The sequence below is a fragment of the Colletotrichum tamarilloi genome, assembly GCF_030869305.1.
Source record: "Colletotrichum tamarilloi strain Tom-12 chromosome Unknown Scaffold_1.1, whole genome shotgun sequence".
NCBI classification, from domain to species: Eukaryota; Fungi; Ascomycota; class Sordariomycetes; order Glomerellales; family Glomerellaceae; genus Colletotrichum; species Colletotrichum tamarilloi.
In genome coordinates, this window is record NW_026849384.1 from 1 (window position 1) to 67,065 (window position 67,065).

At 53.2% G+C, this 67,065-nt stretch overlaps 22 protein-coding genes across 22 annotated transcripts; 12 read left to right on the plus strand and 10 right to left on the minus strand.

The window, feature by feature from the left end:
• Positions 1-322: 322 nt before the first annotated feature.
• Positions 323-1,160, minus strand: CTAM01_00001 (uncharacterized protein; the record flags this gene model as incomplete). Its single annotated transcript, XM_060516055.1, has 4 exons — positions 323-467; positions 529-647; positions 824-984; positions 1,142-1,160. 4 exons carry the CDS (start codon positions 1,158-1,160, stop codon positions 323-325), a joined length of 444 nt encoding a protein of 147 aa, XP_060388681.1.
• Positions 687-991, plus strand: CTAM01_00002 (uncharacterized protein; the record flags this gene model as incomplete). Its single annotated transcript, XM_060516056.1, has 2 exons — positions 687-708; positions 768-991. The coding sequence occupies 2 exons, from the start codon at positions 687-689 to the stop codon at positions 989-991; spliced, it is 246 nt and encodes an 81-aa protein (XP_060388682.1).
• A 2,025-nt stretch (positions 1,161-3,185) lies between the features above and the next one.
• CTAM01_00003 (F-actin capping protein) lies at positions 3,186-4,206 on the minus strand (the record flags this gene model as incomplete). Its single annotated transcript, XM_060516057.1, has 3 exons — positions 3,186-3,577; positions 3,661-4,088; positions 4,175-4,206. The coding sequence occupies 3 exons, from the start codon at positions 4,204-4,206 to the stop codon at positions 3,186-3,188; spliced, it is 852 nt and encodes a 283-aa protein (XP_060388683.1).
• Positions 4,207-5,290: 1,084 nt separating this feature from the next.
• CTAM01_00004 (BAH domain-containing protein) lies at positions 5,291-6,835 on the minus strand (the record flags this gene model as incomplete). Its single annotated transcript, XM_060516058.1, has 4 exons — positions 5,291-5,932; positions 5,991-6,121; positions 6,172-6,486; positions 6,547-6,835. The coding sequence occupies 4 exons, from the start codon at positions 6,833-6,835 to the stop codon at positions 5,291-5,293; spliced, it is 1,377 nt and encodes a 458-aa protein (XP_060388684.1).
• Positions 6,836-7,916: 1,081 nt separating this feature from the next.
• On the minus strand, positions 7,917-10,193 carry CTAM01_00005 (autophagy protein Atg22; the record flags this gene model as incomplete). Its single annotated transcript, XM_060516059.1, has 4 exons — positions 7,917-8,825; positions 8,903-9,687; positions 9,845-9,850; positions 9,905-10,193. 4 exons carry the CDS (start codon positions 10,191-10,193, stop codon positions 7,917-7,919), a joined length of 1,989 nt encoding a protein of 662 aa, XP_060388685.1.
• A 1,765-nt stretch (positions 10,194-11,958) lies between these two features.
• Positions 11,959-12,441, plus strand: CTAM01_00006 (uncharacterized protein; the record flags this gene model as incomplete). Its single annotated transcript, XM_060516060.1, has 1 exon — positions 11,959-12,441. The coding sequence occupies one exon, from the start codon at positions 11,959-11,961 to the stop codon at positions 12,439-12,441; it is 483 nt and encodes a 160-aa protein (XP_060388686.1).
• Positions 12,442-14,449: 2,008 nt separating this feature from the next.
• Positions 14,450-15,072, minus strand: CTAM01_00007 (uncharacterized protein; the record flags this gene model as incomplete). Its single annotated transcript, XM_060516061.1, has 2 exons — positions 14,450-14,727; positions 14,934-15,072. The coding sequence occupies 2 exons, from the start codon at positions 15,070-15,072 to the stop codon at positions 14,450-14,452; spliced, it is 417 nt and encodes a 138-aa protein (XP_060388687.1).
• Positions 15,073-17,217: 2,145 nt separating this feature from the next.
• CTAM01_00008 (uncharacterized protein) lies at positions 17,218-19,337 on the plus strand (the record flags this gene model as incomplete). Its single annotated transcript, XM_060516062.1, has 2 exons — positions 17,218-17,648; positions 17,705-19,337. The coding sequence occupies 2 exons, from the start codon at positions 17,218-17,220 to the stop codon at positions 19,335-19,337; spliced, it is 2,064 nt and encodes a 687-aa protein (XP_060388688.1).
• A 990-nt stretch (positions 19,338-20,327) lies between these two features.
• Positions 20,328-20,840, plus strand: CTAM01_00009 (uncharacterized protein; the record flags this gene model as incomplete). Its single annotated transcript, XM_060516063.1, has 1 exon — positions 20,328-20,840. One exon carries the CDS (start codon positions 20,328-20,330, stop codon positions 20,838-20,840), a length of 513 nt encoding a protein of 170 aa, XP_060388689.1.
• Positions 20,841-21,431: 591 nt separating this feature from the next.
• Positions 21,432-24,083, plus strand: CTAM01_00010 (DNA repair metallo-beta-lactamase; the record flags this gene model as incomplete). Its single annotated transcript, XM_060516064.1, has 1 exon — positions 21,432-24,083. One exon carries the CDS (start codon positions 21,432-21,434, stop codon positions 24,081-24,083), a length of 2,652 nt encoding a protein of 883 aa, XP_060388690.1.
• Positions 24,084-24,389: 306 nt separating this feature from the next.
• Positions 24,390-24,953, minus strand: CTAM01_00011 (U6 snRNA-associated Sm-like protein LSm2; the record flags this gene model as incomplete). Its single annotated transcript, XM_060516065.1, has 4 exons — positions 24,390-24,421; positions 24,484-24,586; positions 24,685-24,832; positions 24,940-24,953. 4 exons carry the CDS (start codon positions 24,951-24,953, stop codon positions 24,390-24,392), a joined length of 297 nt encoding a protein of 98 aa, XP_060388691.1.
• Positions 24,954-25,386: 433 nt separating this feature from the next.
• CTAM01_00012 (8-oxoguanine DNA-glycosylase) lies at positions 25,387-26,709 on the plus strand (the record flags this gene model as incomplete). Its single annotated transcript, XM_060516066.1, has 3 exons — positions 25,387-25,505; positions 25,562-25,898; positions 25,951-26,709. 3 exons carry the CDS (start codon positions 25,387-25,389, stop codon positions 26,707-26,709), a joined length of 1,215 nt encoding a protein of 404 aa, XP_060388692.1.
• A 513-nt stretch (positions 26,710-27,222) lies between these two features.
• Positions 27,223-30,873, plus strand: CTAM01_00013 (splicing factor 3B subunit 1; the record flags this gene model as incomplete). The annotated part of the gene is made up of 1 exon (XM_060516067.1): positions 27,223-30,873. The coding sequence occupies one exon, from the start codon at positions 27,223-27,225 to the stop codon at positions 30,871-30,873; it is 3,651 nt and encodes a 1,216-aa protein (XP_060388693.1).
• A 3,093-nt stretch (positions 30,874-33,966) lies between these two features.
• CTAM01_00014 (uncharacterized protein) lies at positions 33,967-34,227 on the plus strand (the record flags this gene model as incomplete). The annotated part of the gene is made up of 1 exon (XM_060516068.1): positions 33,967-34,227. A coding segment is annotated over one exon (261 nt), but the record flags the coding sequence as incomplete, so codon positions are not given.
• A 3,387-nt stretch (positions 34,228-37,614) lies between these two features.
• CTAM01_00015 (uncharacterized protein) lies at positions 37,615-38,086 on the plus strand (the record flags this gene model as incomplete). The annotated part of the gene is made up of 2 exons (XM_060516069.1): positions 37,615-37,998; positions 38,057-38,086. 2 exons carry the CDS (start codon positions 37,615-37,617, stop codon positions 38,084-38,086), a joined length of 414 nt encoding a protein of 137 aa, XP_060388695.1.
• Positions 38,087-38,970: 884 nt separating this feature from the next.
• Positions 38,971-39,543, plus strand: CTAM01_00016 (uncharacterized protein; the record flags this gene model as incomplete). Its single annotated transcript, XM_060516070.1, has 1 exon — positions 38,971-39,543. The coding sequence occupies one exon, from the start codon at positions 38,971-38,973 to the stop codon at positions 39,541-39,543; it is 573 nt and encodes a 190-aa protein (XP_060388696.1).
• Positions 39,544-41,424: 1,881 nt separating this feature from the next.
• CTAM01_00017 (uncharacterized protein) lies at positions 41,425-41,907 on the minus strand (the record flags this gene model as incomplete). The annotated part of the gene is made up of 1 exon (XM_060516071.1): positions 41,425-41,907. The coding sequence occupies one exon, from the start codon at positions 41,905-41,907 to the stop codon at positions 41,425-41,427; it is 483 nt and encodes a 160-aa protein (XP_060388697.1).
• A 5,701-nt stretch (positions 41,908-47,608) lies between these two features.
• Positions 47,609-49,029, plus strand: CTAM01_00018 (uncharacterized protein; the record flags this gene model as incomplete). Its single annotated transcript, XM_060516072.1, has 2 exons — positions 47,609-48,833; positions 48,902-49,029. Coding segments are annotated over 2 exons (1,353 nt in total), but the record flags the coding sequence as incomplete, so codon positions are not given.
• Positions 49,030-49,401: 372 nt separating this feature from the next.
• CTAM01_00019 (uncharacterized protein) lies at positions 49,402-49,983 on the plus strand (the record flags this gene model as incomplete). The annotated part of the gene is made up of 1 exon (XM_060516073.1): positions 49,402-49,983. The coding sequence occupies one exon, from the start codon at positions 49,402-49,404 to the stop codon at positions 49,981-49,983; it is 582 nt and encodes a 193-aa protein (XP_060388699.1).
• Positions 49,984-51,758: 1,775 nt separating this feature from the next.
• CTAM01_00020 (uncharacterized protein) lies at positions 51,759-51,983 on the minus strand (the record flags this gene model as incomplete). Its single annotated transcript, XM_060516074.1, has 1 exon — positions 51,759-51,983. One exon carries the CDS (start codon positions 51,981-51,983, stop codon positions 51,759-51,761), a length of 225 nt encoding a protein of 74 aa, XP_060388700.1.
• Positions 51,984-53,563: 1,580 nt separating this feature from the next.
• CTAM01_00021 (uncharacterized protein) lies at positions 53,564-53,866 on the minus strand (the record flags this gene model as incomplete). Its single annotated transcript, XM_060516075.1, has 1 exon — positions 53,564-53,866. One exon carries the CDS (start codon positions 53,864-53,866, stop codon positions 53,564-53,566), a length of 303 nt encoding a protein of 100 aa, XP_060388701.1.
• A 7,217-nt stretch (positions 53,867-61,083) lies between these two features.
• CTAM01_00022 (cellular morphogenesis protein) lies at positions 61,084-64,835 on the minus strand (the record flags this gene model as incomplete). The annotated part of the gene is made up of 2 exons (XM_060516076.1): positions 61,084-61,316; positions 61,370-64,835. 2 exons carry the CDS (start codon positions 64,833-64,835, stop codon positions 61,084-61,086), a joined length of 3,699 nt encoding a protein of 1,232 aa, XP_060388702.1.
• Between the last annotated feature and the right edge of the window lie 2,230 nt (positions 64,836-67,065).

Genomic DNA, 67,065 nt, shown 5'->3' on the forward strand with positions numbered 1-67,065 from the left:
ACTCGGAGGCTCTTATAGCTCTTGATGAGAGGCTTTCAAGGGACTCATAACCAGACTTTTCGCCCATCACGGGCGAAGCCATCACGGTTGAAGCCACAGCGATTGAAGCCACAGCGCCACTTGCGGACCTCGATGGCAGGCAGTCAGCAGTACAGTCATCTTTCTCTCATGGCAAGCTTGAAAAAGCATCTCAATTCAAGTGCTGGGTGGGCACTACACTGTTTTATTAAAACTGTATTCTTGTACTTGTGACTCAGAAAGAATTAACTTTCTTCGATAACAAGGTACTCAGACCAATGCGAGATGCAAAAAAACAAACTTCTTATTGGCTCTCCTGTTCCTGTTGGCTACCTTGCGTCCCAAGCTTCCGGCTAGCGCCAGCGGCGCGAAGTGTCCATCCCATGGATCCCGCCCCGTTCCCGCTCAGGGGCCTTCCATGATGCTCTTCGCAGATGGGTGCTTCTTGCCTGGGCCATGCCGCCGTACTTCAACTTTAAAAGGGGCTACTAACCAGTGAACCGCACTCGCACCGGCGCTCCACGAGCGGGTTCGGGCTCGGGCTCAGCTTTCGGCCATTTGGCTTTTCGCGTTTCGCATCTCCCTGCATCCTGCATGCGGGGAGTCCTAGAGGAGATCTGCTGCATGTTCTAGAAATCTTGTGGGATCTGTTCTGCAACGGAGCACGCATGCTTTCTTTTTCGGGCGAAAGTGAGTGCTAATCCATTTATCCAAATTATCAACCCTTATCTTGCCGCTTTTCACATCAGCTAGGCCCCTGAAGATCAACGAGGGCACGAGAGACATTGGCTGGCACCGTACTCACTTTCATGTGTTTCCCAAAATAATCGACTTTGGCATTTTGGTTATGCGCCACCAAGGCACGAACACCAGCGTCGACGCCAGCGCCAGCGCCAACGCCGACGCCAACGACGTTGGAGCTAGGAACCCAGCCGCCCTCGGCGCCAGAGACAGAGCCAGAGCCAACTATTGATGTTGCAGGTCCGTCATCAAGCCAAGGGGGCTCCACAGCACCAACCCATGCAGCAACCGCCAACTCTGTCAGGTCTCTTCCTTAGCAAACCAAACCCCCGCCTTGAATGGACAGCTCCCGCGTCGGCGCGTTAACCGCCTAAGCTTCGACAGGCAACGTTGGGCATCATTCGCCCAGTGCGACACTCATGCTCTCCGTCATCAAACAAATCCTGACTGCGCCCCCGAAGCCTATCGAAAGGAGATGGGGAGCCCGGTGTTCGCTGAGTATCAAGGTCCGCGTATCTCACATCTTCAAACAGACCGAGCCGGACATACAGCGTGAATCCGACGATGCCAGTGTTACCGGGTTCGCTTTAGAGCTTACCTTTCAGCTAGGCACACTAGGTAGGTTACGGGGGTTTTGGCTGATCGGATCTGTTTGTGCAATTGCGTGTCCTACTTCTGAGAACGAGAACGAATGTCAGAGTCAGACTCAGAATGGGCAACGAAGTCTCTGTCAGCGCTGGCTCAATTTGATCCGAACATTTGTAGGACCCCTACTATCGGTCCTAACTTGACGCATAGTTTACGGTATGGGCAGTATTATGCAACCACGTTCCTGGCACACTTATAATCGCTGCGAGGTTGGAATTGCTTTTACTTCGGCAAGTCTCTGACTGGCTTCTGTGTAAAGCGAATTCGGCTTCCAGGCTATTGAGTGGTGTTTCTCACGATTTCGGTCCACATTACGTTCCCCGATAATCGTTGAATCGATTCCCGGCCTGTCACTTTGCGGGCATAGCCAAGGGAACCTGTTGCGTCAAAGCAATTAGCCGCAACTAAGCTTACTGCATGTAGGCGAACCATACCGGTGTCATACTTGATCGCTTTACTCACAGTTAACTATCCGAAGATTGTCTCTTGATCCTCGCGGGGCGCTTGAAAAGTGAGAGTATAGCTGAGGATCGAGAACTGCCAGAACTAGAGCAGGCTGGAAGATCTTGCCGAAAGCTTACATGAGTGGCTTGCCGTGTGAGCCTACCTACTTACTCTATTTGCACTCCTTGTCAAGTTCATCGACCTTATCTTGTCCGTCCATTGGTCGCGTTAACAGACCGGCTTTAGGAGGGATCTTGCGAACAATTGCGTCCACTCGGTGCCGAGCTGTGATTTGAGCTGATGCCAACCAAGTCCCGCCCACGAAGCCGGTTCCCTTCTTTATGGCTGCTAGGGGGCCAGGAAGAAACCCTCACCTGTTGATTGAGGTCTTCGCATGAACACATGGCCATCTACTTTCAACGTTGAAGATATCGAGCCTTTCCCCCACGTCGTATATTGCAGAGGTTTATTTGCTCGTTTCCAGCTCAAACGTGTCCCCAAATTGTGTTCCAGTGCGCGCTGCTATTAACCGTGATCAGATCTTCAGGCCAAAAAAACGAGACTACACACGCCGAATCGGTGCTGGTGCCGCGCAACATGGACCGAAAATATGTCCAGAGTCTACAACGCATGTCTCTATGCAGAAGAAACCATATCCGAAAACCAAGGACTTGTATACTTGCGTATACCATAAAGAGGGCAAAGAGACGAAAAGTCTTGAAGCCGGTGTGATGGTCCATTCAAGCGCCACAGTGATACAGAGATCCAACAGAGCCTTGTCGAACGCAAATCGTGCCGAACATCGGAGACAAACTTCTCTCCCCCAAACCCATACAAGTCAAAAACCGAATCAGGCAAAGGGACGCTGCAGTGAGATGGATCACTCAAGGACAAGGAGGTACACGTAATTTTGGATTACAGCCATACCGTCTTTTTTTTTCTTCTCTATCGCCTGTTTCGTTCTTGCTTCAGAAAAGAGTGGACGGGAGTGATGGGCTACAGCCCTGCTGCCGGAGCGAGAAAAAAAATGCATCCGCCAAGGGATCTAGAGATTCAAGACAAGAGATGTAGGCGCGCGCGATCGTTTCCTTTTTCTCCTCCACCGACGCCAACGACGCAAAACAGTGAAACTCGATCTTGGGGGATATTGAAAAGCCCGGCTTGGAAAATGCCAAGCCGTACAACCCGATCTCGACATCCGGCGCCACACCCGTGCTACTCTCATCTACCATCAACCACGATGCCCGCAATATCATGAGCGGGGTATCAATCGTAGCTCCAATTCCTAGGATACAGCCTTTGATGAGCTCAAGGAGAACCAGAACGGGTTCACATCACTTCTGCATGCTCCCGATAATCTCCCTCTGCGCCGCGCGGTCCCTACCAGCCTCGCTAAGGCTGCCCACGCTCCGCAGGTCGCCGACGACGTCCTTGGCCTTGCCAAAGTAGACCTCCTGCAGCAGGTTACGCATCTTGAGCTCCATGTCCTCGACGAGCCGTCCCACGTTGGCAATGTGGCTCTCGTCGCCGTCGACGGGGAGCTCCTGCTCAACCTGCCGCGTCATGTTGCCGCTGAGGTCCATGTCGCCCAGGGCGTTGGTCGAGGTGGAGAGCGAGAGGATGACGGTCGAGGTGAGCTTGTACTGCGTCGTGCGGCCGCGCTCAATGGCTTCGAAGACGTGGATCGAGTCCCATACGCCCTCTGCGCTTCCGCCGGGGGTCGCGGCTGTGGTTGTGAGGTGTCTTGTCAGCTTAAAAAAATATATATATAAAAAAAGATCCAATTCCTGATCACAGGCAGAAACGCACATTTCTTCAAGAGAACCACGCCGGCGAATCCATCGTCCAGGTTCCAAAAGTATACGCTGCTCACACCACCCTCGTAGTACAGATCTCGGTACACGTCAAACGCCTCATTGGCCTTGACCTCCATCTTGCGGACCCTCTCGCTCGGGATCGCGCCTTCGCCGGCGCCCTCGCTACCGCCGGCACCGACGCCGCCAACGCCGCCCTCGTCCAGAGGCGGGTCGAACTGGTTGCTCCATGGGGAGCGGTAGCTGTCGCCGTCGCGGTTGTAGTCGCAGAGGAGGTAGTCGCGGCCCGTCTGCTTGCAGCGCTTAACGGTCAAGGGTTGATCGACGGACGAGAGAAGGTCCTCCGTCAGATCCGGTGCGAGTGAAATGATTGCATTCAGGTGGTCGGTCGTGTGTTTCGGGTTCAGGCGGCGGAGGAGGTCGCTAGACGGGGAGAACACGCGGCAGAGGTTAGAGATGATTTGCTTTGATGCATGACGTTGAGGGGGTCAGGGCCGCTGCGATCTTACAGAGCCGAGTCGAAGGGGTCGACGGAGGCCATGATGGGCTCTTTGTATGTGTGTCTATCGCTGGAAGAGGTTGTCTTTGAGCTTCTTCGGAGTCGTTGGCGATGAAAGGGTGGCGGTGTCGATTGGACTTGGATGGTCTTTGAGGTTGGGGTGTTAGCGGAAGGTCTGGCGGGGTAGACGGTCCTTAGCCCCTGGGTGTACTTCCCCAGGGCCCCACAGCCAGGGAGTTCTGGGCTGCACCTACCACCTCGGGCATGTTGAAGAGGCACGGAGCTACAAAAGGCACGTCATTGTTTGAGGTACCTCACACACCTACCTCTTCACCTAGCTGGACAAAGGGAGTGAGTTCTTGGAGCCATTGCTACCTCTCGAGTCAGCACAGCTCTCCACTGCATCTGGAGCTCTTGGAGCTCTCGGTGTTGAACGGCAATAATCACAGTGAGCCACCACATGAGACGTCTCTGGTCAATCGAGCAAGTCTCATCAATCATGACAATGGCTGATGCAGAGTAAAAGAGGATAAGGTAAACATTTGACCACAAACCATGTAAGCTCTAGGAAACTGCTCGCAAGACTCTGGTCTCCAAATTGGCCGCTCTGCTGGCCTTGTTCGCCTTTTGCGTCCCCTTTTGTTGGCGTCCTTCTGTCTGTCTCTTGAGAATACACCAAGACCAATTCCTTATGCCAACCTCACTCAGTTGCGAGATGAATCCCCCTCCCTTCGCCAACGCCTCGCGCGAAAAATAAAACTGCACTCCAGCCACACCCGAATAACCAGTCTTCTTCCTCGAGACTCGCCTTCAGCTGTCCAGGTCTCGCCCCGCCTGCCCAGACCTGTCCTCCCTCATCCCCTGCAACATGTCTCTTGGCATGTATTCCTCTCCTTATACTTGTCTTCAGGGTCGGTTTACGAACCCCAATCATATTGGAAATCGTCATAAGCAAAACAGCAGCACTTCCTAAGTCACCGCTCCGGTGTGTTGAATAAAGTGCCTGCTGGAATAAGTACATCGAGAAGTGAAGCTCGGCACCCCATCGTCGCGTTGGCGGTTTGTGAAATGACCCCTGATTCAAGAGATCGATCGGTAATTTGGCAGTCACATAAAGGCCGATTATTTAGCTGATTCCCACTCCGCAAACGACGCAGAGCAGCGGCTCAGTCCACACCTTCTGGCCTTCAGTGACGTTCTCTCGAAGATCCCTGATTTCAATCGTCGATGGGGTCATGTCCATCAAGATCCTCGCCTCGAACAAGCCCTCCCACGGCTTTGCGTCGGCGGAAGACGGCTTCTTCTTGAAGGATCTCACCTTGCGTGACGACGCCGCTGCCGACACCTCGGGTACGGTTGGTGTGGCAGGAGTTGTAGGTGGTTGCGAAACGTGCTCATCGACAACGGCAGGCGTTCCCTCGGTTACTGACTGCCCATTGATCTCTTCTAGCGCATCGCTCGGCTTGGCATCGATTGTTTGCTTCACGTCGGCACCGCTCTCGGTAGGGCTGAGGGGTTCGTTTACACCGTCATCGAGCGGCTTTTCTTCCTTGACCTTGTCGCTCTCAGCGACCGACGCTGTTCCGTCTGTCGGGGGTTTCGCGGTGAAGTGGGGCTTGTCCTTGCCAAGTCGCTCGTATGTTCGCATCAGGGTTTCCTCTCGAAGACAGTGTTCGTGTAGCCACTTTCCGCATTCCTTGTTGGAGCACCCGACGAGGGTCTTATCCGGGTTGGCGGGCTGTCGGCATTTGCAGGTGCGTTCAACTGACTGCATGACGGGTTAGCGACAATCGCCTGCTCTAGGCTTCGGGGGTATTTATGCATACCGAGAGCTGCTGGGTGCGACAGTCAAAGGCCTGACGCCAATAGAGGGCCTCCTGAATCTCGTCGTCGTTCTCTTCAATCCATTGCTTGACGGTGGCGGGCAATGTCACACTAACGACGTTGATGATGTCCACTGCTTCGCGTCAGTACTGAGACCACTGTCTAGAGAAGCATGAAACCTACTGTGGTTGGAAGCAATCAGCTCGTTGTGGCCGTGGTACGGCTGACGACCTCCCGTGTATCTCTTTCCTTCCATCGTGCCCTCCGGCAGCTCCTCCGGCCAGTACATCCAGTATATGCGCGCATAGACGTGGTGTTCATCACTAGCGCGGATCTCCAGAATGCGCGCTACCCAGTCGTCTTCGGACTTGGACCGCTTCAGGACCTTCTCAGGCTCGTTGGCATCTGTCGAGCCTTCCGCTGCGGCCTTTTGGCGTTGGACTGTCTGGTCGTTTGCGACGTAGATAAAGCCCTCACTGAAATACTTCGTCCCGTTTACTACCGCCCGTCACTGTTAGTGCAAGGCCATCGCAGATGGACTATCGCTGAGCAACTTACGGACGAAGCTATTGTATCGTGTCATCTCCAACCACTTCTTCTGCGGATGCACATGGTATTCCAAGTCCAGAACATCGTTAGCGCTCTTGCCGTTGAAGTCGCCGGAAGGGGAGAAGGGAGAGAGTTGCTTGGAGCTCTTCTTCCCATCTTCCTCTTCTTGCTCTGGTTTCCTCCTCTTCTTGGATTTCTTCTGTGCCTTGATGTCGGGTTCGGCGTAGGTGATGCTGAAGGGGCATTCGGCCTTGTTTTCCTCGACCTCGGCGCGAGGGCGCTTGCGCGAGGTGGACATAATTGGTGTAGTAGGAGGTTCGGAGTCGCAAACGCGAATGCGGTGAAGTTATCGCAGGTATGAGAGTGATCGGAGTGATGCGATCTCGATTGACGGTGTCCGAGACGAATGACGTTGGTGCAAAGAGCTCGCTGGGATGTCGCGACCGAAGGGAAGGAGCACGGGGTGGCTGGAAGACGAATGGGTCGCCCAAAGGACCGGGGGGAGGTAGTATGAAGCTGTATGGCAAGCGCGTGGTCCTAGATGGGCGCTCTTTGTTGACTTTGTCAAGTGTGCAAATACTCTGGCAAGCCTGAAGATGGTCCAGGCCGAATATCGACGACCAATGATGGCCACGATGCGCAAAATTGGGAAAATCGCGGGTTGAGGATCTGGCAATTCCGGGACGAGGAGCGGAGCGCGTTCTCGCTACCCAGCGAAAAAAAGGTGGCGCAGGATGACTATTCTGCTGGGTCACGTGAGCGCGGCGTTCCTCCGACCAAACGTCCACTGCCACCTAGAGGACGGACCAGCAACCACGATGCGGGCAGCAGGTGTGCGGCGTGCGGCGTGCGGCGTGCCACAGATGGACCAGGCGTGTCACGTAAGCACAGCAGACAACAAGAGCTAGAACCATCCGCGCCTACCAAAATCCTGGTCTGCCTCCAAGGTTCCCACAACAAGCGCTGACACTTATTTCTCCATTACCTGATTGGCTACGTACCGGTCTCGTCGCTTTACCATGACCTCTTACACCTGTAGTCTTCGTGTCTTATGCCATATGCCGTTCTTCTGATATAAATGAGCTGGATGATTGGTTTCAAAAGGATATCAGTTTCATCATCATCATTCAAATCAATAGTCAATTGCTTTTCCCCAGTATTCTGGCGCAAATATGAACAGAAGAGTGTGGGGATCAAAGAGCAACAAAGAAGATAGGGGATACGACGGAGGCGGCGAGCATGTTGGGGGCGATAGAGACGACAACAGAAACAACGACAAAGTCGACTGTTCATTACTCGGCACTTTTGAGTAAAAATACAATATCGCTAACTTGATTTACCTACGCCGTTGCTATGCAGATATGTTCGGTAATGGGGGCTCAGTTCCCCCTGGTCCGGTTATGCTCGTGTTCGAGTTCTTCCTCCTCATCGTCATAGGCACTGAGAATCGGACGATCGTCGCTGTCCTCTGTCTCGCTGCCGGTTTCAGCCTGTAGACTCTTGAATCCCTCAATAGTCTCTGCGAGTTTCTGGCCCTCCCGCTTGCCACGCTCCACGTTCACGCTCCAGATGAGAGGCGCCGGAAGCCCAACCAATGCCGCCAAGAACCAAAACGCCGGCCGGATATCACCAGATTGATCAATGATGGCTCCGACAATCGCAGGCCCAAAAACACTCGAACCTTTGTCGGATGCAGCGTATAGAGCGTAAAAGGCAGCTTCGCTTCCCTCGGGGATCAACTCGCCGTACAGCGATCTGCAATATGAACTCAAGCCTCCCAACACCAGTCCGTACACGGCAGCTAGGGGATACATTTCCCACGGTTGCTGCAGTCCGATCACGCCCCATCTCTGCACAATCGGCAAATATCCGAGAAGTCCGTAGATCGGAATGAGCTCGAAGAGACCGATACAGACAAGGATTGTCTGATGTGGCTTCAAGTGGAACTTGCGTGAGATGAAAGCCCAGCTGAAGGCACCGATAACACCAGCTATAGTGGAGATCACATTGATCATACCCAAAGCCCAAGGCTTCATGTGGAGTTGCGTTTTGGCGAACAATATGGCCGTGGAAGATGTAGTCGCAATCGCATCACTGACCAAAAACCATGCGCATAGAAACAGAACGATGTCTCGTAGGCGACGAGCAAGCCGGACAGTGTTGAATAACGATTTCCAGGCCATAGCCACATAAGTTGGCCAAGCTCGGATTCCTTTGCCCGACATGATAGGCATTGGTGGACCTGGCCGAGGGCGGAGCCACATGGCAGCAGGGATCGTGAAGACTGCCTGTAAGATGGTCAGTAACGGTGGATAATGCGCCCAGGCGACGGGGATGAGATGGAGAGAGAGAGCCCGTCACATACCCACCAAAGACCGCAAAAAGACAATGCAACCCTTTGCGACCAGGTAGTGTTTTTCAGTGCAATCACTATGGCAATGGCGACACACTGTACGAATAGGCCGGCAATGTAGCCAATGCCAATGCCCTTGGCGGAAATCTGAGTGGACAGCTGGAGCTCGACGGAGGTGAGCTCCTCGTGAGTAGCTTTCCGAACCAACGGGTAGCCTCCGTTTCCGTTTCCATGCCCACCGAGTAAGGGCGAATGTTGGTCCTCAACCTCGGCACTGGCGGGATCTTCGTCAACGTGGGAACCATCGAGCGGTCGCGATTCCAGGTCCGAATGTCCCAAGTCGGGAGTGTGAACAGTCTCAGAAGCAATCACTTCCGGATGATGCCGGACCAAGAGCGGCAGGAATGAGTTGAGGAGCACGAATGAGGCGCCAAAACATGTGTTCGAAACGATAGCCAGCAGAGCACCCAAGAGATAGGTGGTTTTGTTGACAAAGATATAGGCCATGACGGAGAAACTTCCAACCCAGGCGAAGGTGAGCAAAAGCTTCTTTCTCGAGTTGCCGTGATCTGCGGCACTGCTGACGCTCACGACAAGGAGAACCTGCAGCAGGACGCTTATGGAGAAGGTGTACATGGCGAAACTCGCCGTGTTGATCTCGATACCCAAAGGATACACGACGCATTGTCCATCAGTTTTGTTTTTCGAGTCGCTCGTACCACACGGGGTCGTTCGATCAGACAATAGGACGCCATTTTCGCGGGCGAGGGTCTCGAGGAGGATCGGGATGAAGGAACCTAGGCATCGTGTGGTGTCAGCGCAACGAGTTCGGGGCGGGGTGCACGGCAATGCTGTGGCTCCAGCATCTCGAGCTGTCCAGGCTCCACAGCTTGATCACTGTCTCGCGACGAATGTCACTGCTCGAAGACGGAGTGGCAGACTGCGATAACTCACCGATAGCTATTCTCAGTCAGCGCATGCACACACATCCAGATCCATGGGCTGGAAACTTACCACATATGACATAGGTTTCGGCAGCAAAGGCGTATGCATACCAACCAGACAGCTCCTTTTGGCTCGTGGGCCGAGTGTCTTCGCCTTTGTAACGGCCTGGGCCGTGAAGGAAACCATCACTACTGCTGCCGCTCATTCTGTCAAAGTCGGAATCTGTATCGGAACGCTCGTCATCGGCCTCGAAGTCGGAGGTGAAGGAGCGAAAAGAGCGTTTTGACAAAGTTGAAAGACGCGACCATAAGCGTGGTGCAGGTGGTGGTCGAGCGTGTTGCTCTTGTCTTGGAACCATGGCGGCTGACACGGGTAGGCCGCAGGTGTGGGCGCAGCTTTACTGGACGGGCAAGGTCGGACAGCTGACTTCTGTGCCTGTGTGGGCCTGTCACCTTGTCTCACCGGACGGATGCACTCCGGGCACAGCACGCAACCAGAACAAGGTCCAGATGGCCCAGAACTGGTCAGAGCTGGAGAAATGTCTCTTTCTCGTCTCTTCCGTCTCTTGTAACTTGCAGCTGCCTTGAGTTTAGGCTGCACTGCTGCAGAACGACCCGCGGGAACCTGCCAACCTCTGTTGAGCACTTCACTTTGGACGGGACAAAGCACCTTCACCAAGGAAGTTGACTTACCAACCAGGCAGGTAGGTAATGCAGTCAGATAATGCGACGACGGAATTCCAGCGCCAATGCGGATTGCGGGTGCACATGCGGGTGCGGTTCGGGCAAGGCACCTAGCACTGAAGCGTCGTACTCGTCGCAAGTGCTAGGCACCTCGCCAAAGTGAGAGCCGAGTTGATGACGGGCTTGGATTCGGACCCCGCTGATGCTGCAGCTCAGTCGAACCACTCGGTGATTTTCCACTTTCCTGTTACTGTTGGGCTGTGGTAGCAGCCTACCCAATCTGTTTTCCGAGGGCTCGTCAATGGAGTATTCGCTTGCGAGGGCCTGCCGATTCCGAATAAAGGATGCCGGCTGTAATGGACCCGAGAAAAGAGGCGACTTGTGAGATGCGGCTATGCGCGCTGTTCAAAAGTGACCGCTATGCGTCAGTCCGAATACGCCGTGTTTGCGAATTGCGAGGTCGGTCTTTGGTCCGCGGGGACAGCGACATGGGGCCACAGAGGATTCTATCAGTCAATACCAGGACAGATGATGGAAAGACGAGATAGAACTGGAAAAGAAAGTAGAACCAAAAACGGACGGGGAAAATGAGGCGAGGCAGGTTGATGTGTCGTCAGGTTTGCGAGATCCGGCTGTGGGCCGGCGTGGTTGGTTATATGGCGTCGCAAAAGTCGTCGAAAGCAGGCCGGGCCAGAGCAGAGAGGCAAGGACAGGGACATCCAGGGTGACAGTGTCAATCCATGGTCTCTCCCGGCCTCTGGCTCCATGTCTACGGAGTACTTGGTCGCTCTCTGCCCTTTTGCCTGTCTTCTGCGCCGCGGCTCCTTTGCCGGAGCCGTTCTAAGCTGAGCCAAGGCCACCAAAGGCCCGCCGTCCGCCGTTCACCACATCGCATCTCCCCTCTCAACCCTCCTCCGCCCAACCGCTCTCCTCCCTGTACCTCTGTAATGTGTGTAAGGGAGTGACAAAAGTCTTCTCCAAATACCCCAGTCGCGACGAAAACCGTTGCCCAATCTCGCAAGCGCTGCGACGACAAACATGGATGCATCCAACTAGATCATCGCCGATGGGACGGTGTTCCTTCCTAGCGCCGCTGCCACGCTTGAAGCATATCGCGCTATGAGGCAATGGACTCCATTTATCGTGAGAGGATGCGCGTTGAACGACATGCGTTGTGAGACGAACTAGGTTATTCATTCGTCCGATATTCCATGGCCGGCATGCGTCGATGGATATGCGCTGCATCCGCCTTTGGGATTGGGCATTGATCGTACACCACAAATTCCCCATCTCCAACCACCATGGCCATTGGCACTTTGCGTTGCCTACACCGCAAGAGGCTGAATCCCTCTGCATTGGTGAATTCTTCAACGGCCTCCCCGGCTCCCTTGTAGTTTCTCTTGTTCGGCCTCATAGGGATACAAGCCCTCCCTGGTCGACATGAATCAGCGTCTCAACCCCACCGGGTTCTTTGGAAACTCCGAGTATGATAGACTTAATGAAATCGAGACCTTGGAGAGCCGAAATATCAGTACAGATCTGTCAACTGTACCTCACCGGGTTAGGTTCACCAAGTCTCCAGGGGTTTGCGTTTCCTTGGCTAGAGCCGTGCCGTCTTGGGAGTGGTTGGTTTTTCAGTTGGGTAAAAACCATCCCAGGTCAATTTTAGCTCGTATGCGGCGTTCCTTGGATGTCGATACTGTACAAACTACAAGGCTCCGTTCAATGAACTTTCGCACTCGACCACGCTCCTCTAACACTAGTTTATCTCATGACAAAATGCAGCTACTGTGTGTGTTGCAACCCAATTCTCGTCGCAGCACTGCGGCGAGGCTTTACGGCGATCCAAGCTGGACTGGGGCTTGCGGGGGCGGGCATTCTGCAAGTGCCCGAGCGATCTGCGGTTCCTCTTCGCGCCAGTGAGCATGTCTGCCCACCACATTTCAAGACCCGTTGGACCCTGAGCGACGATCACCGGCACGTAAATCAAGTCGGCGCAGACGAAAATTGCAAAGCGCGGGCATGATGCGCTAGCATCGACATGGTCGATGGTGTTAGTCGACAGTATTTGGCAACCAGAATCCGGGTAGTAGCTGAGTAGTATCAATGGCAATGCCAAAATGTGCGTACTGGGAATTCTTGTCATATCTCGAAAACGCAGGCGGATGGCTGTCTGGACGCTGCATTCCGCCAAAGTTCACCGCTTCAGTTTAAGGTTCCGCGGCGATGGGCCCCGACGCGGAGGACCCATGGAATCCACTGTCTGCAGCAGACATCTGTCCTGTGACTGGGTGAAACATGGACCTGGAGCTCCGGTTGCGACACTCGATACTTTGATGAGGCGAAGCTCCAACGGAGATGTGAAGTTGAAGGTTGATGTATGGCTTGGAAAGGTGTTTGGAAAAACGACTTGATTTTGACAACCTTACTCCGTAGCTTGCATACCTACATGTTGAAGCGGTTGAGTGATTGGGCACAGACCCGGCATACCCTGCCGAGTTTTTGCCGATTTAGACTGCACCGCCCCCTAGTCGTGTCATGTCGATTATATGTGATGTAGTTAGCGGTGCTCATCATCCCAGGTGGCACGGTGGCGGAGTGGTTAACGCGGTAGACTCGAAATCTACTTCCTTCGGGAGCGTCTGTTCGAATCAGGCCCGTGTCGCATTATACTTTTTTCTCTCGTTCAGAGACCCGAATTGCCCTTACCTCTCTTCTTCTATGTCGTTTGTTTTTCCCACACGATCATCGATTGATTTCCATGTTGTCTCCGGTAATGCTCATGCTGGAAGCAAGGTGGCAATGTGCATGTAACTTCTTAGGCTCAAGCTTGTCCATCCGGACGTGCGTCCTATCAATGAGAGAGAAAGCTATGGAATTATTAAAACTCAACAATATTGGAAACTTTTAGGACTTTTGTTGCACTCGGTCTGTTGCTGTTGTCTGTATAACTAGACCTCAAAAAGCCTTGTCGCGGCCATCAACCTGGTGTCGTCTTCGGGAATCAGTTGGAGCTAACATGCTTTCTAACTAGATAGAGCCTATGGACTTGCAATATAGCTGCAGTTTCATGGTCTTCTGCTATGTCTGCGTGGGATGCCACTGCCCAGGGAGAAGACGTTGATCTGAGTAGAATCGCTGTATGACTAACAGGTAAATATGGCAATTCGAGTGTGCAGCGCAGGGCAGACGGAGAAGCAGAAGTACGGCAGCGCTGCCATATAGGAGGCCCACTATAAATAAAAGAAGACGCATCGTTATAAGACCCGAGGCTAAGCGGTTAGCAGCAACACTCGCGCGACTGGAGTGGCATGTCGTCTACAATGGACGCAGTCTCTGAAGAGAATTGAGAGATATACTGCTTGTCTATCGCAGCTGAGGATAGATCCTCGCGGTAGATCAGCCTCTTCCAATACACTGAGTTAGTTCTTCGCCGGTTTCGGCCCACGATTCTAGTCGTGAGTACAGTGGAGGCTCAAAAGTATCTATACAGTACACAGTGCATGGCGATACCTACTTCCGTCTTCAACGAACGCGTCGTCGACCTTCATCGAGGGCTCATATTTCGCCACGAGCATCACCGCTGTGGTTTGCGAAACAAAAGTGTTGGTTGTGCCAGCGCCTTGCATCCGCGCGGAACCCGCGCCCGCCAAAAATTTGATCGATGCATTGAGATGCATGAGATAGAACAACGCGGTGGGAGCAATTACAGTACGCTTTTGCCAAGGGAAATAATAATGCCAGTGGCAGGATATCATTTAAAAAGTCGAGACAAAATCTCGACACGAAATAAATCTTACGAAATGGGGGATATCGTGAAGGGTATGCCAAAAACAAACTTCCAGCCCAGGTCCTACCAGCATCCGTCGCAACACATCAACACCCATAATTACCATCCTTTTCCTTTCCCAACAGACGAGTCTTTTCCTTTTTACTTCTTGTGGAAGGGGGCGAGGATCTTGGCCTTGAGCTTGTCGGCGACGCTGACGCCCGAGTGGCCGTCGGCACGAGCCTGCGCAGCGGCCTTCTTCTCATGATCAATGTCCTTGTGGGCGGCCGACTTCTCCGTCTCGACGGCGTTGCCCGCGCCGCCCCGGCCGACGTGGTAGTCCTGGCCCTCCATGGAGGGACGGTAGGCCTCCTCGGGGACGAGGTCCTTGTCGGAGCGCAGAGCGGGCTCCTTCTTGGCGTCGCCAATGTTACCGGCACCTGGATGGCAGGGCGCAAACAGTCAGCCTACAAAGCATGGTGCGTTTGACTATGATGTGATTGCAACAGCTGAAGACATCGTGGGGTGGAGAGTGAGCATGGTTAGGGGCGGGGCATCGGCCAAGTGGGCGATTGCGCCGATGCCGCTTGGCGGGCTGGGTGATAAGGCGATGCGTTGGGCGCACTCGTCCCGCGTCAAGACTCACCTCCACGACCTGCGCTGAATGCGCCAGTTCCCTGAGACCCCTCGGGGCCTGTTCTCACGACCTCGCCGTCGACGTACTGGGTGTCGTCAACGGCCATGTTTCCGGCGCCACCTCTTCCGTGAGATACTTCGGCAGTCATCGTGTTCGAGTGCAAGGTATGGATGTAGGGGGTTTGGTTCGTGAGCTATGGTGAGTGAGTTCGTTGTTGGATGAGTTCAGTGAGAATGTCTTTCGGGGGGAAACAACGTGGGTGCGCAACTTTATTTGAGTAACTTTGCAAGATGGGACGAGAGAATAACAAATCGAGACCAGGTACGTCAGCGATATTATATATAGATAAGGCACCTGTTCCTGGCAGCTCTCTACCGTACATCACATCATATGGTAAGGTGAGATAAGTGAAGTACTCCGTACTTATCAGTGAGTGTGAGTGAGCTCCTAGTAGGGATACCTCCCCGCCCCCCAAAGCTAAGGTTATCTCTCTGACAGAAGACAACCCATCCACGAACCTGGGAAGCAGCTCATCAAGCCTGCAACTGAATGCGGGATGTCTAGTGTCTTGGGGGCTACTGGGCGTGGGGATTCCAGGTAGGCGATACTCCTGGTGAGACAAGGTTTCCTCCATCTCTCTTCGAGAAGCACTTGCACATGCTTGAGAACTGGGACCCCCCCCCCCCTGCCTCCACGGCACGACGGTACTTCTACACATATGGCATACTGGGACAAGCCAACCAACGGCTCGATGAGACGATCGGCGAATGACAGCAGCCTCTGCTCTGATAAAAACTTTTGGTTTACGTACCTGGATTTCGTGAGAGCTCTGGGAACATTACGCATCGGCATCAGCCCAGCGCTAGCCCCCAGTGGGCGCCGCCATCGGCACCCATTCCTGTTTCTTTGGGCCCATTTTGCGCGACCAGCTCAGAAATTGGATTTAGCATGCGTCGTTGTCACTCATGGACTTCACGTTGTGCTGGTATTGCGCTCATCGTCGGCGCTATCTAATCATCAGTCACCTCATTTTCTCGGAAGAGCAGTCTGCAGGCTTGAGCGGTTTGTTATTGAGAGCTAAACCTTCTCATCATAACCCCGGTCCTTGTCTAGACATTTGATGTTCGGTGGATGTCGTCATCGCCCCTCACCTGGTTATTTGTAGTGTTGCCGGTACAGCTAGTCGCGCAAGTTGACCAGCACGAAGGTAATGGAATTATTGACGAAACGTTTCAACTCACCATTTAGTCCATTCGCATTCAGACGTCAACTCGGATGAGTGGCATACAAGGTTTGATAGTTCATTAGAGCGACATATTCGCATGAGTGGCACTGGGCCCGGATCAAATTGCTCCTTGCGCGCTCAGGATATCCATAAGCTAGAGTCGAGTCGATTTGACCCTGCGATTCGCTGAAGCCATTCGTTCAACTGCCTGCTGAGGCGCTAGAAGGAAATGGATGCGACTTTTCCAGGATAAGCAGAAAACTTAAACTCAAGGAAGTGATTGTCTTCGAAATGAGTTCTAAAAAGTCGAGTTTCCAATACTGGCATCTTCACTACAACTATCCTCACTGCCCCCCTTGCTGATTTAGCTGTCACTGTAATTGTCCTCTCTGACTCGCTCTCTCCGTATATTCTCCATCGAATATGTTTCTAGAGACCCCGGAAAGTGGTAATAACGAAGCTGTCAGCAATGAGAAAGAGGATCTGTTGCGCCATGCCCGGTGCCAGCGTCGCTGGAAGAGGCGGCGGCATCATAGCCGACACATCGCAGAGTTGGTAAAGTTCAAGATCTCCACTCAAGGCTCGCTGGTAATGGCCCTCGATCATGTTCATTTGGTTATATTGGGGCAAATAATGAATCGAAAGGTGACATGGTCTCTAAATGCTTCGAGGTAGGAGAACGGCGGTCCAAAGCCAGCTTTCTAGAAACTCGAGCAATCAAAAGCGCCTATGTTCTGGCTACCATGATTCAATCACTGAGCTTATGAAACGTATTTTCATCTTACTTCAAATCTATGCCACAGCTTACCCGCCCCCTCTTCTCGGAGAAAGACACTACAGCAGTGACACCAAAATGAGAGGCAGCCTTGTGAATTATCAGCCGGTGGGTAGCATCCATGCATGTCAGCCCTAGCTACAGTTACGATTGGCCGCAGACAGGATGGCTGGCTGAGGCGATGCACCACGATACCATTTCTCCGCTGTTATATGAAGCTTACCTTCGCCCATGCTTGCGCTTGAGAGAGGGGTATCTTCAACCTTGCTTCAAAGACCTACATTTCGTGCGAGATGGATCCCATCACCGCCCTAACGAGTGCCGTCGAACTTTTCGGCGTTACCCGTCAGATTCAAAGCCATGTGGAAAAGTACAAGAATGCACCCAAGGCTGTGCACGAGATCATCGTCGAGTGCAACTTGACGAAAGATGTGTGCCTCAATTTGCAGAAACAAGTCTCACAGACTGATATCCTCAAAAACCCGGTCAAGAACAGTACCGAGGATGGTTTGCGGAAGATGCTTGATACATGCATGGACAAATTGGAGAAGACACTCAAAGATTTGGAACACGAAGTCAGCAAGGTGCAGAGCAAAAGCGACTCGCGCATGGGAAAGTGGGACAAGACGAAGTTCTTATGGAGGGAGGAGATCTTTTCAGATGCTACGCAAAGTATCCAAGATCAGAAAGCCCGCCTTGGTATTGTTATCCAGCTTCTGCAAGTGTACGCAATGAAGACAGACGCCGAACAAGACAAAGCCACACACTAATAAGTCATAGGCGTACTGGTCAAGAAGTAAAGGAGGGCGTCCATAATGTACAGAAGGGTGTCGACACTCTCCGAGAGGAGGTTAGAGAGATATTGACCGAATTTCTCAAAAGGCAAAACCCCCCTCAACTGGGTTTACAGCCACCATCGGAGTTGAAGAAGAGTAGATCAGATACTCAGATCAACACAACAGGCAAGCGATTTGCTGACGACCTCTTTGCCGCTGTACGAGGCGGGCGGCTTGAGGACCTTGAGCCCATTTTGGCCCAAGGCGTCTCTGTAAACATAGCCCTAGGAGACCGCGGTGACCGGGCCATACATGTTGCCGCTCGCGAGGGATTTCTGCTCGTCCTGGACCGGCTTATTGCTTCCGGAGCAGACGTCAATGTCCAGAATGCGCTGCAGGATACAGCATTGCACCAGGCGCTCAATCGAGGACAGATTCCCACTTCGTTGGCGCTATTGTCGAGCGGGGCCAGTTGGAAGATCAGGAATGCCAACGGGACCACGCCGCTACACACAGCCGTGAGGAGCTATGCATATCTTGTTGTGCAATATTTGCTCGATAAGGGGGCAGACGCAAATGCTCGAGACAAATGGGGTCACACTCCCCTTTATAAGGCATGCATTCCCCCGGAGAAGGATAAGAAAAATGACTTTGTCATCAACCTGAAAATCATTCGGTTACTCGTCGAGCGAGGAGCAGATCCGACGCTTGGGGGTTGGAAAACCGGCAGAACTCCGATTCACGGGCTTGCGTCGAGTGGGCACGCAAAGGAGCTCGAGATCTTGGCCAAGGAGGCCAAGACTCTCGAACTACCGCTGACAGGAGACTCTCAGGGTGAAACGCCGCTCCTCGTTGCAGTCAAGAACAAACACCCAGGCGCCGTAGATGTTCTGCTCAAACGTGGAGCCAACGTGAACGCGAGAGAGACTTCAAAAGACGGTACGGCGCCGACTGCCCTATGGTACGCCGCTTACAACCCAGACCTAAGCATCGCGGCCAAGCTTCTCGAGGCTGGCGCAGATCCGCGTGCAAAGAGCAATGGCATAACTCTTCTCCATCTTGCAGCGACGAAGCATTGGCTTGAGCTGGCTAAGCTGCTGGTCAAACACAAAGCCGATCTGGATGCCAAATCATCTAGTAACGATACACCTCTCCATGCAGCTGTATGGGTCAAGGATTTCCCGATAGTTCGGTTTATGCTAGAGAACGGGGCCAAAGTAGAGGCGAAGGGGTACCGCACGGCGACTCCGATCATGGCAGCAGCCGAGACCGGCTCGCTGCCAATGATTAGGCTCCTGCTTAAGCACGGAGCTCAGTGGTCTTACATGACGCCTCAAGGCTCAAACGCGTTTATTTGGTCATCGTCCGGCGGAAGCGTCGTGTGCGTGAGCTTCTTCCTCGGCTGTGGCCAAGATCTGCATCACAGGGCCGAGGGGGATTATACTGCACTACACTATGCGGCGAGGACAGGCAAAATGGAGTGCGTCAAGTTTCTTCTAGAGCTGGGCATCGATAAGCAGGTCATGCCGACGAAGATGAGGGCACCCTTCAAGGTCAGGGGGACGGCAGCCGAGGTTGCGAGGGCGCATGGGGCCGTTGAAGTAGCGGAGTTCATTGAGAGGTATAGGGGCGAGTAGTGCAGTGAGATGATCACGAGTCTTGTTCCAAGTGGCCCCTGGATTCTCGCTTCTTTTGAGCGATGGAAAGAGATGTAAGTAGAGGAGCTTGGTGTTTCTTTTCTCATTCATACGCTGTCAGACTGTTGGATATTTGTCTTGATATGAATGAGATCAAGCCCTTAGCTCGATCTATTCTCCTTGATACGTCTTCGACTCTACTAAAGGACCAACAATGCTCGTTGAGATGCTAATGTACAGTAACCCTCGTTCGGATTGAAATTGTGAAGAGTAAGACTATATATTTGAACAGGCTATGATTTTTGTCCAAGAAACCGCTGAAAATCAAGAAACGAGTGTTTCCGAATCATTTCGCGTGGAACAATGAAGCTTGATCTTACAACACCAATACATGCTTTCTCATCTTACAAGGAGAGGCTTATTTGACTCTCAACCGAAGATACAGGTACTCAGCCATCACAAGGGGTTCAATAAGCTATGCGTTCGAGTGAAAGGGCTCGAGCTAGAAACACGCAAGTCTGATCAAGAGACTTCCCGGGGACGCCGTCATCACAAGGAGTACAATTGACTCTCAGCCCATGATGATTCGCTCCCTTTGAGCTGGCCATCCTCACCAATAACCATACTGGCTCCAATATCCAGGACGGTGTGCAAGGGGGATATCGACAAATATTTAGCCTACGTAGGCTCAACATCAATACTCTCTTTCCACCTTGGTTTCCTTTTGAGCTGCCTTTTCTTCCTCGCACATGTTCTTTCTCTCGGACTATAGCTGAGGTAAACAGCCAACCGCAACAACCCATCAACAACGTCATCGATGAGTCTTGCTAGGACTGTTTCATTATCCTCAGTATCTTTTAAACAAACTAGACGCGCAGCAGGACAGACACGCCCAGCTTCCTTTCCATTCAGAAAAGAGAAACACAGCCACCCGGTGTTTTGAGAGCGCGTGCCACTATCGACACTGGCATACGCATCAGAGTCTTCGCCATGGAATATTTCAACCAGCAGTATGAGATTGATGACCCGCATCTCCTGGCGACAATGCTTGTGTACATCACCGTCGGTCGTGACATTATCACCGCCCTCATCGTGGTCTTGGCTCTCCGTTCCGTCATCGTTGGAGGCACAACGACCTTGACGCTTCGCTACTTCATGATACTCTTTGCTCGCCACATCATCATCTATGCGACCGAGATTCCCTACATCATCCACAAGAAGAGGTGGACCAGCTTCTGCCGCCGGTATCAACTACCACGCAACGTCGCAAGATTCGGCACCTTCTCCTACCTCTGTATGCAGTTCAGCCTATTTGCCGTCGAGGCCCACCTGTTTCGGCTTTGGCGACAGCATCAGCTCGATGGGGGAGCGAATGTACAGAGCACCGGTGTGGCGTTGGCGGCTATCATCACTTCTATCACCGCCTATACGGTACGCCAGGCGTACATCAAGGTGCTCTTCCACTGGGAGCTCATGCGTAGCAGCCGTCGGGCCATCAACTGAGGCCCCAGCGATGTGGAAATCATTGTTTATGCTACAAAGTACTGGTGAGGCCTTCGCACTCAACTAAGGATGGGCTTTCGCATGCTTGTACGAAGCTCGGACTGGGATGGAGATGCATGGCTTTGGGTAAAGCTACATGGGAAGACTGGGGAACAGGACGAAAGAGGACTCGGCTAAATCAAGCAGATATCATCGCACTTGGCTTGTGAATAAAGATAAAACGCCTTATCCATAATCAAGACTGCGAGACATTCTTTTCACAAGAACATCGTGCTCAGGAATGGTTGTCGCCTTATACGTTTCCAAGAATATCTCTATACCGGAGCTAAGACCAGGCACTTTAATATTTCGGAAAGAGCACGTGACTTCGCGACGCACTCCAAAAGACCCCGCGATTTTCGTGTTTTAGTCAGTCCTAGACCCAACGTCATTACTTTTTGACACTTCGCCCCTTGTCCAGATTTCGCCCCTTCGACTTGTGTAGCACAATGCAAGTGTAGATGGCGGTCTCGACAGTACTCGCAACATCAGAACCCTCGACAATTTGTACTTCTCGAGAAGAGCAACCCTTCACTGGGCATTTGTGGCAAAATGGGCTCTCCATCAACGGCAGCGCGGAAGAGGCCTACGACGACTCCCAAAAAACCGTTAACCAGGTTGCCTCCTTCGAAGAAGCCTGCAGGGAAACCCAATGCTAGCATTCTGAGTTTCTTTCAGAAGGCCGAAAAGCCCGAGCAGACGTTGTTTATCGATGGCCACGAAAAGCTCGTTGTTCCCCAAAAGGAAGATGATGAGGTACCAGAGATATATGATGCCGAACCATGGGAGGAGGAGGCGAGGTTTAATGAGGTTGAGGCGCCAAACAAGAAGCGGCGGCTAAGCCAAGAGCCCGAGAATAACGAAGGGGAACAGTCAGCCGCAAGAGATTCCAACAGCCCTGTGGTGTCCGAACCACCACCCTCATCACCCACAGAGAGGCCTTCTAAGAAGGTGGCCACTAAGCGGAAAGGCCCCTTTCTCGACGAATCTGACAGTGAAGAAGAAGAAGAAGAAAAGGTCCCTACAGCTCGGAAATCAAGTCTCATCGGTGCTATTCGCAGTCGACCGCCCATCGTCCCACCGGTCAAGTCGGAGGACGACGTGACGTCTCCAGCAATGAAGCAAGATAATGTTTCTACGCCGTTGGTTCAGCTAAAGGAGGAAGAAGAAGAGGCAAAACCGCCAGCGACGGAAACGAGCTGCCCGCCACCGCCATTGAAGGTTGAGGACTCGATCGACGCCGAATTTGCAAATGTTGACGACTTTGGTGACCTAGACGATTTCCCCAACGACGAAGATTTCGGCGGCGAAGAATACCGCATGATGCAGTTCATGGAGGAACAAGCCCGTTTGGAAGCAGAAGCCGAGGCTGCAGATACGGGCGACTATTCTTGCGACGAATTAGCCGATCCTGTACGGCCTAGCGATGCCATGGTGGCCAACTGTCCTATTTGCGACGGCACACTTGCCGGTATCACACCTGACGAAGCAACACGACATGTGAACGCCTGCCTCGATGGCAACCTAATTCCACTACCCCAACCCAAGGAGACCAAGAAAGTCAAAGATGAAGTCGCCAGACCGCCAATCCTTGAACCCCCTGAAGTAAACAAACGACTTGCGCGCACAGCAGTACCACGAGAGGGCCAAGCCAACCCATTCAAGCTGAGCGAAGTCCAAAACAAGTCGACTTCTGCCTTCACCAAATTGATGTCTGGCCATGCTGAAGATGCTGCGTGGGCCGGCGCCGCTGCCGCAGAGCATTCATCGCGTGGAAAGCCCGCATATCAACGGACCTGTCCATTTTACAAGATAATGCCTGGTTTCTACATCTGCGTAGATGCCTTCAGGTATGGTGCGGTCAAGGGATGCAATGCCTATTTCTTGAGCCATTTTCACAGCGATCACTATATCGGCTTGACTTCCACCTGGACGCACGGCCCAATATACTGCAGCAAAGTCACCGGAGACCTGGTCAAGATGCAATTACGAGTCGCTGCTAAGTGGGTCATTGCTCTGGAGTTCAATCAGACGGAGGAGGTCCCGGGCACCGAGGGTGTGACGGTGACTATGATCCCTGCCAACCACTGTCCCGGCAGCTCCCTATTTCTGTTTGAGAAGACAATGGGAAAGGGTCCAAATGCGAGAAAGCAAAGAATCTTGCATTGTGGCGACTTCAGAGCCTGTCCAGCTCAGGTTGCCCATCCTCTACTCAAGCCGGACATACAAGATTCGGTATCAGGCAAACTCAAGCAGCAAAAGATTGATGTTTGTTACTTGGACACGACCTACCTCAACCCCCGCTATTCTTTCCCGCCTCAGAACGACGTAATAAAGGCATGCGCAGATATGTGCAAGTCACTTGCTCCAGACCAGACGTCAGAAGACAACACATGGGACAAGATCAACAGAGAGGCTGGCACGGAGACGGTCAGCAAGTTCTTCACGAAGACAAGTGCGGACGACGCCACTGCAAAGGCGAAGAAGAAAAATGCTCCAAAGGAACGTCTCCTTGTTATTTGCGGTACCTACTCGATTGGTAAGGAGCGGATTTGCAAAGCTATTGCCCAAGCTCTGGGAAGCAAGATATTTGCGTCCAAGTCGAAGATCCGCATTGTGTCCAAACTTGGAGACCCAGAGCTGACGGCACTTATGACGGATAATCCGCATGAAGCTCAGGTTCACATGCAAATGCTGATGGAAATCCGCGCCGAGACACTACAAGAATATCTCAACGGGTACAAGCCGCATTTCAGTCGTATCGTAGGATTTCGACCTTCAGGCTGGAACTACCGTCCACAAGGCGCTAGCAAGGCGGTGACAGCTAGCACTCAACCTGGCACGATTCCGATGACACAGATTCTTCAAGGCAAGGCCTGGCGGCCTCGGTTTGGGGCAAAGGATTTCATCGCGCAACGCGGCAGCACGAAAGAAGCCATGTGTTTTGGTGTGCCATACAGTGAGCATAGCAGCTTCCGGGAGCTGACCATGTTCGTGATGTCCCTGCGCATCGATAAGGTAGTACCCACGGTCAATGTCGGCAGCGAAGTATCGAGGAAAAGGATGAAGGGCTGGATTGATAAATGGTTGTCTGAGAGGAGAAAGGGCGGACTCGTGCATCCTCTCGAAGGCGAAGAGGCCGAGGGTAAAGAAGTTGCGCTGTGGAACGGCAAAGATAGCCGTGGAGGAGGCGTCTGGTGGTGATTGCTTGCTTCATCAGAATAGCATAATGAATAATGAGTACAATGCGGTCGGGCGCAACTTCCGTTGAACATTTGATTTGTTTCGTAGATCTCTGTCTGGATATCATATCGCCTCTATTCATACTCCATGAGGCGCTGCCACACCAGGTCTTGCCAGACGCCAAGAATATCGTTGAGCACGTGTACCTAGTTGTGAGGTTTTGGCCTTCATTCCACCGCATGCGAGGACCGGCCTTTTCAGTGCCCCGGCCATATCGCCATGATTAATATGCGTCATTCTGAAACCTTGGACCCTTCCGCTAATAGCCTATTTCGCCTTTGCGGCCTGGGCAGCAGCCTCTGTGATGGCGTTAGCGCTATCCCCATACCTGCGATGAACGTGATGGAAACGCAAGACTCACCTCTGCGCGTCGCGTCCTCCAGAAGGGGCACGTCTACTGAGCCAGCGGGCAAGTGAACATAACGAACGACGGAGCCGCGGATGAAGACATTCTTGACAGAGCTCTACATATTTTCGTTAGCGACATTCTCAAGGCTGGCTCCTCAGCCTAATAAGGATGCGTGAGAGCCTTGGTGCAAGGGGGGGCAGGCGGCTGACGGACCAGATGCGGGTACTTGAGCTCCTCAACGACAGAGATTTCTTCCAACTTGATGTTGAGGTACTGATCGACGCTCTTGAGGATGCCGCGGATCTGGATGTCGTTCTTGAGCTCGACGGTGACCTCGTGGTCGATGAGCGTCTTGAAGAAACTAGTGGGCGTAACGTCAGTGACTGCATCATCCAGCATGCGCGGGGCGCAACTCTGGGCTTGAAAGCCTGTGAATATCGCGTTCCCCGAGTGAGTTTCGAAACTTACCTGAAGAAGAGCATGGTGGGCGGTTGAACTGGATGCTGAGGTGTGATGCGCCGCTCAGTAAGGTCGTGATGCTCTTGATTGAGTGCGAAGAGGTGTGGGGGCTTGCGTACTGTGTTTCGGTACAGTGTGCACGGCTATCTCAGTGTTGGGCTTCATCATGGATCACACTGTGATGTGGCTTAGCCCCTGTGGCTGACGGCTTCCGCTAGAGCCAGTTCTGTGGTGGCAACTGGCCACTGAATCGGCCAGTCCGTTCAGGGGAAGAACTCACAAAGTGATCAGCCTCAGCGGCGACTTTTATTCAATTTCATGTAACTCACACACCTTCATATCTATTAATCTGGTTTTCTGTCCTCTTTCTGATCCAAGACTTGGCATCTTCTAGAGTCACTGTCATTCGCTTAGGTGACCCTCACGAAAAGCTTGTTCTCTGAATACAAGAAAGTTATGTCTGTGGTCAGGGTGACTGAATGGCGGAAACTGCCGCTTAGTGTAGCTGAGCTATGCATTGACACGACTCTTCGATGTGGCCAGTCCTTCCGATGGCGTAAAGTCAATGACATGTGGTCAGTCACATTGAGCTCTTTGCATAATGATTCAATTCCGCTAAGATTTCATCCAGGTGCTGCACGTTGTATGGTCGAATCGTGTCATTAAAGCAAGATCCAACTCACCTGCATTACAAGGTCACTTGGCCTACGAAACCAACATATCCGCTCACCCCTCCAAGTTTTGACAGCGAAGCTAGTGAAGATGACACAGAGGAGTTACTACGGCATTATCTGAGCCTCAAGTTGGACCTCAAGTCTCTGTACGAGGAATGGTCGAAAGCGGATCCCAACTTTCGCAAGAGGGCCCCAGAGTTCGGAGGTGTTCGTATGCTGAGCCAAGACCCATGGGAGGCTTTGATATGCTTTATCTGCAGTAGCAACAACAATATCGCCAGGATATCACAAATGGTAAGAACTGCTGCAAAGTGGAGGAAGAAATCCAGCACTCATACTTGGACAGGTTCACAAGCTGTGTCTACATTACGGCCCACTGATCGGCAAGATTGGGGACGAAACATTCCACGATTTCCCAACACCCGAGGCTTTGACGGGAAGCTCAGTAGAGGCGCATCTGAGGGAGCTTGGTTTTGGCTATCGCGCAAAGTATATCGCGCAGACGGCTTCCATTGTGGTCAATGACAGGCCAAAGGGATGGTTCGAGAGTCTTACCAACCCAGAGAACCCATGCTACATCAAAACGGCCGAGGTATGCAAGCTGCCACAGTGTACATACAAAGAGGCACATGAACAGCTGCTCCAATTATCGGGCGTAGGCCCCAAGGTGGCCGATTGTGTCTGTCTGATGGGCCTGGGTTGGGGTGAGGCCGTGCCGGTGGACACACACGTCTGGCAGATTGCCCAGAGAGACTACAAGTTCGGCAAGACCAAGACCAAGACGTTCAACAAGGCGATGTACGATGCCGTGGGAAATCATTTTAGGGAGCTCTGGGGCAAGTATGCGGGCTGGGCGCACTCTGTGCTCTTCACGGCGGACCTCAAGACCTTTTCTGAGCGAACAGTGAAGAAGGAGGAGGACCAGACGGTGAGGGTGAAGAAGGAGGTAACCGTTGATCAAGAAACGCCCATTTTGGGTCAGAAACGTAAGGTTGTGAAGACAAAGGTCAAGGTTGAGGTTGAGCATGAGGTGCCCGACACTGCCCTGCTAGAATCATCGCCGAAGCGGAGGAGGACACGATCGCAGGCTCGAAAGACGAGCTGATACCTCTACCTTAGTAATATGACCTCGTCATGCACAACATGAGCGACATCCTGCCAAGTTGTCTACTCACTAGCTTCGCATCCCCGGCCATGTCTTGAAGCGCGTACACAGTAGACAAAGCGTTACAGCATTGATTTACTGTGACATGTAGGTGGAACTACCTGAAATTCTTAGACAGCTTCTACCTGATCTTCTGCGGGTGAAAGCCATGGAACAATAATATTGATATTGTTTTCTTTGTTGTTCATCAGTCGCGAATGCTCCTAGGTTGAGGTGCAGAAGCTCCCAGCCTTGGCGTTCTCGGCTAAAATTCGGGCGCCCAAATTCTGGTGGCGTCGCCGACAGCAAAGCTTTTGCCTGCGCAGATTGCAAACTCTCCTGCGACCCGGCCATTTGCTGCTACCCCCTTCAGCCTCATCAGCAACACAACGACCATTACTGATGCGCGCCGCCATCGTCGATCGCCCACTTGCATCTTCAAGTGACATGAAGCAACCCTGCCCATAATTCAAAATGTCCGACGCAGACTTCGAGACTGTCCGGAAGCTCCAGGCGGAGCGCAACGCTGCCGCCGCTGCGAAGAAGGGTTCGACCACTTTCGACCCGAACAATCAACGTGCCGACGCTGGCACCAAGCAGAAACTCACCGATAGCTTCGACACCGATCTGTACGATCGAAATGGCGTCGACAAGTTTGCCGGATACAACACGTCCATCCCGGCCGGCGATGACGATGACGACGAGATGGAAGGCACCGACAACACGCGCCGTCTCGTCGGCCAGTACACGGCATCGCGTGAAATGATTGACGAGTTTGCACGCGGCGATGGCGTCGAAGAGGATGACCCCTTGGCTGGCCGGGGCGAGAAGAGCAACAGGATTACCGATCGCGAGACAGACTACCAGAAGCGCCGATTCGATCGCGGTCTCTCCCCTTCCCGAACCGATGCCTTCGCCAACGGAGACAACAAAAACGGCGATAGCTACCGCGAGATCATGCAGCGGAGAGAGCTTGAAAGAGAGGAGGAACGCGTTGCAAGGGAGATCCAGGCCAAGGCCGCGAGGGGTCCCGAGGAAGACGGCAACATCGCCTCAGCGACTCTGAGGGACGACGATAAGGAAAACGCGGAAGCTGGCTCTGCCGATGCTGTCTCTTCTGGAAGGAAGCGCAAGAAAAGGTGGGATGTCGCGACCACGACAGCTGACGAGGAAGCTGCTCAGCCATCTGAGCCCGCCAAGTCGAAGCGCTCGCGTTGGGACCAGGCCCCCTCTCTGGAGCCTGCAGATGCACCAAAGAAACGGTCAAGGTGGGATCAGGCCCCTTCGGCCACTCCAATGGGTAACCAGGGTCTCGCCACGCCAATGCACCCGTCACAGGCGGGAAGCGCAGCCTTGCCTACGACTTTCGGTACCGATATCTCAGGACGCAACGCGCCCATCAGTGACGAAGAGTTGGACGCGCTTCTCCCCGGCGAGGAACAGGGATACAAGATTCTCGAGCCACCGCCAGGATACGCTCCCATTCGCGCGCCTGCTCATAAGCTCATGGCTACGCCAGCACCGCAGACTGGGTTCATGATGCAGGACCCTGACGCCGTTAGATTGAGCGGAAAGCCTGTGCCGGCAGAAATTCCCGGCATTGGTGACCTGCAGTTCTTCAAGGCCGAGGATATGGCGTACTTCGGTAAGCTGACCGATGGTTCTGACGAGAACAGCTTGAGCGTGGACGAAATGAAGGAGAGGAAGATCATGAGGCTGCTCTTGAAAGTCAAGAATGGTACTCCACCAATGCGTAAAACTGCTCTGAGACAGCTCACCGACAATGCCAGGCAGTTTGGAGCCGGTCCGCTCTTCGACCAGATTCTTCCCCTGCTCATGGAGAAGACTTTGGAAGACCAGGAGCGTCATTTGCTTGTCAAGGTCATCGATCGTATTCTCTACAAGCTCGATGACTTGGTGCGGCCATATGTGCACAAGATTTTGGTCGTTATCGAGCCGCTGCTCATCGATCAAGACTACTACGCCAGAGTCGAAGGTCGTGAGATCATTTCCAACCTCAGTAAAGCGGCTGGTCTGGCCACCATGATCAGCACGATGAGACCAGACATCGACCATGTCGACGAGTACGTGCGAAACACCACCGCAAGAGCTTTCGCCGTTGTGGCGTCCGCCCTCGGTATTCCGGCCCTGCTGCCTTTCCTTCGGGCAGTGTGTCGCAGCAAGAAGTCATGGCAAGCCCGCCATACTGGTGTCAAGATTGTGCAGCAAATTCCTATCCTAATGGGCTGCGCCGTCCTTCCGCACCTCAAGGGCTTGGTCGACTGCATCGGGCCCAACCTGAACGACGAGCAGACCAAGGTCAGGACAGTCACCAGCTTGGCTATTGCCGCGCTTGCCGAAGCTTCAAACCCCTACGGTATTGAGAGCTTCGACGATATCCTCAACCCGCTGTGGACTGGAGCTCGCAAGCAAAGAGGCAAGGGTTTGGCTGGTTTCCTCAAGGCCGTCGGTTTCATCATCCCGCTCATGGATGAGGAATATGCCAATTACTATACCAGTCAGATTATGGAGATTCTCCTTCGCGAGTTTTCTTCCCCAGACGAGGAGATGAAGAAGGTTGTCCTGAAGGTTGTGTCTCAGTGCGCTGGTACTGATGGTGTTACCGCAGGCTACCTTAAAGAGCATGTCCTGGACGAGTTTTTCAAGAGCTTCTGGGTGAGGAGAATGGCTTTGGACAAGCGCAACTACAGACAGGTTGTCGAAACCACCGTCGATATTGGCCAAAAGGTCGGCGTCAGCGAAATCCTGGAACGAATCGTAGTGAACCTCAAGGACGAGAGTGAGGCCTACAGGAAAATGACTGTCGAGACAGTGGAGAAGATTGTCGCTAGTTTGGGCGCAGCAGACATCGGCGAGCGTCTTGAGGAGCGCTTGATCGATGGTATCCTACACTCGTTCCAGGAACAGAGCGTGGAAGACATTGTCATGCTCAACGGTTTCGGCTCCGTCGTCAACGCCCTGGGATCGCGCTGCAAGCCATACCTGCCCCAGATCGTCAGTACCATCCTCTGGCGATTGAACAACAAGTCAGCAACAGTACGGCAGCAAGCAGCCGACCTCATCTCACGCATTGCTATGGTCATGAAGCAATGCGGAGAGGACGCTTTGATGGGCAAGCTGGGTATCGTCCTTTATGAATACCTGGGTGAGGAGTACCCCGAGGTTCTTGGTTCCATCTTGGGAGCTCTGAGGTCGATCGTCACGGTTGTCGGTATTACACAGATGCAACCTCCTATCAAGGACTTGCTGCCAAGACTCACCCCTATCCTGCGCAACCGACACGAAAAGGTCCAAGAAAACACCATCGACCTGGTCGGTCGTATCGCCGATCGCGGCCCCGAGAGTGTGAACGCCCGCGAGTGGATGCGTATCTGCTTCGAGCTCCTCGACATGCTGAAGGCACACAAGAAGGGCATCCGTCGTGCCGCCAACAACACTTTTGGTTTCATCGCTAAGGCCATCGGTCCCCAGGATGTGCTCGCCACGCTGCTGAACAATCTTCGCGTGCAGGAGCGTCAGTCCCGTGTCAACACAGCTGTTGCCATTGGTATCGTTGCTGAGACTTGCGCCCCCTTCACTGTTCTTCCCGCCCTCATGAACGAGTACCGCGTTCCCGAGCTCAACGTACAAAACGGTGTGCTCAAATCCCTCTCTTTCCTATTTGAGTACATTGGCGAGATGGCCAAGGACTACGTCTATGCTGTCACCCCTCTGCTCGAGGATGCTCTCATCGACCGCGACCAAGTCCATCGACAGACGGCCGCATCTGTCGTCAAGCATATCGCGCTTGGCGTTGTCGGCCTTGGATGCGAGGACGCAATGGTTCATCTTCTCAACCTCCTATATCCCAACCTCTTCGAAACGAGTCCTCACGTCATTGACCGTATCATCGAGGCCATCGAAGCCATCCGCATGGCGGTTGGCCCTGGCGTCGTTCTCAACTATGTATGGGCAGGCCTGTTCCATCCTGCGCGCAAGGTACGGCAGCCTTATTGGCGGCTGTACAACGACGCGTACGTCCAGGGTGCCGATGCCATGGTACCATACTATCCCAACCTGGACGAGGAAAAGGTTGACAGGTCAGAGCTTGCAATCATGCTCTAAGTTTAGGAAGAACACGGGAAGGGAGGGATATCAGAGGCAAGCGGGGCATAAGGTTCAACGGGTTTCCAGGGTTTGATTTTCTTCTACGATATCCAAGAAGGGATGTGTTCTTTTTTTTCCGGGCCCGCACAGGCTCTAGGGGAGTGTGTTCCGAGAGCGAGCGAGCGAACGGACGGGCCGCGGGGGTGAGGCTCTGATCCGGGCTTAGGGGAAGGAAGAAGGAAGAAGCAGAAGAAGAGCAAGAGACTTGTAGCGCGTGTTCGACGGGCGCAGGGTAGGCAGCCATTGTACTTGAGTCATAATACTCGCATCGTGTAGACTTTTCTTGTTTTTTTTTTCTTCTTCATTTGGTGGAGCATTCAGAGCAGCCAAAAAACAAATCAGCGGCGTTATTTGATCTTAATGGGCAGAATTAAAACTCCACGATGAAAGCTCCATTTTGATTTTTGTTGTTGAGAACTTGGGATACCAGTAATAATTCCCTCCTTTTTTCTTCTACATGCTTTCTCATCTCGCTGTGCCCGCAGAAGCCCCCCCGGGTGACCCTGAACTGGAGAAACGTGCTCGTCCGTTCGCTGTAATATGACTCGGGGCTTCCGGACGGCGGGGTGCAAATGGGGTGGGCTGTATCTCGCTCGAACGGCTGTCTCCGTGAAGCTTTTCACGTCTCACGGGTTACCGGTCTGAAGGTGACGGGGATTCTTGTTCCCACTCTGTGAGAGAACTCTGCGGCTTCTGTCAGGCACGGAATGAATAGGGTTATAGTAAGCGGTGAACGATCTTCTCTAGATACAGAGTTTTTCGGCGACTGCTTCGTAGCTAGATACTTTGTTGAGCACCGACCCCCGGCCGGCTGAGGCAAATGAGGCAGAGAGTTTGTACGCGGAGGATGGACGCATGTTTACTATCCCATCCGTGTGTATGGAGCCCCTATGATGTGGGATCCGTACGGTATGCTAAACTATATGTTCTGACCCGCCCGTGTTGAGTGTGCCTTCATGACAAGACGTGGCGTGTTGATAATGTACGAATATACCTGACCTTGCCCTATTCACATCCTTTACCTTTCCCTCGAAATGAATGTTGTCCAAACCACCCCAGTCTCGGCACGCCGGCAGCGGGAGTCAAAGAGGCATTAGGGGACTCGGAGAGCAAGTGCCAGCAGCCAAGGCGTCTATCCGTAAGTGACTACTTACTATCCTATATTCAGATATTGGGAAACGGGCGCAATGCAAAGCAAGGACCAACATCTATCATCCACACCCCCTCAACTCACCCAATCCACCGCTCGCCGGTATTGCGGGGGCGACGAGAAGAAGAAGAGAAAGAAGCTTGGGGCCTGCCGCCCCAGAAGGGGGAAGGGGGAAGAAGCTTGAAAGCTTGACACACGATTCAGCCTCGTCTTGCCTAGCTACAATTGTATTCCGCATATTATACGGAGCTCACAAAGAAGAAGAGGAACCACATTTACACTCAAAAATCAACAATCTCCAAATGCAGTCTTCCCGGGTCATCTGGTGTATAGCGGAGAGCTGGTGGGGCGAAAGGGGGTGTGCTCTTGAGCCTTGATTGCGTATAAGTCATGTTTTGGTACAATACTGTGTATTCTAGTCATGTTCAAATCCGAGCATTGTATATCGGGAAACCCGGACCCCCCGCTTGTAGTCCCGCGGCCACGGGAGTGGGAGAGAGATTGATGAACGGGGAAAGGCACTGGAGAAAACAGAAAGGAGGCAACCTGTTTTTCGGAAAATGTCTCCTGTGATAGACCTCCGTGAGCCCACTGGGAGTCTGGGGATGGGAAGTCATCGTGAACTTTTACCCGACCCCCGCCGCGCGATTCAAAGAACCAGTCAGCCTCGGGCCCATCGGCCGCCTTGCGTCCTCAAACGCATTGCATATAGCACAAACGTATTATCACAACAACTCTCCTAAACTGGGGAAACTCTGCAGCCCCGTTGAAAAGGTCTGAACTAAGAAGTCTGAACCACATCATCATCCCCGATTCCCCCGGTGTCCAGCTTGATCCAAGCAGCAGGACGTTAAAAAAATAGAACTGTGTCCTAGTATACATGTCGTCCAAGGATGGCCCCGATACAAGTTTACCCAGAGGTTGAAGAGGATTTCGAAAACGCCGATTCATCTGCCTTTCCACTTCCGCCCAGCGAATGGATTAGATGGATGGATGGCCTTGCTACCGTCAGGCACAGCTCACGTGTTCCTCATTGCGTCGGCGGATGGTTAAAAATAAGCATCCCACACATTAGTCGAAAGGAAGAGGAGAAAAGTTTTACAGACATGATCCTTTCCCACCTCCGTACGGGGGAGAGCTTGGCTCCGTGCCGCAGGAACAGCCGGGCGAAAGGATACCTTGTTCGGTTAGCAAAATGAACCACTTATTCAAGCTTCCCACCTTAAAGGAAAAAAGTTGCAAGTCCCTGGCGCTCTCACGTCAATATCGTAAGTCAAGATTCAAGTGTCGTCGCCGTCTGTCATTGTCGTCGACGCCGCGATCAGCAGTACCACCGTACCTATCTTGTGGGTCAGGGGGCAGCATATCGCCGTCCCCTTCTCCCCTCTTTTGTGTTGTTTGAGATGTCGACGGAATGCAACTCACTCAGGGGCAGGGCTGGTTTGGTTGGTCGGTTGGCACGCTCGGTTGGCGGTGGGCTGGCAGGCTGCGGGTTGCGCTCCTGATGTTGCTGTCGGTACCACGCTGCCCTTTATTAGCTTGTTGTTCTTCTGTTCCCTCCCCCCTTCCCCTTCGCTGTATGGTACAGTTCCCGTGGGGAATGAAAACCCCTCCTGTCGAAAAATGCGAGATTCAGGTGAGCCAACGCGGGTAGATTGTCGAATGTTGTAGTGTAAAATATGGAGGGAAACGGGATCAAGGTCTCGTTTCGAGTGCAAAGAGCCTCAATTCCTGAGTTCGCCAACCCCATCGCAACCGGTTCGCTGTGTAAAGTCGCTAGGCCTGGTGGCGCTGCGACTGCAAGAGGCGATATCGGAAAGTGAATTACGGTTCTTGGTCTCTGCCGTGGGCTTGCTCTTGCTCGGATATGCAAACCCCCGAAAGTGCCCACAACGCAGTGTAATCCGCACAAGCGAGCGGCTTTCCTGGCTCCTGAGACATTCCGTTGTTTTCGTCCAGCGGTTTGCGGACATCCGCGCCGTCTCACACTCGGCTCACTACCAAAAGGCGCCCCATCTTTGCTTCCTTTTTCTCCAGACCGCGTCTACGTGTGTTCTCAAGCCTCACTGGCAAAGGAAACGGTCGCGACGGCGTCAGCGTTGCCTCTCGCGCAAAGGGACACTGCGGGGGATCTGCGCGCCTGCGTCAACTGGGTAAACTGAGTTGAGGCTAGACGGCCATAGTCTGGGCTGACTTGAGGCGTTCCTAGTGTACACTTCAGTCCCCCAAACTCCATATTGGTATTCCTCTTAAGCAACGATCGACATTTCACCCCCGGGAATTTTTTCAAGTCCCGCGGCGCCGTCTTCATCTCTAGATAACGTGGATAACGACCGAGACTAAAACAGTAAGCACTGTCTCGGTGAGCTCGGCCAAATTCACTGGCAGGACAGGGGCTCTTTGCAGGAGGAATGGGCGAATCTTGAGGCGGGCATAGCGGGACTCTATATGGAAAGACATGTTCGAGACAGCCACAGCGGAAAGCCGATGAGACTCGGATTCCCTAGACAATCTTGCCTCATTTACATGCCGCCTCTATCGAAGCACTAGACCAAGGGAATGGAAGGCAAGGCGTGTTTAAGGTATGCGGTACGCATTCAACCAGACCACTGCGCCATGTCTCATCTGATTAGAAAAGAGTCGTCACAGATACAGATACTGAGGTCGTAGTGCCGACGCGCCGTTGTGAACTTTCGATCCAAGGGAGAGGGGAGGGGGGAAGTGGCGGTTTTCAGGACCTATCCGAGAATGGGCATGCTCACAAGCAACAGCATGGTTTCGACCGTGTTCGACAGCACAGAAGAAGACATATCGTTAGCTGGCGTTTCGTCCCTAAATCATATCGACATCGTCCTCGTGTCGTCTCATGTGCGAGATCTCCATGATCGTCATAGATCATCGTTGTCATCGTACTGTCGTCCCTTCTCCCACGAGGATTCAACATCGCCCGAAAGCTTCCCCAGACTGCTCCACCCCATTTTATTTACCAAGCCGCAAGAAGCAGGCACTGCTGCACTGGCAGGCAGGCCGCCAGCGTGCTCCGTGACCATTCAAGTTCGGTGAAGGCAGCGGCGGATTTACCGCGGGATTGCTGATTAGTGCATATGCAAATGCTCAGCAGGCACTTCTGGGAACAAAGTTTGCGCCAAAAGCGCAGGGCTGCGCAAGGTGCAGGTTGGCGCATTGGAATACTTTGGTCAGCGCATTCCACTAGCAAACGGTTTGGCGCCGGGGGACGTTCGGAACGACGGAGTAAGTTCTCGCAAGCTTGCAAGTTGCAGGGAAGATGACGGAGCAACTGTGCCGTCTCCATGACTGAGCGAGTAAGTCAAGCTTGGCAGGCCATGACTGTTGAGTGGTGTTGAGAGTGACTCGAACAGCACCTGACAGCTATGGAGGCACGGAGGTATCTGTATAGCAAGGACGAGAGGGATGGCAGGATATTGTGAGTTTCCTGCTGAATCCCAGATCTGAAGCATCTGTAAGGGAGGATGAGTGTGGACAAGGAAGGTATGGAGGGAGCGTTGGCGCGGGGGTTGCGCGTCGTTGTATTGGGAAGGCCTTGTCCGAATCAAATTTGTGTCTGGAAAGCCTCATCCTCAAGGACCGACCCGGAAAATCAGAGTGGCAAACCGCAACAGCTGTGTGCGATAACGCCGGGCACGGGGCTGGCTGCGCAGGCCGGTGCATCCGCAAATGCAAATGTGAAGGCGGAAGTGCGTTTCGGTCGATATCTCTCAAATGACAGTCGAAAAGTTGTTACGGGGATGATCTGAATTGCTGGGACGAAACAATTCCGGGGAAAGAAAAGTTAATAAACTCGCGGTACACAAGCTGGGGCGTTCCTATTCGGTATGCATCCTGCTTTCCATTTTACTCAAGGTGAGAAAGAGGGGGGTATCCGTACTTTTGTTACTTTTGTAGGTACCTTACATGGAGATGACCTAAGTAGGTATGCATACCTACGTGCCTGCCTGTGCACATATCAGACGGAAGGTGGAATCGGTGGAAGGTTGAAAGGGTGATGTAGCACGGTAGATAATTAATTGGGAAAAGGGGAAAGATCGCAAGGTGACCTCTTGCTGTTTCGGAATAAGAGGTAGGCGAAAGCAGGCTCGCAAGGGGCGTTTACGTCATTGAGTGTTTCGAAACATATCCCACGATGCCCCTTCCACGCTCGGTTTCCCCCATGTTTGGGGGCGTGAAGATGCGGCAAGCACAGCCAGCCCTACCGAGTACCGAGAGCTCCGTACGCATACACCTGCCTCGACATCAAATGTGTATGTACGCTAAGAGGTGTCAGATGTCTGGTACCAAGGGAAGAAGCGTGCCTTATTCAATGCTTTGCCTACACAGTAAGGTAGGTACGGATACCTGCCTTCAGAATAGAATATAGCTGCCCTGATTTCACGGTAAGGAAGGAAGCAATTGAGAATGAAATCACCCGACTGGAATGAGTGCACAACTGTTCAGGGCAGCCGCCCGGAAGCCTCGCCTTCCTCTCGCGCCTTACCTTACCTTAGGTAATTAATTAGGAATCATCTCGACAACATCCGTCCGATTTTGACAACACTGACCTCATGTCATCCAACCTCACCACTGAGAAAGCGAAAGACCACATTTGCCTTTCTTAACGCCAACGTCTGTCTCCTACCAGGTCAAACCCAAACCCTCACCCCTCAGCGCGAGTCGACCACATCGGATCAAGATTACATGACTATGTCCTGTCAACAATACCCTGCCTTTCGAGTTCCATCCACAACAAGTCTGAGCAATGATGGCATCCACACGCTCACCATGTACTTCATCGTCGATGCTGTCCAGCGCTGACTTCACTTTCTTGTTCCCCTCCGAAGTTCCTCGTTCGCGGCTTTGACCAAGGTGGACATTTCCTTCGAACTATCCCCTTTCTCGGCGCTAGTCAGTCCACATCGCCTTGACCTCAGCATGACGCCGCCGCCTAGTAGCTCCATGCTATTCTGTTCTTGTCCTGACCGATTCGCACCGTTACTCGCGTGCTGGCACAAGGCTTGCCGGCTCCAGCAATCCCGCCATTAGAAGATGCAGCTACATGGCTCGCGGCCCTGCCTCTTTGGCCTCTGCCATGGCATTTGGGCTTTGGCCTTTCCCTCTGCTCTTACGGCCATGTCCTTCCATGGCATTAAACTGGAGCTACGGGATCAACACGAACATTCCGATGCTGCCAGGGAGACGTTCGTCCCGTCTCGGTAGGCGTTGCTCAGGGCGTTTGGCTGTCAGCCACAAGTCGTCTGCAACAGGATACGCGCGTCACCTGTCATTCGCTCCACCATCTTCAGAAGCTGAGAAGCTCACACAACATACAACCGAGCTTCCGACGTTGACTACAACACGTCTGAAGGCCTCTCGGTTTTGCCTTTCCCCCCTTTTTTCAGGAACGGACCACGGGTAGCACACCGCCGAACACGAGAGAGACATGACAGGATGGGACGGGATCAATCGCTCCATCTCTCCCCGGCCTTCCATAGCTATTTCGAGCCGGCTTCCAACACTACAAAAAAAAACCTTACATGATACCTGAGCGCGAGAGAGTGCTGGTAGTTCAGCGGCTCCATCTCGCATCCTGCGCATCCTGGACACGCTGGCTCTCAGACAGATGCCGCTTAGCATCGTCAAAATGGCTGCTCCATTATTTCCAATGCAACCGCACACCCGCAAAATGCGAGAACAGGAAATTTCGACTTCGAGAAACCATGTGCCAACCCACTGCTGGCCATCTATCTGGCGACGACGCTCTGATGGCCCCACATAGAAATCCAAATCAATGCCTGTTCACATGGTTATCGAATTGCATGGCTTCGAGCAGCAACATCAAGTCACCAACAGCACCTCATTTCTCAATAACAACAGCAGTATCCGTACGGATATGCAAGGCCTCCCTCCTCCCCCCACAGGTATGTCTGTAGTGTAGCAGCACGCAGGACACGCCTAGCCGCTAAAATCTTCAGCTAGGGCTTCGCTGCCGTCCCGGACCCTAGATAATCGAGCCTTGGGGAACAAGAGAAACGACCAAGCGGCCAACGGCCAGCGCGCATCCTGTCATGTTTCTATTACCATTTCTCACCACTGGCGCGCCTCACGGCTCTTCCTCGCTCTAATTAAGCCTCCTCGATCAACTCTAGGAGCCCAGAGACAAGAAACAACACGATGGTACTCTGCGCTTCAGGCACCCCAGGCACAGGAACCTTGACAAAGTGAGGCTGGCACGGCTGGGCCGTCTGCAGGACAACAGAAAACGGTCATGATCGACGTTCCCCGCTGTGGGCTGCAGAAGAGCTAGGATGATACAATGCGCTACTGTCAATTCCAGTATAGCGTCTCCATACAGTTCAATGCCAAGGGAGCTGTCTGGAGTCTCTCTGGATTGCTTGATTGCTTTGGAGAGACAAGAAGACCCGCCTTTGGGGAATCCATGTCGATTCTGAGACATTCCCTGGTCAATTCAATCAGCAAGGGGTAGGCTGCTTGATCGCTATGCTCTCCCGTCTCCTCCGCTCTCGCTCGCAGTGCACACTCAGACGGCAGCCAATGCGCACCCCTTTACATAGACGCACTCCTTTCATAACAACTATCGCCAAGGGTGCTTTTGATGAGTTTCTCGTACTCAGCTGCCGCGATGTGCCTGCACTGCCATCCATTATCGTCGAATCCCACCTGGCCTTACACTAGGCAACCCTATTCAACCCCGTCCTCGACATTGCATTTTTTCCCTCTCGAACTTTAATCCACCACCAACGTTGCACCCGAGGCGCTGTGGGTCGTGCCCTCACTATTGACCATCACCGACTTTGGCAGGTTGCAAACATCCACTCTGATTCCGCACAAGCCCGGCCGCCCGCAGCCCGCTCATCCGCTTGGACGGTAATATGACAGATTGCCTACAGATTCCGGCCGACAGAGAATGTTTCCTTCAATGCGACCCTGTCGTTGTTTTGGGAGAGAAGATCAGTCAGGTGCCGTTCCGCCGCCGGACTCTGGGCGGTGATCGGCGCCGTCATCATCTCGGGTATCTGGATCAGGTGGCACTCCACGCTCAACTGCACCTCATTGACGGCTCCATGAATTCTCCTGTGCGTTCGGCCCTACTCAATGCCGTTGACTGCCAGAAGCTTTGGGGGCCAGGCTTAATCATCCCGTGGCTCACCGAGCCGTCGCGCCGTTTTCCAATAGACTCATTGCTCGGTCAAGGGACGAGCGCGGCTTTCTCGTGTACGGAGTACGGATGGATAGCCGGCTGTCGTCGCCACCTACCATCGGGTTCTGCATGTGGAGAGGACGCGTTCGCTCCCCTTGAGCTGATGGAGCCGGGTCTCGTCGGGTTGCCTGCCATGGAAGCTTTTCCCAACCAGCATGTCCCACTCTCAACGACAAGAAATCATCATGTCGAGATCCCACTCCATCGACGAAGCCATTTCAAAAACTGCTGGATCAGCGCCTGAGGTGCTTGTCAGTCTCCGCTACGTTGGCTGGTTGGCACGTTCTCAGACTTCGAAGTCTGTTCACTCACCTGGGTCCCCGGGCTCATCGGCGACCTTAACGTTGCTGCTATCAACATTTTGGGCATGGACCTCCCATGTCTAGCGTGTTTCAACTGTCTCTTTCGAGGTTACCGCCAATTGCCATCCTTTCGAATAGGGCATAGTGAGGCTTTGATTTGAGATGAACGCTGGGGGCAATCTCGAGAACCTTGTCGCAACTCTCCATGTTCCGCATATCCCATTTCGCTCATTCCGAAAACACCACCATCTGATCATCTTCTTCGGGAAAGGACCTGCAGAGTTGACCCAGCAAAGGCTGTTGAGTCCTCCAAAGACGGCTCATCCTCATCCAACAATTCCTTGTCTGTCGGCTGTTGCTGAAAGGTTTATTGGGCCAGTCTCCTAAACCGGCGTTCCATCAGGCAGGGTTGTTCCTGGCCGATCATCTGCGGAACTCTACACACTGGAGACTATCGTCCGGGGATTTTATTGCCGAAGAGAACTTTACACTTCAGGCCTGGCTCTGCCCAGGCTGCCAGGGTCTTCAGCCGACAGATGGCCTTTGAGCTGAGGACCCCACCTGCCATCTCCTAGGCCCTAGGGACCCGGGTCGTGATCCAGAAGAATTCAAAAAGAATTATCCGTTATTAAGAAGATGGGTTCTTGTTATCGGCTCCAGGGAATCCGTTTTTGGATGGGGGCCAAATGAAGCCATCTCTATTGGGCTATCACGGCAGATGTTATTTGCCACTTCTTCTTGTCTTCGGACCTTGCCACGAGATGGAAGCTCACACGAAAGTTTTGGGCAGTTCCACGGTGATTCCACTAGTACATGGACACGCGCCTCTGAACTGATATCGGGCCGCTTTTGATTGCCGCGAAGAAGTCGTCGAAGCGCCAACCATCGTGCCAGCGCAGCCTCTGCTTAGCTTCTAAGCCTCTTCAGAACGTGGAGGTTACTTGAAGTGTTGCTGTTGACACAGGAATCTCAATTCGGCATGTCTTTGAAACAGAGGCCAATGATGATTGGCTGCCTTGAACCGTTGCAATCAAGGAGGCAAAATGCTCATCAGGGTCCAGCTTGCGCACTAAGCACGATTAGATGACACTAGGGGATTGTGTCAGAGATTAGTCTGTTGCGGGCAATGGGCACTTCGTGACCGCTCTTCAATATCCCGTTTGCCCCGGTCTCTGCTAGGGAGGCGGAGAAACAACCGGGGTTGCAGGAACGTTCCGCACTCTCAGAGTCCTAGCTAGCGTCGCGACACCGGCCATGGGCAAAGAGCGAATCGTGAGAATAGAGCGGTTGAATTCAAGGGCGTCAAAGTGTTGGTGTGTGGCACTTGCAGAGGCAGCGGTCGTTGTCTGGCTGCAGCGGAAAAGCTGCTAGTGCGGCGCCACTCCCATCACCCGTCATCTCCCTGAAAAGGAACGGTGGATCATCTCCCCTGTATATCCTTGCAGATTGTGTGGATCTTGTCTCTGGTGCAATCAAGTACCGAGTTCCTCTGTTTTCCTTTTTTTTTGCTTTCACTTTTTGCCCTCTCTCTCTCTGCGGACACCTACGCTAATCCTGCCAGCCCCTGCTATGCATCGCATTGGGGATAGAGGACATATTCCTAGGCAATGCCAACCCTCACTCGGACCTCAGGCATCGAAGATCCGGGAAGCCGCGAGACATTGCTGCCAGGCCTTGAGTGTTTACACTCCAGAGTGTGCCTCGATCTCCGTATCCCATGTTTGTTGTAAGGGACACCGACAAACTGAGAGTCAGGGGGAGTGTACGGAGTATACATCGACATGTTGAGCATACTTTTTTGTCCGGAAGGCGTTTGCGACCCATCATTTCTTGGTGATATTTATAAAGAGAGCCTTCCAGACCTTCAAATATTGCCAAGCATCTCCATCTTCGCAATAGCCCATGGTGGATGCTGTCCAAGTTGGGTATGGAATTTTCCTGAGAGATGAAAGATTCTTGGTGTGGAGAGCAATGGGGGCCTTAACGGCAGCTTCGGGTGGAGGACGGTACCCTGCAGACACGGCGAGACGGACACTTTTCCTGCTCAACACGTGAAGAAAAGAGATCTTTTGGGTTATTCTTCCACGGGCAATAGCTAAATCTGCGCGAGGCAGACGATGACATGTGGTGCGCTGGGAAACGTCTGGAGAAAGGGCAACATCTCCACTTGCGCCATTGTAGGATGGATGAGGGGCAGCGTTGATCGAGGGTACCCCGGATCGTTGATGTAATTGCTGGGCCGTTTGGATGCTGACAAGCAATGCCTGGCCGGCTGGATGGCCGACCAACCAATGCTGCCAGATCATGGTTTCTCGTCCTCGTCGTCCAGCATGCCGTAACTCAAACACGAGAAGGAAATAATCCTGATTATGGAAAGGATTAAAAGAGGCACGCTACGTCAGTCAAAATCCACTGGCCTCACAGACGACACTACCACCCCCCATGCGGTTTACCTCCGTCAACCCCCGTCATACTCGACACAGGCAGATACGGATACCCAAGGCCACATGAACCGTAGCCACCTTTGGGAGGTTCACTGCCTCATCCCAGACGAGTAAGCTGGCACCCGCGTCATACATGTAACAGTATGGATATTCTGTGTGTCCTAGATGCAGCCACGGGAAATGTCATCATTGACGCGATTTCCGTACATCCATCACGGAAGGTGTTTCTTCATATTAGAGAGCGAACAAAGTTCGTCATCAAGAATCCAGGCTCATGTTTGCATGCAAGCCATTGGAAAAACAACGTGCAATTCATCAACCAGAGATCGGTTCCTTGGGAGCGGATCATATGAGAAACGCATACGATGGAAGAGCCAAGCACTTGACTTGAATTAACAGTAGCTATGGCGGCAGCTTATCGGAGCTGTACGTATATACCGTTTGCTTGTTTCGTGGTTGGTAGCACCGGGTTGGTTGACTCGATGACATTGAATGCGGCTTCGTACGCGCGACTGCCACCATGTTAATATGAGGCTCAGTGGCTTGTCTGTCACTTATTGCCGGAATTGACATTCCCACAGGAACAGTAAGGCTGGTTGTTCCCGCCGAGCCCACACGGTCAAAAGCACTTTTCTGTTTTGCTCGGCAACACACATGTGTCTTTGTTGCGTTGAATGATGATGGGTTACAGGCATGGGCCGTCATCGTAACAGAGATGCCATGATATGACGACAATGTCGAACCCTTCTGTCTTTGACCATGCATTCTTGCTGCCCAAACCCACGGTTGCGATGTGGTTCCAGCAGCACCCTCTCATTCAAGACCGCCCGCTCTCATCTTGTAGCAGGTCCCTTGTCATCTTCCCCCCTCCCCCTTCCAGGTATGAAGTGCTCCGTACTCTACATAGTACAGTACGCAGCATGCAATAATGGGCGTGGAAAGCAAAGGGATTGGTTGTACATGTGGGATGGGGCAGGACAGAACAGATCCTGGCGTGCAGTGCAAGTGCAGCTTCCCACTTCCTGGCCGTGTGACTTTCTTCCGAATCTTGCAGGTACGTATCAGACCCAAAAGTTGACGCTTCTTTCTGCTGGCAATTTTGATTTCGAGATACGTAGTGTAGGTACTTTGCAGTGTTGAAAGCATGGGGGCAACTTCTTCTTGCGTCGGCTTGCGGTCGAATCGAATTGGCAGCTCCTCTTTCCCCTCCTCATTCGCTTCCCTCCACTTCAATACTCCGTACACTACACTAGGAACGGATACATCGACTTCCTCACTGACGAACAAACCAAGGGCACAATCCCCCCCCCCCCCCCAAAAGGGCCCCGGTGCCCCCCCTTCCCTTTGCCTTGGCCCCTGCCAGTTGATGACAGCAGTGTCCGGGTGGGCACTGTGGAGGTTGTTTCAATCTTGCACACCCTTGCTCGAAACGCATCAATACATTGACGTGCCTTACGTCAGTGGTAGCCGTGGAAAGACGCCCTGGTATCCACTTGGAGGGTTAAACGCACGCCGTACCACCCTTCCTTTCCCTCTTTTTCACGTCCCCGCTTTAGTCCCCCCCCCGTCGTCAGAGAGAGCCCCTGCTCTTTCTCTCTCCAAAGTTGCTCAGGATCCGTCTGAGAGAGGTATTTCTTGGCGCTCTCATCGACATTGGCTTGTGGTTGCTTATTTTCATCGCAGGCAAAGGAAGGGTGGGAGGAGACAGACGGGCAGCAAGAAAGAACGAGAGGAAGGTATTCAGTACAGCCCTCGGGCCCACCTTTTCTGGTTCTTTGCGCCTTTCTCCAAGGCTTACCCCTACATTTTGCCCTTTCAAACGCCCACGCTACCTTTCGAACCTGCCCTGGTCTCTCCTCTTCGCAAGGATGCCATTGATATTGTTTGAATACCAGAGGGTGGGACGCTCCCAAGCGAACGAGCGTTGAACGCAGTATCCGTATGAACGCCAGATGCGAATTTGCGTGCGTTGGAGTGGGAAAGGGACAAGAGAGAGAGGAAGACATGAGGAACCGAACCGACGACGACAACAAGAATGCGCCCACAGTCTTCATTACAACCTGACCTGGGTATCCATACGGAATACTGGTATCCGTACTTTTCCAATGGCTTTGGGAGAGACCGGAGACCTTTTCCCAGCAAATTGACGGGAGCCACTTGAGAGGAGCCAAAGCCGGCATCTCGACGCCCGTGATACGCTGCGGTTGGTCTCGTCGATGGAGTATGGACAAAATGTCACCATTAAGAGCCCTTCTCTTGGCCTGCCCTCCACTCTTTTTACTTTCATGCTCGTCTTGACACTTTCACACTTTGCCGAGTGCAGAGACCGCAGAACGCGATGCCATCACAAGGCACGCAGGCAGGCACGCTCGCACACCACCACCACTACCACCACATCCATCATTCTTTCGCTCCTTTCAGCCAGCGGGACGGCGAGTGCTGTCATCAGGCATTTAGCTTCGCAAGGAGGAGGATAGTATCAAAAAGTCGTTGGACCGGAATACATGGTCCCCTACCCCGGCCCTGGAGCCATTCCCCTCTCAGATATCGCGACATACATCTCAGCCCAAGGGGACTTTGTGGCGACACTGGCGAGCAAGCGCCGTTCCGAGTCAAGCCATGGCAGGTCTGAATCTGGACATGATGCTGGCTGACTACGTATCCGGTATGGCGTAGATGGCACCTAGGGTCGGAGAGTCGAGTTTTGATGTATTTTGTTCCCCTTCCTCTGCTTTGGCAGAGAAAGACCCTGCATATCTCATCTCTATTCTACAGGCATTGGCGATTGATTAACTCATGGCTTGGACGTCAGGCAAGTCAGCCGTCAGAACCCACCTCCAGAGTACGGTTAACTTGGGAACAATTCTTCTTTCCCTACTTCGTACCCCTCGTCCTGACTATCCTATCCGTCCACATCCGTCATAGTCGCAGGAGAAGAAGAGAAATCATAGCGCACACACCCTTCCTCCTCAACCTTGATCAGACCCGATGCTAGTATCCGTAGCCAGCATGGGGGACTCTACAAATCTGCACTTTTGGTCTGCCTTTCGTAGTGTAGATGCGCGAGAAAGGAGAGACTGCCCACCAACTCGAACCCCCATCCCGTCCCATTCCATGCCATGGCCGCCCCTCCCATAGTCTCCGTGCCCTTGCCTACCCATCATCAGTGGCGCTTTTTTGGCTTCTTCTGATTCTTCCTACCCCGAGGGAGGCGCAATGCGTATCCGCATGCCCTAGACGCCGTGACGCCGTACCCTATCCTACGTTACGCTGAGTCCTGACCTTAAGTTGATTAGCCCAGGTAAAGGCTAGTGATGGGCTGCTCGGATTGGAAGAGATGGGGGGAGAACAGAGCTCTTGCCCGTGGCCTGGCGCTAGAGGCGATGGCGAGCGGGAGAGACAGATACCGGCACCTTGTGGACTGGGGGGCTTTTCTCTTAATGCTGGTGCACGAATACCTACCTCACGTTGCCATACCTACTCTGCAGCAAGGTAGGTAAGGTAGGTAGACTTGCAAAGTCTCCGTACAGTACTTTGGTAGGTGGGCCAAAGGGCAGCATATGCTCGAGCGTGCTAGCCTTGCCCAAAGTATAGACGACGTACTCGGGTACTTGGGACGGGACGTGGTCGAGGCGTCGACAGCCGCGCTTTACGTTGGTAGTTCTACCCGTCGGGCTTGGTACCTGCGTGGCGCGCACCTGACTTGGACGGTACAAGCCTGAGCCCGGCTCTTCACCTCGCAGGTTTCCGCATCTGTAGTGCGAGCGGATACCGCTTTCTCTGATGTAGGTGTACGCAGTAGGTGCCCCCTCCCAGTCTCCTCACACTGGAGAGACAGAAAGACTCTGAGAGGAGAGAGAGAGGTGTGTGTGTGTGTATGTGTGTGTGCACACTTTCTCCTGCCTGGCTTAGGACAGCCGGGTATCCACTTCCCATGGTCCCTGCCTGTCTCTCCCCCCTCACTCCACCCACTCCTTCTTACTCGTAAACACACCCCCTTCCCTCCCGTTGTCTTCCTTCTCTCCTTCCTTGCCCGCCCCCCCTTACCCCCGGTCGAACCCCCATCCCTCTTTCCTTACTAAAGTGACCCCACCACACGTCTTCTTCCTCATCTTTCTCGCTGCCAGAAAAAACACACCCCCTCTCCATCGGTTTCCTCACCCCACCCCTTCACCTCATCGCTCCACACCAGGCACTCTAACACCAAGTAAAGCGACATCATAGCTTCATCTGCTGTCTCTCCTGCCTGACCCGGAAGCACCACAGGATGTAAAAGCGTTGTTCCCTCGCCTCCCCCATCCCTCTTTGCGAATTCTACACCTTGACCCAATTTTCTGAACGCTCATCATCAGAGAGATCATCAGCTCCATCATCCAACCTCAAGCCCAACCACGCATTACAGACAGAGCGCTCCGCCTTCTTTCCTGCTTGCCCTGTGCTTTCGGTTCGTCACAACTGAACAGAAAGAAATAGAGAGCGCATTGAGAGGCAGCAAAATCAAAAAAAGAAGCAACTGTCTGTTCTTCGACACTGCCCCCATATCTTTTTTTCTTCCACACACAAGAACGAGAAAAAGATACTGGTACCTTTTACACCAAAAAAAAGCACCACGCTACGTACACTACGTACACACACACACACACACACACACACACAACACGGGAGAGCCCCACTATTTGCGAACTTGAGGAAAAAGGGAAGGGGAGAAAAAAAAACACACCAACGCACTTCCAATTATCGGTCGTCTTCTCCCGGCTGACTTCAGAGCCGTCCGCACTCTACACCGCACTACTGAACTACACCTGGGGTCCCTGTCACGGCTCCCCAATTGACCTCGAGACTTTTCACCAAACCGTCCTCGACACCGCAGATCTTTCTCCCATTTCGACTTCGTCCCAGGGACGTACTCCAGGTCTCTCCTCCTCTTCCTTCCTGGTCAACTTGTCAAAAATTGGGCCACCATCTCTTTCTCTCTCTCCTCTCCTCTCCCATTCTCATCCACAATCCCACATCCTCATTCACTCACTTTACACACCTCTAAACCCACGCTACGCACTACCGTGCATCCGCTCCGCTCTCGCTGGTCTACACCTACGTAGTACTTCGTACACTACCTTGCACTACGGAGTACTTCGCTACTGTACCTCAACCTGGTCGTTCCCTCCCTCAAGGCTCCTCCTCAGCCTGCCCCCCGGTCCTAATCTGAACCATCCTGCTACCCTACCTAATCGCCCCCAACCCTGTCCGCCTCGGCCTCTTTCCCACGGGATATTGGCGCTGTCGATCACTCTGAGTCGGAGTCGTCACAGCTGTCTGCAGAGAACGAGTCTCCACACGACTCTCCCATGTCCCGCTGACCACTGTGCAACAAGCTTCATACGACTCTTGCCTGGTCGGCCCAAACGATTGGTCTCAGCTCTCAACTGGTTCAAATACTCGTGTGTCAGTAGTCCACAGGCACACACTTAAACCTCGCTGATCCCCCAACCTCAACTCACACAATTCCCACGGGATCATCCAGTTCTATCTGATCCGTAACACGACTTGGCTTTTTCTCAAAGCCGTTGCACTTGCATCCGATCAGCAAACGCTATTCCACCGGACATCTACCTTTGTTGACGCTCAACCTCGTCATCCCATCTCATCACCACCACCACAACCTCTCATCACCACCATCATCAACACCACCAACCATACCATCATGACTATGACATTAGATTCCCAGCAACGATTCGGACCTTTAAACACATTCGACCACATGTCTTCCTACGCACATTCATCATCCTCCTCCTCCCCCCAGTTCTCAAACCCGTGGGCAAACACCTCATCACCTCAAGCTCCTCAGGGCTTGTATGCTCCTCACCACGGTCACTCTCTCAACTCGGGTCTGGGCTTGGACAGGTCACACACTGCTAGGACTAGCACCAGCAGCAATGCCTCATCTTTGGGTTCTTACGGACAGATCCCAGTGACGGCAGCTTCAGCAGGTAGTCTCCCCATGGCAGACCCTCTGCCTAGGTCGGACTTACTCACTCTTCCCCAAGATATCCTCAGTATCAACCGCATGGCTGCCACCTCGGCCCCTGCCTACGGTGATGCTCCCTACGCGACCGCCGCTTCCCCTGTCAACGCTACTTACACGGCTTCTCCCACCCCCTACGAGACCATGGGCTACGCACCTGCTCCCATGCGCTCTACTTTCGCCCTTGCTCCGGAACCCGAACACTCTCGGAGATTCTCTCACTCGTCAGTACCCTCAACTTCCCTGGTCGATGTCACAACCCCCAATATTCTGGCCCGGCCCCATCGCAACTCAATGATTGACTTCAACAACAGAGGAATTCACCACCACGATGAGCGCAGGAGCTTCGCTGATGCCCTCGACGCAAGCCACGGCATGCTCGCCATGAGCCAAGAGACTCCCCGTAACATCTATGGCGCCCGCAGCGACAGAGCTTCAGGTGACTCGTACGGCTTCCCCTCGACGCACTCTACCAGCTCTTCCGTATCCTCCGCCTCTGGATTCGGCAACTACTACGGCGCCGACTCTGTTAGCGACTACTCTACTGTCGGCTCAGACATCGAGTCTGTCACCTCCCGGACCCTCCCCAGGCCCCACGGCCTCATGGCTCCCCAGATCCCGCCTGCGCCCCAATCCATGATGGGCCAGTTCAGCTCCAAGGTGTCGTCCAGCACGCAGAAGAAGCATAAGTGCAAGGTGTGCGACAAGCGTTTCACTCGCCCTTCTTCTCTTCAGACGCACATGTACAGCCACACTGGCGAGAAGCGTATGTTACACCCATTATCATCCATGCCAAGGCATATCTCCAGATTACACGTGCTAATATCAGTATAGCCTTTGCCTGCGAGGTCGAAGGTTGCGGTCGTCACTTCTCCGTAGTATCAAATTTGCGGAGGCATAAGAAGGTCCACAAGGGCGACGCTCGCTCTGAAGCTGGTTCTGAAGACCATCACTCCGATTAATCGGACTCAACTTGCCATATCCACATGTACAACAAGCTGTAACGGCAACATTGTTGTTCTCGAAACAATCCTCGGCGAGTATGATCAGTACGAGCTCACGAGTTTTCCCGGTTCGAGTCATGACCTAAAGTCTATACCCACTCTCGACACCGAAACCCCCTCCACATCTGCGAGTGGCTCGACAACGGGGTTGTGATTTTTCAAAATTTCTCATAGACGGTCTTCGTTTTTTCATCGGTTCTCACACGATACCATTCTTACAATCGTTATAATATCCATCTATCTGCGAGCGAAAGAGACAAAAGTCAGGCGGCGGCAAAGGAATTGGCGGGCGGGTTGTCACTTTCGGATCATCATCATAAAGGGTGTCTCATGATATGTTGGAGATCTTTTTACCAATGTTTTTTTTTATTGGCTTACTTTTACCTACGACTATTCGAGCCCGCGGGCTCCGGAACGATGCGGCAGAGTCGACGGCGCCTCATGGCTGTGAGGTACGCATGGGAAAGGGGGAAACTGCAGGAGGAGGAAGGGGGACAAGGGCGCGGATTCACTTCATTGTCGATCGCTCAACCCCACACCACACAACCCCCAGGATACGGGCCTGGTTGGTGGCTGGACCAACCACATTCTTGTCCATTTTCGGTTTTCAAATGTTTGAAAGAGGAAGAAGATCTCCAAGAGGTCATGGAGGACCTGGCGATACCCTCACCCTTGGCGTTGAACGGATACTGGGCTGCACTTTTGTTGTTTTCTGCCTTTTGTTTTTCATCATCTGTTACTTTGTTGCGCGCTCATCATGTCGTTTCCGCCCGTTGGGAATTTCCACCAAAAGGGTCTTTTTTCTTAGATGACGAACCAGAGGTTGGTGCCTTGGCGGCACACCTCGCAAAAACTCGACCCTGTTCCCAAACCGGGAGGGCGACTTGTACTACTAGCTTCCACACACGATGATTATACCCATCTTACTAAGAAATGCCACTGCATTTTCTAGTTTGCATCGTCGAGGACAATTTTTTTTTCTTTGGACTTTTGAGACTCTTTGCTTCACGTCCCTCGTGACTTGAGCGGCGAGCAAAGGAAATGGGTTGTGATTTAAGGAAACCAGATTAGTGGATTGGCTGGTAGTGTCACTGGATATGGGTAACCACGCACATAGTACATTGCGAACAGTATAATATAATAGTAGTACGAAGAATTTCAAAAAAGAAAATTCACATCAACCATCTGTAACCCGCGCATCTCCAACGGCCAAAGTTTGATAGATCGGCAACGCAAGATCAGACCACCTCTGATGCAATGAAGCTCCCTGGGCTTGTAGGAACATTCGATCGATCAATTGCAGGTGGTCAAGCATCAAATAGATGGCGCGGCGCCGAGGGCACGGGGGAACGGTTCCTCTCCTCCGCCTTTGCATCAAGATGGGGAAAACGACAATCTGCATCCCCAAGTAGACTGGCCCCCCGAGCTCCCGTGCTTCCCCCCTCCCGGGCCTCCAAAAGCGCCATGCCTGCCATCTCATCACATATGCATCTCTCCCCGCAATGGGGATGAAGCCGAAGCTTGAGATGAGGATGTGTGTATTTGGGGCTTGGACGGTTCGGCTCTCACCGACTCGCCACCTGCCATGCGATGCGGTCTATTCGGGCAATGATATCCCAATGTCATGGCCCTGAAATTTGGAGGATTGGTAGGTATTCCGTGGTCTAGTGTGGTTCAACCACGGCGCGCGCCTTTGTCTCATCGCAAATCCAATCGCTTTCGCCGAGTGCGGAAGCTGAAAGTGTGCGTATACCTACTGCCGGCCGGCACCGCGTATGCGTGTGTGACAACCCAATGGTAGGGATAAGCCTAAATGAGGGTCGGGCTCACTGCCTTTCTGACAAAACCCAAGGCAATGCCAGGCACCCAGCAAAACGCCATGATTTTGATGGAAAGAGGGGGCTCTTTGGGGAAAGGGGAAAGAGGCTGCGTCGATCTCTAAGAAAGGGGGGAGGGGGTTGTGCGAGTGTTCATGTGAAAACATGGGAGAAGCTGCCGCGTGGTCAACGATCGGCGCGCAGTTGCGTTCGGTACGCGGGGCGTACTCTCACGCACACACACACATTGACATGCTTGGTATATGCTAGGTATTAGGATGGGGTTGCGCCCATGGTCAGATAAGATGATCCATCTTGAACGTGGCTCGCGAATTGGCGGGTTGGACGGTGCCGAGGGGTCGCTCGGGGGAAGCAAAGACCGACAAAAAGTCCTGATGGAAGTGGAGGCTCAATTCGCGACGTTGTTGTCGTCGTTGCTGGCCTTGGTCAAGGTCACCTGGTCCGGGCATGTTAGCGGCGACTTTGTTTTTGGAACAAGGCGCCGTTGCGGCAACTGAGTCGAACGCGGCGACACGGAAGGGCGGCTAAAAGGGAGGGGGTTTGCCTCGCCATGATGGAGGCGTTTCGGGGCGGAGACTCGGGGAGGCTACGGAAAGAGGCTAACGAAGACGGGGGAAGAAGCAACCTTGGGTTACGTAGATAGAGGGGAGCGCTATCAAGGATGGATATGTGCTTACGTAGTTTACGGAGTCCTCAAGGGGATCTCACCAAGACGGCACTAGGCCAACTTTGCCATGAAGTGACGGATGGCGTATGGGCCAAAACGGAGATGACTAATTTAGTGTCATGTACGACGTGGTGTTAGTTATAGTAGGAAGAGACGGATCCCAAAGAGGCCAACTAGAATGGTCAATCTGCAATTCTGCCGCAGAGACTAAGTCGTGTCGTATGCCCGTCCGTTGGAGCTAATGTATGGTATGAGCGGACCAAGAGGGACAAGGGGTGGGAAGACCAATATGAGAGAGGATACAACCTGGGAGATCGCATATGCATTGGAGGACTGACAGGTTTGGGAGGTCTCAGTGTGGAGCGCCCCGAGTATGTGAGATGCAAACGAGGAGAGCACCTAATCATTCGATATGGGATGAAGATGAATGGAGACTAGGAATGATGAGGGGAACTTTGTCATTGACAATGTGTGGCATTACACCAAGAACTGAGAAGACGGGGGACCGGGATCGCTGGGAGAAGGGAGCAAGGAAGTAGAGCTCCGCTGAACTGGATAAGTTGGAGATGGATGGGCTGGGGATGACGATGTAGGAACCGTAACAAATGGAGATTGCGGACCTTTGTGCTGCAAGTGGTGGAAAGGCCAAGGCAAAGGCTATGCAAGATGAGGCAAGCCTCAAAGTGAACCAGATGCCTGCTTACGCAGTGTGTGCTTGAAAAGACAAGCCATCGGAACAAAAGCCTGATGGCAGATGTGGGAGGTGGAGAGGGTCAACAAAAAGTATGTATCCACACCGTTATCGTCGCCGTGGTGGTTGTAACTTGTCGTCGTTCTCAGCATCGAATTGCCTCATCCCAGCCGCAAGCCCCAGCTCTTCCACCGTCCCGCGGAGCCACAAGAAGAGCCAACTTCGGCGCAACCAGAGATGAAGGGAAAAGTGGATGCGCGTGTTTCAGCAACATGTCAGACTCCGCACATAGGCACGCGTCGAGCAGCGAGCATCTGTTTGCTGGGATTTGGCACCAAGATGAGCTCTGATCATTTCCTGCTTGAGAGATATCCTGGAGTTAAGCTCGATCAAGCTTCGTGGTGGGCTGAACGGGAGTGATTGGATGACATTGCCTTGGGCGGGGCGATCTTGGAAGAGACGGATCCCGGCGGTGCTGAAGTCTGAACTGTGGACTGTGCTGGGGACGTTTTACATCTGATGCCTGGTGGTTCGGGCTACAATGTCGGTCATGTATCCGTCCAGAGAAAAGCGCATATACGTAGTACGCTCGAAAAGAGAGGTCCATTGTGATCATGGATACCTCGATAGCACCTTGGTCCTTGGGTAGACACAGCGGACCCATTCGAACGGCATTTGATGAAGTGGCCCGGCTCAACTTCTCGAGACGGTCAGTCTGAGTGGTTTCTGAGAGGGCTCCTCTTCCGTTGTTAGAGCCAGGCTCTCTATCCATACGAGATAAGATAGCGACCCCACTGCACACGACGTCTTTGTTTGATCCTCGGGGAGCATGGTGAGGTTACATCCAGCAAGACCAGAGCGTCAAATGTACCACACTACCGTGCCCGTACCAAGCCCGACCAAAAGCAGCAGAAGAAGGGCACAATGACCCAGGATTTGGCTGGGATTTCTGCTCGCGAGGCACCCGATTCGATGGAGCTAAACGATATCCAAAACATGACTTCTCTGGAGCTTCACGTCTAATGCCATCCCAGAGTTCCGTGGTGCTAGGTTTCGCTGGGCATTCCACGGAGCTTGGAGGACGGCCAGCAAATGAGGTGACAAGGCGAACATTTCCAAGCCCTGCCGGACCACCGACGATCCGCCAGGTACCGACACCGACACACACTCATGTCCATCCTTCAGCGGATACGCGCGTGACAAGTCTCTGAGCCTGCCGTGACCGGCTTTCCTACCCCAGATCACGGGGACGGGGATGTCCAGTTGCACTCCTGCAAGGATTCTGCCATTACACCATCAGAGTGATCTTGTGCTCGAATCGCGATGCAGTACGGTGCTAGCCCGTTGAAGCGCTGCGTGAAATAATGGAAGCCATGAGTGCCAGGTGCGAAGCGATGCTGAGCAAGCGAGAGACGGCATTGCTTGGCACCCGTCTCTTGATAGTGTCTTTGTCCACCATCCGAGGTTTGTGATGGCATGCGGAGGTTCCGCCCAACTAGCGAGGTAGCATGCGGTGCTCGAAATGCAGCGGGCGCGCCAACGACGGCAGCGCAACGGCAAAAAAGCTGGCGAGGCGTCAAAGTGGCCGCAGCCGACCATGGAAGGCGAAGACCCTCGAGAGTTGGCGCACCCCAAGTGTCAAGTACCTTGTGCTAGTAGGGCTCCGTCATCGAGATACCGGCGCACGAGACAGATGGCTGCTTCAGAGGGGGGAAGCCTGTTGACCTCAACGTCATGGTGGCCGCGGCACAGGCTTTTGGTCGTCCTCTCGTGTCGTGTGCGGTGATTTAGGTTGTGAGTGGTGATTGGAGTCGGTTATTCAGTTGGATGCGGTGGGTGGGTAGCAGATAGCATAGCTAGTGCCTGTAAATGCGCCGTCAAGGGTGCTTGGATGTGTGGGTGGGCGGGAGTGTGTTCGTTGTTTGGTCGACATGGAGCAGAACAGATACAGATGGGTAGTATGTAAATGTGCGTGCCCGTGCCCGCAGCCCATGTAGCAGTGGTACGGCATCGTACCGCGGCGGCGCTGGCGGCGGGCCATTTGGCGGCCGGGGAATGTCACGGAGGGAGGGATAGGTTGGATGCAATTCGCAGGCTTCGCAATCCAGTAGCGTTTTTGTAAAAGGTGTGGCCGTACTCCGTACTGTACAGATACCCCCTCGGTTGGAGGATTCCTGGATCGAAAGCAGCCAACGAGCAGACGCGCTAGTGCGGCTAGCTGCACGCAGACCCAGCATTGGATTGGGGCAAGGCAGACGCCTCTCAAGATGGGATCTTCAGGGTCCTTCTGCTGTTCCTAGAACCCTAGGGTCTGAACGCCCACCCCGGATTTTTTGTTCAATGGGGAAGAGTCAGGCGTTGGTGTTGGTGTTGTTGATGATTGTATTGGTACACGCTTTGGATGAATTTTGGTCCACGGTCGGTTCGCAAGGGACAATGCTTGTTTCCGAACCAAATGCGATGTCATTGCTGTCTCGGCCAGTGAACGAGGCGTCCAGTGTCTGTTGATTTGATTGCATGCTCATGGGTGCGCTCTATTTGCCACAAGGCTGCCTGGGTAGATGTAAGTTGAGGTTGGCTACCAACCACAATGAAGGGGGTGCGTAGAGAAGAATTGGAGGAACCTTGGAGAGGAGACGACGGTTGAAGCTGGAGGGTTGGGGACGACTTGGGGTGGCATGCTCATGTTGTCACTCATGCCTCGTCCTTGCTCGCCTTGCCGTTCTCATCAGGTCCTTCCTGTACCCTCGTAGAGTTACAAGTCGCAGATACCATACATCCTTGGCCCAGCAAGGCCGAAGCGGAGAATGACATGCTGTCCTCAGCAACACGAGCGACGGGACATGGAATTCTCTGTTGGGTAACTGCATGAAGACATCACCAGCTGCTCCGTCTCCGATGCAAGTCATCGTCACTTCCAACCTCCAACACACCGCCAATTTCTCACGCAGGAGCAGTAGCGGATATGGGCAGAAAAAAGATAAAAAGGACATCACAAGTGAGCAATGTGATGGGTTCATCGACCCCCAATCGGCAGGCACGCCCGGCCGGTACTGCGGGCAGGTATCTTGCAGTGTCGTACCTGCTAAAGCTGCACTCCCTCTACCTAAGGCACGTAGGCTAATAAGGCATGTGCTACCTATGCTAAAAGGCATCCGGAAGGAAGAGGCACGTCTGCACTCTGTCTGCACTCTGCACGGGAAAGCGAAGAGGGTGTGGAGGATGGGTGGATGCCGTGGTTCGTCGTTGGAATTAACAACCCGGACGCGGTGACGTCGGTGGCTTCGAGAGCGGGACTAGAGCGGGGATACTGACTCTGTGGTATTCCCACCCTGAGCCGGCATCCACAAACGTCATTGTGCCACGGCCGCCATGGAGTCCGGCCCATCTGACTGGCCTACAATTCGCCAATGGAGAGGGGGGTGAATCCAGTAGATGTCCAAGATTCGAGGCGGAGTACGTACTTCCCAGTACTGCGTACACACCCCTCTTTCCACAGCTACCAAAAAGAAAAGAAATGCAACAACCGATTCTAGCTAATGCATGCAAGGTAGGAAGGTATCGCGACAAAGACCAAAGATGCCTGCCTCAGATCCCAAGGCGGTGCTTCCTTCATCTCTGACCTGATGGATATGTCACTGAAAATTTGTTACAGGAAAATGAAGAGAGCAGAAAATCGTCAATTCAGTTCCATGCCACTCCAAAGGACCCTGCCACCGGCCCCAAAATCTCTAATTGACCCCACCAAGAGAAAATACTGTGCACCATCCACGAAAGCAGAGCAGCTACGGGGTACCGAGTACGGATAGCCATACCTTATTCATTCATACGGCGCAGGCATACGGAGTAGTGCATGTTCTCTCAACCGAAGTTTCATGTTCCCTGTCGACGCATTTCATCTCATCAAAGAACGAGGGAAGAAGCCAACCGACCCTTATTTCCCTGGTTTCTATTTTTCGCAACCTCCTCCACCCTTTTTCAAAGTTCACTTTGGCACCTCCACCCATCTCGAAACACAAGATCTGCCGCAGGCCCGCAGCTCAATTGATGCCAACCCTCATGGTCCATGAACCATTCGGCATCCTTTCGTCCCTTGACAGCAGTGGCCACAGGGATGTCCGTGTCTCGTCTTTACGCTGCCCGTGAATCGCAGTCGTAGTTGCAGTCGCAGTCGCCTCGTCTCTTGGGACGGAACCATCAAGTAGGAAATAGGGGTCGAGGCATATTCCTGGCAAACATTGCCCACTACGCATACTCTACCAGACGACACAGCGGCATGCCTTTCCAGAAGAGCCCGTGTTCCTGACCACCCACTGACCGCTAGCTGCGCAGGAGACTTTGCGCCCTGCAGGCTGCGGTACCAACTGCCCTCCATTGACAAACAGAGGCACCCAGTGTCCGGACGGATACAGCGTTTTGCCTGTCTCGAGCTCCAACAGTGACGCGCACCTCACACCCTCAAGGCGCCACCTAACACCATGGCATTTTCGTAGATGTCCATGTTCAGGCGCCAGGAAATGCCATTGTCCTGAGGCGTCGAGCAGCTTACGGAACCAAGACCAACCGTGTTGCACTGCCATCGCGCCTTCTGCAGCGTCTATTCGTACCCCCCCACACGCCGTGCCCCCTTTTGTTTACTTTGACGGACCCCTAAGAAAGGAAAACAACGGCGGAACGACGCGGCCACACCCTAGCCACCGGAATGCCAATGCCCTGCAAGTCTCGGACAGGCTTAGAGGACGGATAGACCAGACGAGAGATACTCGATCCTCAGCACAGGGTCTTCTCTGCGCCATTGCCCTCTCCAATTCAATCCAAGCCTATCCGAGGTTCGACTGCGGTTGCGACTCCTCCGACCAGAGTCAAACACACCCTGTGCCAGTGCGGAGAGTTCAGTAGATAAACGTTGCCTTACGGATACTTGACCTCAATCTGCAGCCCTCTGTCGCCTCTCGCCTCCCGTCGGCCTGAGAGCGCTGAGCTCTGCTCACCTCAGTTTCTTTTGATGGTCCTGTGCCATGCCCCGACGCGGGAGCCATCCGCCCTCCACCACTCATGAGCATCAGATAACACTGAATCCCAGCACCTGAGATGGCATCCTTGCCCATAGAGCCAGCCTCACTCCTCTGGCACGACCAATGGCTTTTGCTAGCGACACAACACTGCACACCGGCACGCCACGGACCATTTGCTTGCCAGCTTGCCTCCCCACCACGGTACGTCTACGGATATATGGAAATTTGGAAACAAAGAAAAAGAGGCGGCAAAGACCCCCATGCTCAGAAGTCTACACAGTACGTACGGCGTACCACCAGAGAAGTCACAAACCAGTCGCTTTGGCCAATGAAGGCAGCTAGCTATCCAAGCCTTCATACCTATGCAGTACCCTGAATTGCCACCACGAAGCTACCGGGTATATTCTCCTTTAACGCATTTACCTTCCCTCCAACCACCAGACACAATCAATCGCCGAGTCTTTCACTTTCACCATCGAGCCTCCCTCCCGCCCCCGGTCCCTGTAAAGTCCCCGCGGCGCCGGCCTCTTCACCGCTCAAAGCAGCCAACGGCCCCGTAACCGGACTTGCGCAAACGGACGGGGACAGACCATCAAGGTTCGCCCTACCTTGCCTTGCCTTGCCTTGCCTTGCTGCAGTGCGGTCTCCGTCACCCGGTCCCCATCCTGTCTCGCGCTACATCCAAATTCGTGCCTACAATCAATCGTACTGGTCGTTAACAAGACCCCCCTTGCGAGATTTTCTGACATCCGTCGGCCTTGTTTTCTTAGTCTGCTTTTTTTTTTTTTTTTTTTTTTTTTTTTTTTTTGCCACCCGACATGGCCCATTCAAACGAGCATCATCACCATCGTCAGTTTAGAATCAAGATCCAAGACAAGGAAATGTCGAGTGAAATGTAATGCCTCAACTTGAGGCAATTGACTCTTGCAAGTTACCACTCTGGATCCTGCCGAGGGGGAGCAACGGGAGGGGCCCCCAAGGGTCCTCTCCGAGATGAAGGCAATTTAGCCTCGACGAACGGGAGGTGCTCCCAATCGAGAAGCTTGCAGCCAGATTTCGCATCGTCTCTTCTGCGTGAAGGGTTCTAATGCAACAAAACAAGGAAGTAAGCGACGACAAGAACCCGATATCGAGGGTTGGGAGAAGGCCATGTCGCCCATGTTCTCTGAGCTGTCTGTCGCCAGGGCCCTAAGAAATGCCCGCATTCGGGAGTTTCGCGCGTATAGCGAGCAGGGCATGACGAAACGGAAGGTTGGGCCTTGGTGCGAAGCGCATGGCTGCCGAACAACACAACAGCCCTATCTTGGCTACCTGTGTCCTCGAGGTTAGAATCTACTGCATGCACTTTTCAAGGAAGACATTCCAAGCATTCCATACACGGCCATGTTCTCACCTCCCTCGGTGTCTTGTCGGGTCGGGGCGGCGGTGGTGGTCGCTTCGGCCGAAAGCTATCATCAACATGAAAGCTCATCTCTTCCGTCTCACTCAAGTCCTTGTCAAATCACATCCAAGGCACACACACACATTGTAGATGGGCTATAGCATTGAGACGTAGTTCACTTGGACGGAAACATCCGTCTCATACCCCTCAAGAAGAGAGAGGGAGAGAGAGAAAGAAGAAGAAGAAAAAAGCGCTCGTGTACCTAGACGAACATCAAATCTACGCCCTTTAGCTGGCGATCATCCGCATATACAAGACAGTGTCTCACCCGCACGAAACAAACGCCCTCTAGGGCTTCTCGGGGCACGGGGCAAATCTCAACGCCGGAGGAGGATGCCTACCGGTACATAAGTGGTTCTCAAGAGGATGATAGCGGGCGGAAGGAAACAGACTTTCACCGCGAGCGGAATAAGCTTTAGACGTTTATTTATCCCCCCCCCCCCACAAATCGCCGCCATCTACGATCTCAAGCCCTCGTCTTCCTGCCATTATAGTGTAATGGTGTAGTGCTTGTAGGCCGTTCATGCTGTTTCCGGGCGTGAGTGAGTGAGATATCGTGGGCTCGCTGTTCTGGGGCAAGCGCAACGTCTTTTCTCCTGTTTTCCCTTTCCCCTCCTTGCTCGGTGTGTGTGTGTGTGTGTGTGTGTGTGTGTGTGCCGTGTGATTGAAGAGCTCTACACTAGGTACCTAACAAGCTCTAGCTCTAGCTCCAGCTCTAGTTCAAGATCAAGATCAAGTTCAAGTTCACCGCAACCCCCGAAAGCTTCCGGCTTCCAGCTTATAGCTCCGAGTTCTGGACATCTCGAGCTAGGTAGGACGTCTTTCGTTAAATCACGAAGGTCGGTATACACGAAACCATCTCCCCGTCGAAAACGACCTGTTCGTTCAGGCCAACACGTCACCCACTTACTCACTGATTCACACTCTGAGCTCCCAGCATCCAGTACCTAAACGAGATCGAGCAAGGAGGGGGCGTGTGAGGCGCTGTCTCAAGATGAATCAGTCTCTGCCAGCGTTACACAGTTTCGAAGACATACCGGCAGTGGAAAGAGGGGGGGGGGGGGGGGGGCGAGGCAAAGGACGGGGTTTGGGGGGTACAAACAGGGAGGGGGGGGGGGGGAGGGCGGTTGACGAAAAGAGACACGGCGAACCGAAACAAAGAGGGAGAAAAAAAGGGGGGGGAGAGGGGGGGGGGGGGGGGGCGTCGAAGCATAAGATCGGTGATCGAAGGGTTCAACAGAGAGAGAGAGAGAGAGAGAGAGAGAGAGAGAGAGAGAGAGACATGTACGCAAGCAGCTAAGCTTACAAGCGACATGACGATGACAGGAATGGCAATGATCTCAAACGTCGTACAAGCACGTAGGGCGAGACATTTTCTGGCCGAGGGGAAGCGCTTGGGGGAGGAAGGCTTTTTTTCTACGTGGCGCAGACAAGTGCTATGAGACAATATCAGGGGGAGGGATGGAGAGGAAACCGGTACACACCAGAGTACACTTGGATGGCATTCCTCTCTGTATCCTCGTCATTTTGACGAGTAGGAAAACACAGACGCTGGGGCACTTGACTGCATCGATCACGATGGGTGGCAAAAGGAGGAATGTTACTGTAAACCTTGTTCGATTCTGGATATTAAGCTACCTATGGCACTCAACCGCCATGAAGCTACTACTATGTCTTCAAAGCTGGGTAGAAACAGCCTCAGCCAAGACTTGGTGGCTGAAATTGAAAGAAAAAAGAGAATTCCTTTCCTCCACCTCTCTCTCTCATACCTCCAAGTTCAGAAGAAGCCTTGATCCCTCCTGTCTGACCTTGGGAAACTCCGAAAATGTCTCATTTGGAGACGACAAAGTGAAGAAAAAAAAATGAAACCTGATTGATAGTGATTGGTATTGTTTGGTTGTTTTGGTGTATGCGCGCGACCAGCTCGATAACAAAAAGGAGCTGTGTCCAGTTGTAGTGTACAAGTTCCTGGGAAGAAACCTTGCTGATTGTGTCCGAGAAGAGAAAGCGGCTTGACGCGCATAGTGGTATAACTAAACATGTAGACATTAAACAAAGGTCGTGAGGTCGTGAAGAATCGAATGCAGAGAATTCGAGGCGGTCCACGAGGCTACTGTCAGATCGTATGGCGTGCCACATCGATTGGCCGTAGCCAGGTAGACTGCTATCGAAGACTTGCGTTTTGCGTGGTGTCGAATATGTGCTATCTTCGTCCCTCTTGGACTCAACAGCTGATTCTATGCCTCCGTTGGTGAAAGATGTCGAGTCGCGATGGTATCCTTTTTCCACGCCATGCCTGTCCAAACGCCGGAAAGCAAAACCCTGATAAAAGACCGAAACCGAAACGTTCCTCACAAGTGCTACACGTGCGGAGCGCCAGGACGGCCCTTGCCGAGTGACTCGAGTAACTCGTGGGGAGGAATCTTTCTCATACCGCCGCTGCGGTCGTACATCGATGTCGGTGCTGGCGAGTATCCCTCACGCTTCTTGCGTAGGCGATCGAGGGCCATACCGACGATGACGATGAGGAAGATGAGGGCGAGCGAGATACCGAGTCCAATTAGGACAATGAATCCAAGAGCCATGCGGCCATCTGCTTTTGTATCAGTACGCATTTTTAAAAGGTATCGGGCATGCAAAACTTACCATTGTCGGAGAAGAAGTCCTGGTTCTCGGTGAAGATTCTCGAAATCGAGCCGGCGGTGTTACCGCTATTGACGGTGAGCGCGTACGGTTGGAAGGTCGTTCCATTGAAGATGGCAGCCGACGCTGATCCGTAGCCGGGAACGTTGAGGGAGCCAGTAATCATCAAGGCTTGGTTGGAGTCAAGGATGTCGGTATTATCGTGGGATGAAGTCAGAGAAAAGACCTGGATGCTGTTGACAATAGTGCCGGGAAGTAGAGTAGTTCCGGCAGATTGCCACTTGGAGCCGTCGTACTTCATCAGGTAGATGGAGCCGTTGTTCGCGGTTCCGGAAACCCAGAGTTGCTTGCGATCACTCGATCCAGCCGTCAGAACCTCGACGGGACCAGGCAGAGAGTCCTCGCCGGGGTAGGCAGACCATGCCTGGCGATCGGGGCTGTACATGGCAAGCATGGTTGGAGAGGTACCATTCAATGTGAAGTTGCCACCGGCAACGAGCTGGGACTTGCTGGTCCAGATGAGGCAATGACCGGTGCCTTCGAGGTTAACACCGGGACGGTTCCAACCTGCCAGAGATGTGTCGTAGTAGCAGACACCTGGGCAGCCGAGTGCTCCAGCTGATTCGAAAGAACCAGCAACATAGACATCGCCAGAATCGGGGCGGACCTCAATGGAGGTGACAGTCGCGTTTCCGCCGCTGATGCCGGGAGGTTGCGTGCTGTTGAAGGTAGCAGTTTGAAGGTTCAGGGAGATGATACCTCGCACAGCATTGTTGTTGACAGTACCACGGACACTACCTCCGGCAAAGAGAAGGTCGCCAGTTACCGCAAGGGCAATGAAGGTTGAGTTGTCCTCGATCTGAGAGCCGAGGCCGGTGATCGAGTTCGAGTTCGACCCGTCAATGAGCACCAGGTTGTTGGCGGAGCTGCCGTTGGTGCCCACAGCTGTGAAGTGACCACCGAGGATGGTAATGTTGCGGTTGTTGCCAGTGTAGAATGCACCAGTGACCACGCCCGTAATGTTGCCACTGGCCAGAGAATCGCGCTTGCTGACGGTGCTAGAGGTCGTCGAAGACGACTTGAACTTGACCGGGAACTGGCCAAACTTCTCAGCAAGGGTGACGGCACCATTGGCACTAATAGTTGCCGAGGTCATCGATCCTGCGTAGAGAGATCCTCCTCCGGGAAGATCGAGAATGCCAGTAGTCAGGATTCCGTTCAAGGCCGGGACAGGGCCGTTGAGGTTCTGCAGCCAATTCTTCTGAGAGGGCACCCAGACGGCAAAGCCGGAAGCCTGAATAGCTGAGTTGTCTCCGAACGCGTTGATCTCGCTGAAGTCACCAGTGAATGTAACGACCGACTCTGCCTCACTCTCGCTTGTAATGTTGACGAGCATCGGGACAACGTGGGAGACTTCGCCGTTGACGCCTGCACCAAGTGCAGTCCACGTGTTGGCGGAGGTGTCGTACACACCGACATTATTGAGACCTGTGACGGCATTGTCGAGGGTGTTGGAGAAGACACCGCCAACGTAAAGTTGGGTACCGTTGAGTTCCATCGCCTTCACTTCGCCATTGAGACCGCCGTCGAGAGCCATGGTAGCCTCGCTTGCCGTGTTGATACCAATGACATTGCGGGCAGTAGATGACGTGAAGTTGCCTCCGACGATGACCAAGTCGCCAGCAGTCGTCAAGCTAGTGACTGCAGATCCTGAAGAGAATGAGGACCCGAGCTGGTTGATCTTGGAGCTCTTGAAATCAGTGTTGACTGTGGCAGACGAAGGGTCGAAATCGAATAGGCCATTCAGGCCACCCGTCGAATTGATAAGGGTGAAACCGACTCGCTGAGCGACAATGGTCATTTCATCAATGCTCTGCCCAGCCAAAGGAGTCAGGGTGACGCTGGGCCGGAAGCCGTCTGCTGAGCTCGCCTCGATATAGCCGAAGTAGATCTGGTCATACTTGTCAAAGTTATTAGTCTGGTAAAGGGACGTAGTAAACTTGTTGCCACCAGTGGACGACATGATGCCGGTAACGTTGACCTGTGCTCGGGTCGAGCAGGTACCGTCTTGCAGGCAGCCGGGCGTGTACAGGTTGACGGAATAGTTGCCAGACTCCTTGAGATCCGGGAGGAAGGTAACCGTGGCAGAGCTTGCGCTGATGGTTCCGGATAGCTTGGCAGTCAAGTACTGAGAGCTGCTCTGCAAGGAAGGAGAAGTCGACCACGGTCCGGTGGTTGTGGCAGATGACTTGGTGTCACTATCTGCGCAGGCCGGGGAGTTGAAGTCGTTGATGGCGTACGAGTTGATGTCGTCCTCGAAAAGTTGGATGCCGTTCAGACCACCGCCAGATCCGTAGTAGTCGGAAATATCGATTCTGAATGAGTTCATTCCAACCAGGTTGACAAAGTGGAAGTCCTGGAACTTGAGAGTCGAGTTGTTGCTGAGAGGGCACTCGCTAGTGCAGGTAGCGTTCTGACCAGTCGTGGGGTCCACGTAGGTCATATTCAAGATACCGCCCAGAGGGAGAGCAGTAAAACGGAATGTCTTGGTGCCTCGGCCGTCCTGGTGGGTGTTCCAGAGCCGCATCTTGGTGGGCTGGAAACCGAAGCCGAAACTTGCCTGCCAGAATCCAGCAGAGTTGTCGCGGAGCAGCCAAGTGTTGCCTGAGCCATCAGCCCCGTCTGTCTTGCAGATGATGTTGCGGGGATCACTGAAGCCAGCGGTAGAGGTGCTCGAAGCCGAAGTAATGTTGGCAGTCGAGAGGTTGATAACCTGTCCATCTGGGGTGCTGGGAGTGCTAGTGTTGCCAAGCCCAGTGAAGCTGCCGCCAAAGACGATGTGGCCGTTTGAAGCTTTGGTGATGGACGAAACAGGGCCGTTGAAACCAGCGAAAGGAAGGTTAGTCCATCCATCGGTGCCGTACCAGGCGATTGCGTTCGTCGAGTTGGCGCCTCTGAAGTTACCTCCAACATAAACGGTGTTGGCAGCTTGGTCGCAGAGAAGAGCGTTCACCTGACCTGACAGACCGGCCAGAGGGGTGATCTGGGAGGTGTTGGGGTTGAACAAGGCGATGCCTTGAGACTGAGTGCCATCCAAGCTCGTGAAATTACCGCCAATTACCACTCCCTGCATCGTTCCATTGTCGAGGGTGAATGTGCACATGTCGTGAATTGAGGCATCAGTCGAGATGAGCGACGCAAAGGCCCCATTGGGCAGCTGAGAAAGCAAAGACTCGCTTCCGTTTGTGCTGTAAGGCTTCTCATTTTGCTCCTCAAACTGGTAGAGAGAGATTCCGTTGAAGTCGCCCGCCACACCAATTCTGCCAAGCTGGGAAAGGTCGAGGTTCGCATCGGAAACTGGGGTGAACTGGATTGCTGCTACTGAGGGAGGTGCGAGGGCTGCCACTGCAAGAAGGTTCGCCCACTTACTCCGGCGCGCCGAAGGGCGCTTACCGAGAGCTAAACGCATTGCTATTGCTGTTCAGTCGGCAAGAGGGCGGTGAGTTGGGTGCTGTGAATGCTGGGTATCGAAGCTGTTGAATTGAAGATTTTTGATGCTTGAGAATCGGACTGGATATCGCGTCGCATTTGCAGGAATCTAATTTTGGATGCTGGCCATGAAAAGAATGATGTCTGCTGCTTCGTTTGATCGGTCGCGGGTTCGGAGGCGCGTCGAAAATCGGTGGTGCGAAATTAAACGGAGAGAAGGAGTCGAATCGGGTCGAGTCGAATCGGAAGGTGAGGATTTAGCGAATAATCGGGGGAGTGAAAACGAGCGTCTGGTGTCGGATGTAGAGAAGGAAAAGAAAATGGAGAGTAGTTTGGTCGCCCAGTTCTATCGTCGGACAAGAAAAAAGGTTAGAACTGAGTTGCGGCCATTTGATGGCAGCGACGACGAGGTGGTGAGAGCTGCGCTTCCTATTCTTCCCCCTGCTCTTTGTCGACCGCAGTGTTTTGTTGTTTGTTGGTGGAGAGGCGGACAGACACAGACGCAGACGCAGAGCCAGAGCCAGAGCCAGAGCCAGACGGGAGCCCAGAGGGAAGGAGAGAGGCTGAGTCGCCAGACGAGATGGGGCCTGGAATGGAAGGTGCGGGCCCCACTTTGCAGACTTGTACCTGCTCGTACCTGCGCCAGGGAAATTGGTGGTGACTTTAGGTTGCACTTACCTCCTATCAAAAGCACTGACACTTTTTTGTGGGTGGGGCGGTGCCTCCACTCGCCGTAAGGTACCTTACGGAGTAAGGTACGGATACGCAGTCGCGGCCACGGCTCCACGGCTGCTGATTGAAATGTGCTCGGATGGGTTGATAATCGGTTTAGACTGGCTTGGGGCAAGCTTGACGAAAGCAAGTCCACCAAACGTGAAATGAAGCAGACCGATTGATGAGAGACCAAGTGAACCGTTTTGTGTCGGTCGTCGGCTGGCGTCTCGGCGAAGAAGAAATTGTTACCCGAATGTTGAATAAGAAAGGGGAAAGAATGAATGATTGTGAGTTGCCCTAAAAAGCTGACTGTATGTATGGAGTGAGTGTGGATGTGTGCAAGTTGCAGCCGGGAAGAGCGAGAGAGAGATAGACACGGGAAATCGACGGGAATCTGATCGGAGTGGGTTCCAAGAGGTGAAATTGAAACAGAGTCGCGCGCGAAAGCTTCGAGAAATGAGTGTACTACGTTGTCGACGTGGATTGATGAGATGCTTGTCTCGTGTGTTTGCAAATCCGTAGAGGACCGCCGAAATGTCTCGCTGTGGTGTCGCCTCTTGCTGTGACACGAGGTGTCTGTGCCAGGTCGGTCAGGTAAGAAGTATCCGTAGGTAGCGTACAATACCTACTACCTGAGTCTGTAAGGTAGGCAAGCTATCAGGAGAAGAAAGGGCGATCGTTGGAAAAGCCGGTGACGCCACGGGAGCTAAACGTCTCGAGAAGAAATGGCTCTAGTTCAACATCGGCCAATGAATGCTTCAGAGAGGGACGACCAGCGCTGTCCCCAATCTCGGATTCTGGGAGATCTCCAAATGACGATTTCCCTCCTGTTCCCTTGACCTAACGGGTGCTAGAATTCGATTCGAATGCTTCTTTGGCGTCTTTCTATCGTCTACTGCGTAGTTGTGCTCTGTACTGCTCCAGGCGAGAATTGACTCTTCGTATACGCTGTAGTCACTGCAAGCCGCTATGCCTACGCCTTAGGTTGTCTTGCGTTTTCTTTTTCTACTCTCGTGCTGCTTGTTTGTCGTGAGTGGCTGGCCGAGCGCAGAAAGGCCGGGTAGATGGCAAAACGGTCCGGGTAAGGCGTCGGTAGGGATATTATGTTGAATCTACGGTGAAGACGTCGAGACTGCCCATGGAATAGAAGAAGGAAGATTGGTAAATGAGCGACAGAGGTGTTCCGCGAAGGAAATCTCGGGGCGAATGGGGGAGAGGGATTTCGTATGGAGCAAACGTCGAAAAGAGAAGCAGAGAAAGAGGAGCAGCTCAACCAACGAAGAGGAAAGTGCCTCAGTCACAGTCCTGCAGGCTGCAAGTCACAGTTGGGAGTTGGGAGGAGCCACTTTCACGTTATCCGTACCACTTTTGCTCCTTCAAGCGCTCTTAGCAGGCAGGGGTTGATGTCAAGAATGCCCGGGGGGTCATCGGCGTCGTCCAGTGTGTCGTGGCATCGGCGGCAGACTACACAAAAAGAATGGGCAAGCCTTCTAGGG